The 72089-nt window shown below is 46.9% G+C and overlaps 1 protein-coding gene across 2 annotated transcripts; it reads left to right on the forward strand.

Moving 5' to 3' along the window:
* On the forward strand, window positions 2479–28228 carry LOC8066748 (protein plastid transcriptionally active 16, chloroplastic). 2 transcript variants are annotated; one of them, XM_021447450.1, is made up of 4 exons: window positions 2479–3442; window positions 3542–3610; window positions 4472–4530; window positions 10408–10925. In XM_021447450.1, the coding sequence occupies exons 1-4, from the start codon at window positions 2570–2572 to the stop codon at window positions 10523–10525; spliced, it is 1119 nt and encodes a 372-aa protein (XP_021303125.1). In that variant the 5' UTR covers window positions 2479–2569; the 3' UTR covers window positions 10526–10925. The 2 variants fall into 2 exon arrangements, with proteins under 2 accessions (XP_021303125.1, XP_002439528.2); XM_002439483.2 differs by lacking the exon at window positions 10408–10925 and adding an exon at window positions 27470–28228 and having other exon boundaries at window positions 2483–3442.

Below are 72089 nucleotides of genomic sequence, written 5' to 3' on the forward strand. Positions count from 1 at the left end.
ATGCCTCTGAACAACAGGTTCAACCTCAATATATCCTTCCACCAAAAAGATCCAACCTCCCTGGCTGCATGAGGAACTCGATTTGTATAATACCTTGTCCATACCATTCTTACCCATGGAAGGTCAGCCTTGTTATAGAACTTGCTTAGATGTTTCATAAGCAATGCATCATTCTGCAGCCTAAGATTTATAATGCCTAGTCCTCCTTTTTCCTTTGGCAACATTACAGTTTCCCATGCAACTAAGTTCCCACCTTTCTTCTTTTCAGAATTCCCTCTCCAAAGACACTGTTTCCTTGCCCTATCAATATTCTCAATCAACCCTTGTGGTATTTTGATGGTGCTCATTGCATAGGTGGTGATAGGCGTAATGGCTGAATTCACCATTTCAAGTCTCCCACTATGTGACAACCAAGTAGAGCAGGCTGATAATCTTCTTTCCGCCCTATCCATCAGATGAGCTAGGTCCTCAATTTTTGGCTTGGTAGTCCCCATGGGCAAACCAAGATATGTGAAGGGCATTGATCCAATATCACACCCAAAAGTGTTTGCAAGGAGGACCATCTTCTCTGGAGTGACATTGATAGGGTACATTTGAGATTTTCTATAGTTCACCTTTAACCCTGTCGATTCAGCAAAGCTATGGAGTATGGCTTTGAGTAAAAATAGTTGCCTAGCATCAGCTTGTAGCAGCAGCAAAGTGTCATCAGCATATTGCACTATAGGAAAGTCTTCTTCTGGTTGTGGTAAGGGCTTACATATCAGATTCAGGTTGCAGGCATGGTTGACAATGATCTGAAGAAGTTCGGCAGCCAGCAGAAATAACAATGGTGACAATGGGTCACCCTGTCGAACCCCTCTCTTACATTTAAAGAATTTACCAGGGAAGCCATTTAGTAGCACAGCTGAAGAGCCAGATGATAGTATATTGTCCACCCACTGAATCCATTTATCAGGCAATCCTAGGTGAGTCATCATATGAATGATAGTGGAGTGTTCAATTGTATCAAATGCCTTCTCAAAATCTAACTTCAATATTATTATCTCTCTTTTTGACTGGTGGCACTGGTGAATATATTCATAACTCCATGCAAGACAATCCTGTATGGTTCTTGATCTGATGAACCCATACTGGTTCTGGTGAACCAATCTTAGAATAACTGACTGTAGTCTGTTAGCTAATATCTTGCTTATGAGCTTAAGAGAGATATTCATCAAAGAAATAGGCCTGAAATCATTCACAGTCTCTGGGCTATCTTTCTTGGGTACCAAGGTGATGTATGATGTATTGATGCTCTCCAGGCTGATGTTGTTTTGATAGAGAGACCAACACAATCTATAGAAATCCTCTTTGATCAATTGCCAACATTTTTTTAAAAATAACCCATTGAATCCATCTGGCCCTGGAGCTTTGTCTAGAGGCATACTTTTCACAATTTGGTCAATTTCATCAATCGTGAAAGGTGTAACTAAGCTGTCAAGGTCCACAACTGGCTGAATCATTTGTGGGAGGTCAAAAGTCATTGTAGGTGATGTTGTGGTACCCAATCTTTGCCTAAAAGAGACCCATAGAAGACTAGCTTTGCCTTCATGGTCTTGTTGTATCCATGCTCCCTGATCATTTTTTAGCTGCGCTATTGAATTTCTTCTGTAAGATATAGTTGCCATGCCATGAAAAAACTTGGTGCATTCATCCCCAAACTTCATTCTATTGACTGTATATCTATTGCGCCAGTATATGTTCTTACATTTGAGCCATGTCTTTAACTGAGCTTTGACTGCAATTCTCAGATTTATTTCAGGATGGTACAGGCCTCTCTGGTCCTCCACTGAATCTAAGGTGCTGATGACTGCATTACAATTGGATATCAAAAGTTGGAGATTGGAAATTTTCTTACTCCACTGTTTCAACCTTGCTCTCAGGCTTTTAAACTTTGATGATATGTTTCTAGCACTGTCTATCAGGAATGCAGAGTTGGCCCAGCAGTCTTGCACTGTTTCAATAAAATCATATTGTTCTGCCCAATAATTCTCAAAACGAAATATATTAGCTTTAGGTATCTTAGTTTAGTGGTGAGAATTCTACGTTGTGGCTATCCAATTTGGTTTAGATGTCTTATTAGCCTTTAATTTTGATGGAGACGGATTCTTTTACCATTTTCTTGCATGCACAATTAGCTCTCAATGGTGGACATTTTACCGGGTGGACTAATTATAATTGAACTATTTCATTATAGTAGAGATAAATAGATTGGTAGATATAGATTATTTAAAATTTAGATAACTTGAAAAAATAATTAAAAAAATAATTTTGTTCCCTTTGGAACGGACACAGCAGAGCTTGGTTTGGCATGGGCCCAGGATTTGGACGCGGCGCGAGAGCACTGCCCATCGATTTGCCACGAGGAGATAAAGGGCGACCCACCTGGCCACTTCTGATAGGCTCCTCCGCCACTTCATCAGGTTCACCGCAATCCAAAGATGCCGTCCTGTGCACCCATCGGCAACCTTTCCTCATCCCACGGCGCCCATGCCACCCACCTGTTCGACCACCTGACGCCGCAGCCCCGATGGCTCCCGCGCTCACCTCCAACCCGCCCTCCTTCCGTCCCCTCTCTTTCCCATTCCGCCGTCGTGCCGCCACCGTCCTCTGCCGCGTCGGTAAGCCCGGCAAGGACTCCGCGGCGGATGATGCTGCCCCCAAGAAGAGGCCCAACCTCTTCGCGGACTTCGGGAAGCTGGCGGATGCCACCTCCCTCATACCGGCGTTCCCGTCGTCCGCGGCGGGGTCGCTGTTCACGGGCGGTGGCAGGGGCAGGAAGGACCCGCAGATGGTGTTCGTCGCCGGCGCCACAGGTCAGACCGGGGTCCGCATCGCGCAGACCCTGCTGCGTCAGGGGTTTGCCGTGCGCGCTGGCGTTCCGGACCTAGCGTCAGCGCAGGAGCTAGCGCGGCTCGCGGCAGCATACCGGCTCATCTCCCCAGCGGAAGCGCGGCGGCTAAACGCGGTAGCGGCGGATTTCGATGACCCCGAGGCGATAGCCAAGTCCATCGGGCCCGCTGCGAAGGTGGTGGTCACCGTTGGCCTGGCCGAGAAGGGGCCAGAAGGCGGAGCCATCACCACCGACGACGCGCTTCGGGTGGTGCAGGCCGCAGACCTTGCCAGCGTGGCGCACGTGGTTGTCGTGTATGACGTCGATGGGGCCAGCGGCCTCGGTGGCGGTGGGTCCACTTACAATGTGCTCGACGGCTTCACGTCCTTCTTCTCCAACCTCTTCTCGCGAGTGCAGACGCTGACGCTGAGCCAGTTCTTGGCCAAGGTGGTGGAGACCGATGTCAGGTATACACTACTGAAGGCTTCACTCACGGACGACTACACCCCTGAGAACTCCTACGCCCTGCTACTGGCCAAGGAGGGAGTATCGCCTAGCATCACTGGCAAAGTATATAGCTTATAGATTTGATGACTTTCCCGGTGCTCACTGTTTAAAGGTCTTCACTATTGCTTACGTGCCACTTTGTTCATTTTTGTGTTTCGTCAGGTATCAAGGTCACAGATTGCAGCCCTGGTAGCTGATGTCTTCTCCAATGTGGCAGTCGCTGAGAACAAAGTAAGGAAACTATATCAGTATGTCCCTAACTGTAGTAAAATGGCAGTCTTGCAAATTGCAAGTCCTCACAACTTAGGTAAATTTAATATGCAATTTCTTTGCTGCGGCCCTTAGTGATCTTTTTACGGTAAATTTAATAATTATACACATCGAGCATTTAAATCCAGTGCTTGTGCATGTTCATAATGGTTTAGAAGTATACTTACCAGATGAAGAAATATTGGAAGTCGTACTTGCTTGTGTCAACCTGTCGCGGACAACTAGGAAATGTCGAATGTCATTGATGACTGAGCAGCAATCAAATGAAGGCATGCAGCAGATAGAAATATATATTTTACACAAGTAAAAAGATAAAAGCATTTCTTTTGTCTGGAACTTAATTCCTAGGATTCACTAAATCATTAGTGTTGCAGGTTGAAGTTTGAAAATATTATGATATCCCATTTTAGTATTTGAAATCGGTAGTGGCATCATGCTCGAAATTGCAAACACATGAAATATTCATATTACAATTTGTATGTGTAGTCTTATTTATTTTCCATTAGCATACATCACCACAATCTACTAGGATATATCTGCTTTTGCTCTATTCTTGTATAATTGTGCTTTCTTAAGTCGACCTGCTATTTCAGAGGAGAGTCAAACTAACTATTATTCCTAAATCTTTTCTAGCTTCACGATGACAAATATGCTTCTCTTTTATCACTGAACTTGTTCCGATTTATGATTTGTATACCCATTATATGCAGCTCTAGTGTCAAAAGAAATTGAGTGTGCCTATTCGGTTTTCTTTTTATTTATATCCTCGGCGCTCCTTACTCAATTTGCACTTAAATTGCTGATAATTTTCTTATTTTCTAGGTCGTTGAAGTTTCAACTAGCTCATCAGCAACAACGAAGTCCATAACGGAGGCTTTCATGTCAGTAGCTGTCACCCTTCCTAATTCACTGATTTGTTACTTGACTTGCTGATTCCTTTCTTATGGTGTCATGGGCCCAATGTTTTCTAATCGTCTAATCGACTAAAGGAACATGGCACCGATAAGGTGGTTGGTTGTGATTAGTCGTCAATAAGTCAGTTATTTGCGTGCTTTATCTTTGTCCTGGAACATGGCATTGATTCTGGTTCTTACTCAGCAACTTTTTCTTGGTCATCCTCTTTATTTGCATCTTCTTCACCACCTTTATCGGGTATTTGTACAATGCAAGCACTATCCTTGAATTCTTCTTCAACTGCACATGTATCTCTTTCCTAATTAACTGAAGTGCTTTTGGGCATTTCTCAGCATCTGCATAACCCCTAGCAAGGCGCTGCTAAACCTCTTAACTCCTAAAGGTAAAATCTTCTTACAGAATATGCATTGCAGAAACTCCTTTGCAGGATCTAGCCACCATCCATATTTCCACCTTGGGTCTACCGATTTGAACCTTCCTCTTGGCATCTTGAGTTTGCTCTGCCAGATCTAGCAGAAGTTCACCAATCACCTTTTCTACTAGGGATTAAGCATATTTAGTAAAAGCCAATTCAGTGCCATCAACAAGATATTGAAACTGTACAGTCATCAATTCAATGCAAGGTCCAGGATTTTCCTTGCAAATACCTCAGGCTCCCATTGTCAATCCACAAGCTCCCTGAATCTGATAATTGACAAGATTGCGGTCCACTCTGGCTATGCCCAACTCGTTGGATGATATCCCTGGCAACAACTATAATGTGACGATGATTGCGACCTTGTTTGTGAAACCATCATGTCCTCATCGCGTACACCAACAACTACAATGACATCTGGATTGCCCTCCATGGCTAAACTAGAGAAGATGGCTTGGGCAAGAGGCATTAGAATAACAACTGATTCCACTACCACGTCACCATCCCCAAGTACTTTGCTTCTAGGCATGAAACCTTCAATATGGATATTAAGATCTCCTATATCATCCTTGATATGAGGACCAACACAAGTGGATGGATTGATTCTCAGTCCACGTCGCATGCTTGCTCGATAGAAACCGTTGGTCCCAATTCGACAACCATCCTCTTCAACAATCAGATGTATCCTTCGATGGGTTCCAGATTGCGTTCAAGTTGCCGCTACCTCCGACAACGTGGGAGGCCATGGGGGTTCTTCTTTTTCCCGGCAGGAAGCAGCGGGGGCGCAAGCCCATTCGCGCCGCCTAGATCACCCGTCCGTGTCGCAAACCTCTGTTGCATCATGTTAGGAAACAACGTCTTCATTCGGAATGTCTGTGACTTCAATTCATGGGCTCATCGGGATGCTTTACGCGAGTTCCTTGTTCAGGAACGCGCATCTGTCGTGTGTCTCGTGGAGACAAAAATTGATGTAGTGCAGCCTTGTTTCATCTCTGATCTAATGGGAACGACATTTGATTATGTGTGTTTGCCCTCCTCTGGAGCTTCCGGAGGAATTCTGGTTGCTTGGTGTCGGGATGCTTGGTCGATTCTGGCCAAGTGTGCCGCCGCTTCTCTGTGTCACTGAATCTTCAGCAGATCAATTCTGAGTCGCCACCTTGGACATTGTCCACGGCTTACGGTCAGAGTTCCTGGATGAGCTCAGGGTAGTCCAGAACCACTGCCTCGACGCGCTGCTCATCTATAACTTGATTTATCAGGCTGCAGATAAAAATAATGATCGGTTGAACTTGAGAACCACGTGCCATTTCCGTCTCACAATTAATGACCCGGGCATCAATGAGCTTTACCTTCATGGGAGGCTATACACGTGGAGCAATGAACGCCGTCGGCTAACCATGGAGCGTATTGACCATGAGTTTGCCACTGTACACTGGTTTGAGGCATTTGTGAACCATCACCTCAAGGCGCTATCCACAGACTCCTCTGATCACGCACCGCTCCTCCTTCAACTGTGTACTGAGCCTTGGACCAAACCCAGGTTCCGCTTTGAACCTTTCTGGGTGCGCATGGATGGGTTTGAGGACACTGTCAGACAGGCATGGGACTGCAATGTTCACAACATTGATGCTTGCAGAACGCTTGATACCTAACTTCCGCGGACAGCAAAAGCCTTACCGATCTGGAGTGCTCGCAATGGAGAGCGTGCAGCTGCAGTTGTTCATGCCCGCGGAACTCATTGCCCAGCTTGATGTGGCTCAAGAATCGCGCAAACTTTCGGTCCAGAAGCTATCCCTACATGGTGAGCTCAAATGTCACAGTCTAGGCCCCGCCTCTTTGGCCTGGACGATTGCTTTTCACCGATCGCGCATTCGGTACCTTCAGGAGGGTGATGCCAACACCAAATTTTTTTCACCTTTAGGCCTGTCATAGAAAAAGGAAGAGCCACATCCCGCCTATGTTGCATGATGGGACGTGGTTCACTGCAAAGGAAGCTAAGGAAAACCTTATCTATAATTACTACAAAGAGATTTTGGGCACTCGCTGCATTTGGAAAATATTTTATCCAAAATTGACCTCACCGGCATTAACACCTGCTTCTCAGAGGAGGAACCGGGACTAGACGGCTTCAGTGGTCTTTTCTATAAGATGACATGGGGAATCATCAAACTGGACGTCATCAATGCGTTCAATGCACTCTTGTCGCTGGATGCACGAAGCTTCCATTTACTAAACAATGCTATGATGATTCTAGTGTGCAAGAAGCAAGACCCTGCTACTATAAAGGACTATCGGTCGATAAGCCTTATGCATAGCTTTAGTAAGCTTTTCACTAAATGCCTTCCCAAGCGGCTTGCGCCCCATCTCAAAGCGATAGTGTCTATCAACAAAGCACCTTCATCAAAGAGCACTCGATACATGACAATTTCAGGATTGTGCAGCTTGCCTGTCGTTGGCTTCATGTCAGGAAGCATGCAGCAGCGTTCCTGAAGGTGGACATCGCAAAGGCTTTCGACTCTGCTGCTTGGCCTTTCCTTCTAGAGGTCTTGGAATACATTGGGTTGCCTTGCCGCTGGACCAATTGGATATCAATTTTATTATCGACGGCAAGCACTTTTAGTCCTCCTGAATGGGAAGCTAGCAAGTCGTATCACGCATGCTAGAGGGCTCAGGCAAGGCGATCCCATCTCTCCAATGCTCTTCGTAATCGTTATGGAGGTTCTCAACTCAATCATCCGAGAACCTGATCGTCGGGGTGCGCTATCGCCCCTACCTGGCCAGGCAATCTCGCACCAGGCATCCTTTTACGCGGATGACGTCGTTATTCTGGTGGCTCCAAGCCGTAATGACCTCAACTATGTACAACAAATTCTGCAGCTGTTTGGTGGTGCTTCCAGGTGGTCACCAATATTGACAAATGCATTGCAACACCAATTTGCTGTACTGAAGAAATGATCGCGGATGTACAGGAGGTCTTCCCATGTGTGCTCGCGCCGTTCCCTGCAAATACCTGGGAATACCTTTGTCGCTGAAGAAGCTATGGAGATGTGGAGAGCAGGCACTGGTGGACAAGATAGCGGCCAAGATCCCCATGTGGAAGTCTAGGCTACTCACTCACGCAGGTCATGTTCTACTCACCAATGTTACTATCTCAGCAATACCTGGGCACATCAGCATCGCTTGCTACCTCTCATCTTGGGTGCCGTCAGCCTGTCCATCGCAATCGGGGATGGTGCCATGGTCCTGTTATGGACTTACTCTTGGGCCCCCTAGGTCCACTGTGCAAGGCCGCTCTTGACCTCTTCGTGGCAATCAGCAGGAGCGGCAAGACGAGGAGTTTGAAGGATGGCCTCTCACAGAACCGTTGAGCGCGTGATATAACGGGTTCTCTGACAACTAGAGTTCTTTGCCAGTACCTGCAGGTTTGGCACCTTCTTCGTGACGTCGACCTCAATCCAATCTAAGTGGATCGCTTCATTTGGATGTTCTCCAATGGAAAATATTCGGCTTCATCGACTTATCGTGCTTTCCTCAACGGCTCGACGTCGCTTCTATGTGACAGGGAGTTGTGGCGGACGAGAGCGCCACCCAAAGTGAAAATTTTCTTCTGGCTTGCCCTTCATTAGAGGTTGTGGACGGCGGAACGTCGTAAGCAGCATGGTCCTTAGGACTCCGATGTATGTGTGCTGTGCGACCAAGTGTCGGAGTCTGTGAATCATTTGTTCCTTGGCTGCATCTTCGCGAGTCAGCTGTGGTTTAGGCTGTTGGCGCCACTTGGTCTCGCTTCTCTCGTTTCCAGGGGAGACGAACGGCTCGGCTCTTGGTGGCTACAGCAGCGGATCAACCTTCATTGCTCGGCCAGGCCATCATTTAACTGCCTCTTACTGCTCATCTCCTAGTGTCTCTGTAAAGAGAGGAACAACAGAACCTTTCAGAGACTTTCGTCCGAGGTTGATGTCGTCGCTAGGCTTGTGGTCCGAGAAGCGGAGGACTGGATTTTGGTAGGCTTCTCTAGCCTTGTTTCGGTCAGTCTTTTGTGGGTGTCCATGTCACATATATAATCCAATCCTTTTGTAATACTTCAGAGTTGTGGATCCAATACTGTTAGGTGGTTGGCAAGCTGCTGGTGATGGCCTCTCGCCACCGTCAGAGCTTTGCCTTTGTAAGTGTTTTGTAAACTCCTTCATCCTCTTAATGAAATATGAGCTGTTAGCTCTGTTCGTGAAAAAAAAGTACTAGCCTTGCCACTGCTTGAATCATAGATCCAATCACCCTTCAACATATTCCCCTAGGCAACCTCAATGTCAGTGGCAACTGAAGCCGCCATGGTGGCACTATCTCAACAGCACTACCTCCACAGATTTAGATGCTACCATGACATTGTCCAACTGTCCTCTTCATCCACAATCATCGACAATCAGAGATCATAAACAATCAGGTGTCATCCGCATTGGGGTCATCATAACCAATCTGGTGTCTCCAAGCACAATGATCCAATCATTGACATCGGTACAATAAAGGAGAGGATCTACAACGAGCATATTAAACTAGAAAAAAATTCTGAAACCAATCTGATCGACCCTATTGAGCCATCACCCAAGTCTGTTGCCTGCATCGCCCCGGTCATAGCAATGTCGACCAATACTAGGATTTGGGAGACCATCTAAGCCACAATAACAAAGAAAGCAACCACATCATTGATAATGCATCGCCTACACAATACTCTAGACATCACCATCAACTTCCCCAACGTTGACAAATCATCTAAATAAATCTGTGATGCCGTTTTCAGCCTGCTACAATGGGTGTGCTACTGTATTTCCACAAGGAGATGATGAAACCGGCACACAACCAAAGCAACAGTTCGTCCACACCATGGGGCTAACTTGGTCTACAACCATGGCCACCAATAGAGCTCAGAAGTTGCACATCAATAGAAGGCAGCTACTATGACATTAACATGAACTGAGGTAACACAAAGAGAACATCACCCCATCGAGGTGCAGATGACAGGTTATAGAAAAAGGACATATATCCTTAGAAACGCAAGGGGAGATGTCATTCACCATTGACCAATAGACAACCCAGTAGCTGGCCAAACAAGGGATGTGGTACCATTCATATGTGTCATGAACAGTACCCACGGTACTATGGCACTACCACCAAGAGTGCATCTAGGTTAGGGTTAGCAAACGGTTCAGAAATCTTGTTTGCTTCTAAGTGAAGTCTGGTCCTCCCTATGAAATAAGGGGAGATGTAATTGTTTGGAACTAAGAAATACTCCCTCTGTCCAAAAGTCTAAGTGGTATAAGAAAAATCTCTTTTTGCAGAAGTTTCCTTCATGCGTGATTCCTTCATTAACATCATATACTATTCCATCAGCATTATTTTTTCGGCTAACCGATGGCACGACTCCACTGTTCCATAGTGCCATGCGTCCACAACACCATCGCACTTCAGTGCCGCCATGCTACTGGGGGTGGGATAGGGGCACAGTTGAGGTGGAGCTTGTGTGCTTTGAATTGGGATCTGGACTCTTGCGGTAAACATGACGAGCACATGGCCAATGCCATCTACTGCTGCATCAGAAGAAATATGAACCCCATCTGCACCAACATCATTTCACTCCATCTGCTTCTTGATCTTCATCACCTAAGACATCAAACAAAAAACAGAAAAACAAGATCATAAAACAGAATGAAGACACAGCAAAACAGAAGAATCAGTAAAAGGGATTGTTGTGGTACACCCAATTGACTATGAGTCGTCGATCTAGATGCCTTTCATCAAATATTACTCCCTATAGGAGGCAAAAGAAGGAAGAAATGTATATATTAGCAAACAGTTAAAATATCTTCAATTAGATCTAATTTCCATATTGCGTTAGATCATGGACGATGTAAATTGTAAGCAACATGATGGACCTAATCATTACTATTTTTGTGACAACTTCACATGACATTTTTAGTCATTTTTTTGTAACGTTTTTTCACACACCTTCATATGTAAGTCACATGGTAATAAAATCAGGGTTTTCGATTTTAGTTTTACAAATATTTCGGCAACCACTAAAATTACTGAATTTCATGAATTATGATAAAAAAATTGACGAATTTCACAAAATATTTTTAGATCCAAACAAAAAAAATAGCATGATTTATGATTATACTATACATGTATTAGTGTGATACGAAATATCCGTGATTATCCTTTTTGTATGTGACTTCCTGAGTGCATTTATTTCTTTAATTGTTACCTATGATTTTCACATTTTAGACATTTTAGTTATAAAATATTTTGTCTGTAAAAATCAAGGGTTATGATTTATGGGAACTCTTACGTCCTATGAGGTAAGGGGAGCCATCATAGCAAAGCCCGTGAGTAAATGAGAACAGTGGATTTCATCATTCCAAGTTCATCGGCAGGGCCATCGCACTACAATGTCATTCCAATCTATTGAATCATTTTGACCTGATTCAGGTGACTCTTGGTTTAAGTGGATCTCTAATCCGGGCATTGGTTTTCTACTACAGTATGAATCAAAGATAGAGAGAGGGGGAACAGTTCACGGGAATTTAGTGGACATAGTTCTCTTCCATGGCGAGTTAAATAGCCCATGGCACTGAAATTTTTATTTTTGGTCCTGTGAGCTGAGAAGTGGCGGGTTGGAAGAGATTACCTCCACCAATTTTTGGTGTGTTGAGAGACTCATGGAACATTAAACCCCAGCAGGAGGGGTTGCAGGAAATTTAACAAGCAGTGCGGCCAGTGAAATTGGATGCAGAGGTTAGAAACAGGAGGTGAGCGCGTGATACCAGGCATGGTAACTCTGTTTTCCATAGCATTGGCCCGTGTTTAGGATCCCGAGTGTCGAGAGTATCAACAAGGGGTACCCTCACCAATACATGTAACGACACCATCCGTACGTACATACGCGCAACCATCGACGGCCGCGGCCTCGAAGACGGAAGTAGCGTCGAGCGAATCGATCAGGGCTCGAGCGCCAGCTGCCGTCGAATACGGAAGCGGGCTCGAGCGAATCAAGAGGCGTCGAGCGCAAGGACACTGTCCGCCGCCTGACGCGCGCACGAGAGCCAGAGCATTTAATGCACCTGACGCTTCCCCACCTAACACACGGGTCACGGGAGACGTGATAAGGGAACAAGCATCTGTCCCATCGTTCTTTTTGCAGCCTTCCCACCAGACGACCCTGGACGTGTCAGAACGCGGGAAACGAGGATGGAACGTCTAGTCGGGACCCCCTCGAGACATCTGAAGTCAGCGCTCCAGATATCAGCACAATGTACGGCATCCGAACCTCGACCAGACAGGGATCCTTCCAGGGGACGAATTGGGCGTCGACTGACTACATCCCAACCGCTCCGCCGGGTTTGCCGTCGGGTCGTACGAGCGTACATCCGGTAAACCAATCCAAGACGGGGCGCAGAGCAGGATAACAGGGCACGCGTAATCATCGCCAGGCTACCAAGACGGGACAGCTCGAGGCCACGCCGGTACGGAAGCCTCGAGTAGGTCAGCGCTCCATGCTGCTATCGACTCCTATTCTGACGCCTATACATGTACCCTGGGTCTCTCCTTGGAACTATAAAAGGAGGGATTCAGGAATAAAATGGGCGACACGACGCTCACACGTAGTAGAGCTCCACACTTCATACCGCACTTGTATTCACCCCTGTACAAGCACTTAGGTGCAAGATAATACAAACTCTCCCCCCCCCCGCTGGACGTAGGGCCTTCTCTTGCCCGAACCAGGATAAATCTTTGTGTCTTCTTGCATCACCATCTGGGAAAGGGAGTACGCATACAAATTTACTCGTTGGTGTGACCCCCCGAGGGGAAAACACCGACAGTTGGCGCGCCAGGTAGGGGTCCTGCGTGTTTTTCATCAATTTTCCACTCCTTTCCGGATGGCCACTCTTGCCTCGCCGTTTCCGCGCTCCACGGTGATTTGGTTTGGGAGTCTTGAGTTCATGTCTACGGGCTCCGGCTACGACATGATCTTACTCTCAGTCAGAGGACCAGGAGGAGCCCGCGTTACGCCAGCACGGTTGAAGGCCCCGAGACGCCCTCACCACCACGCCTCCCCGGCTAAGTAGAGGCGCGGACAGCACCACCGCGGCCCCTCTGCTTCAGCACGACCAACAACTCGTGCGAGGCAGGACGTGGGCCACAAGTCGGCAGCACCGTGTGGCGGAGTAACAAGCGTGACGACTCAGCACCGCGCGACGACGGGAGGAGACGCGTCTCGCGCGCTCTCCCCCACCGCTGCTAGGCTACTTCCACACGGGTTGTTCACTCCAAGAGCGGCACTGCCGTTCGGATTGGACAACGCCGCGGCGTCGCTCGCCAGGGCGATATGCCCAAGCGCCCAGACGTACGTAGAAAGACCAATGGTCCTCCCACGCGGCTCTGAAGCGCGACGGCCGGCGTCCGAGCTGCCGGACCTTTCCCGGGTACGAGGCCTCCGTCGTCTAGGCCCCGGACGATACTCGATCACCTCCCTCAGGCAGCGACTGCTGGAGGAGGGACGTGGGTGTTTCCACGCCGCCAAACCGGACTCCGACTCCGAGACTGATAGCTATGACCCTACGAGGGAATGCTATCACATCGACGGGGCGGTAGAAACTACCGACGAGACACGGGATGCTGCTGCGGGCGGTCGATCCCCCGCGGCACGAGAAGACCCCAGGACGCCTGGGAACGACGGACAGGTCGACCCCCCTCCACAGGAAGACAGAACCGCGCAGCTCGCGCAGCGCGGGAGCTCAAGATGAAGCTCGACGAAGACCGCGAGCGCCTCGTCCTGCTCGAGCAAATCCTCGAGCAAGACATGCCCTACCCACCAGGCGGAAGTGTCCGCAGACGCGCTCGAGAGGTACATCGTCAGATCGTCGGCGACGCAGAGCCAGAGCAACCTGTCAGCCGTTTCCCTCGAGCAGGCCAGAATGTAGTGGCAGCGACGATGTTGCTGCGTAACATGCCAGAGCCGTCGAATTCCCAGGCCCGACGCATTCGAGATGAGGTACAGACATTGCTCCAGGTGGCGGCGGTTCAACAAGCCGAAAGTTCGGCATCTCGACGACGAGGAGCTGCCACAGAGAAGCGCGACGAACAGCCTCAAAACGAAAAGGAGGTGTCAGTCCATCAACAACCTCCCCCTCGAGGCAGAAAGACCGCTCTCATCCTCCCCGTCGACAATCAGCGTCGACACGATGCGCGGCACGACATCGAAGAAAATCGACGCCGCCGGCACGGAGACGCGGAAGAGCGCGGTTACAGCGCGCATCGCGGCGGGAGATACGACAGCGACGAGGACCGGGTGGCCCCCGAGCCACCGGGCCCACGGGTGTTCAGCAGGGCGATCCGCAGCACGCCCCTGCCCAATCCATTTCGACCCCCGACCAGCATCGCGAAGTACAATGGAGAGACCAAGCCAGAGTTATGGCTGGCCGATTTCAGGCTGGCCTGTCAGCTAGGTGGCGCTCGAGGTGATGATCGAGCCATCATCAGACAGCTACCCCTTTTCCTCTCCGACACCGCCCGTCGATGGCTCGAGGAACTCCCTGCCGATCAGATCCACAACTGGGTTGATCTGGTCAGAGTCTTCGAGGGTAACTTCAAAGGGACCTACATACGGCCAGGGAACTCGTGGGACCTCAGCAAATGCAAACAGAAGTCAGGAGAAATTCTTCGGGAGTATGCTCGACGCTTCTCGAAGCAGCGCACTGAGCTGCCGCACATCCCTGACCACGACGTCATCTTGGCGTTTGTCTCGGGCACCACCAGTCGAGACTTGGTGCGGGAATTAGGTCGCAATCGACCTCAGACCGTCGACGAGCTGATGGACGTAGTAGCCAACTACGCGGCAGGGGAAGAGGCAGTCGGCGCCTTCTTCAGCTCAGAAGAAAGAAAAGGCAAGCAGCCCATCGATGAAGATGGGACCCCCAGTCGAGGCCTCAAGAAAAATAAAAAGAAGCAGAAAGTGCGGCAGTTCCACCGGGAGGATTCCGATGACAACCTTGTCGCCGCCATGGATCGAAAGAAACCTCGAGGCCCTCCGGATGGAGGCGTCTTCGACAAGATGTTGGAGGAGCCGTGCCCTTACCATAAGGGAGGCGCCAACCACAAGCTCAAGGACTGTCGTATGCTGAGAAAGCATTTCGACGGTCTGGGGTTCAAAAAAGATGCGCGTGACGACTCCAAGAAAGAGAAGGGTGGCAGCAAGGAGGACAACAAAGATGACAACGGCTTCCCCGCCGTCCACGATTGCTACATGATCTATGGCGGGCCCTCGACTCAATTGACCACGACGCAGCGCAAAAGGGAGCGTCGCGAAGTCTTTGCAGCAAGAATGGCGGTGCCCCAATACCTTAGCTGGTCAAGCACTCCTATCACTTTCGACCGAGAAGACCACCCCGACAAGGTAGTCGCCCCAGGCGTCTACCCGCTCGTCGTCGACCCCATCATCGTCAACACCCGGCTCTCGAAAGTGCTGATGGATGGCGGTAGCAGCCTCAACATCATCTACCTCGAGACCCTTGACCTCCTCGGCATAGATAGAGGGAAGCTCCAACCAAGTGCTGGCGGGTTCCATGGCGTCGTGCCAGGAAAAAAGGCGCTGCCAGTAGGTCGAATTGACTTACCGGTCTGCTTCGGCACGGCGGCCAACTTCAGGAAGGAGACCCTCACCTTCGAGGTGGTTGGGTTTCGAGGCACGTACCACGCCATCATCGGGTGCCCGGGCTACGCCAAGTTCATGGCTATACCCAACTACACCTACTTGAAGCTGAAGATGCCCGGTCCCAAAGGCGTCATCACTGTCAGTTCCTCCTTCGAGCACGCGTACGAGTGCGACGTCGAGTGCGTCGAGTACGGGGAGGCGGTCGAGAACTCCACCGAGCTCGTCGCGAAGCTCGAGGCCCTGGCCGCTGAGGCTCCAGAGCCTAAGCGCCACGCGGGCAGCTTCGAGGCGGCGGAAGGAACCAAGAAGATCCCGCTCGACCCCAACAACTCCGACGGCAAAGTGCTGACGATCAGCACCGACCTCGACCCCAAATAGGAAGCTGTGCTCGTCGACTTTCTCCGTGCAAATGCCGATATGTTTGCATGGAGTCCCTCGGACATGCCAGGCATACCGAGGGAAGTCGCCGAGCACTCCTTGGAGATTCGAGCCGGTTCCAAGCCAGTGAAGCAGCGGTTGCGCCGATTCGACGAGGAGAAGCGCAAGATCATTGGCGAGGAAGTCCACAAGCTTTTGACGGCCGGATTCATCAAGGAGGTTCATCATCCCGACTGGTTAGCAAACCCTGTATTAGTTAAGAAAAAGAATGGGAAAATGAGGATGTGTGTCGATTATACTAGTCTAAATAAAGCATGTCCAAAAGTTCCTTTTCCATTGCCACGTATTGATCAGATTGTCGATTCTACCGCGGGATGTGAAACCCTTTCTTTCCTCGATGCATATTCTGGTTACCACCAAATAAAAATGAAGGAGTCCGACCAGCTCGCGACCTCTTTCATCACACCTTTTGGGATGTATTGCTACGTGACCATGCCATTTGGGCTTCGAAACGCGGGAGCCACGTACCAACGTTGCATGCTCCATGTATTTAGCAAACACATAGGGTTAACGGTCGAGGCCTACGTCGACGACATTGTCGTCAAGTCAAAGCGACGAGGGGACCTAATCCAGGACCTCAAGATTGCTTTTAGCCGTCTACGTGCCAACCGGATCAAGCTCAATCCCGAGAAGTGCGTTTTCGGTGTGCCTCGAGGCATGCTCCTGGGCTACATCGTTTCGCAGCGCGGCATCGAGGCCAACCCCGAGAAAGTCTCGGCCATCACGAGAATGGGGCCGATCCGAGACATCAAGGGTGTGCAGAGAGTCACGGGATGCCTGGCAGCTCTGAGCCGTTTCATCTCGAGACTAGGAGAAAAGGCGTTACCATTGTATCGACTCCTGAAGAAGGCCGAGCGCTTTTCTTGGACCCCCGAGGCCGAGGAAGCGCTTGAAAGACTGAAGAAGACGCTGACCTCGGCACCAGTCCTGGTTCCACCTCAACCTGCAGAGCCGCTACTCCTCTACGTCGCATCGACGACTCAGGTCGTCAGTGCGGCAGTGGTGGTTGAAAGACAAGAGGAGGGTCATGCGCTGCCGGTCCAAAGGCCAGTCTATTTCGTCAGCGAGGTGCTTTCGGAGACCAAGGCGCGTTATCCCCAAATCCAGAAGCTGATCTACGCCGTAATCCTTGCCCGCCGCAAGCTGCAGCATTACTTCCTCGGTCACCCCATCACGGTGGTTTCGTCTTTCCCTTTAGGCGAAATAATCCAGAGCAAAGAGGCCACGGGAAGAATAGCAAAATGGTCGGTCGAGCTCATGAGTGAGACTCTCACTTACGCGTCTCGGAAGGCCATCAAATCGCAAGCCCTGGTAGACTTCGTCGCGGAATGGACGGACTCCCAGCTTCCCCCGACTCAGGTCCAGGCGGAGCTGTGGACAATGTATTTCGACGGGTCACTCATGAAAACTGGGGCCGGGGCCGGCCTGCTGTTCATCTCACCCTTAGACGTCCACATGAGGTATGTAATCAGGATTCATTTTGCCGCATCTAACAATGTCGCAGAATATGAGGCCCTCGTCAATGGTCTCAAGATCGCTATCGAGTTAGGAGTCCGACGCCTCGACGTCCGAGGTGACTCCCAACTCGTCATTGACCAAGTAATGAAAACCTCGAGTTGCCACGACCCGAAAATGGAAGCGTACTGCAAAGAAGTCCGTCGACTCGAGGACAAATTCCACGGTCTCGAGCTTGTCCATGTCGCCCGACGCTACAACGAGGCAGCCGACGAACTCGCCAAGATCGCATCAACTCGAGGCACGGTGCCACCTGACGCGTTCTCAAGAGATCTCCACGAGCCGTCCGTTGACTTAGGCCCGGGGCCTGGCATCGACGCTGCTCCTTCCCAGCAAACCAACATCGTCGACACGCTCTTAATGGCAGCTGAAGTCATGGAGGTAGAACGGCGGCCAGGTCGACCATTCGACTGGCGCACGCCATTCCTCGACTGCCTAATCCGCGGCGAGTTGCCAGAAGATCGGTTAGAGGCCCGTCGTATCGCTCGACGGGCCAAGTCATATGTGACTTATGGCGAAGACAATGAGCTATATCGACGGAGCCCGACGGGGGTCTTACAACGTTGCATCACCGTAGAAGAAGGCCGAAAACTCCTCGATGACCTGCACTCGGGGGCTTGTGGCCACCACGCCGCTCCACGGACCCTTGTAGGGAACGCTTTTCGACAAGGCTTCTACTGGCCAACGACCGTGGCGGATGCCGTCGAGCTCGTACGCTCGTGTCATGGGTGCCAGTTCTACGCCAAGCAGACGCATCTGCCCACCCACGCTCTTCAGATGATCCCCATCACCTGGCCGTTTGCGGTATGGGGGCTAGATTTAGTAGGACCTCTACAAAAGGCGAAAGGAGGATACACCCATTTGCTGGTGGCCATTGACAAGTTCTCCAAATGGATCGAGGCTCGACCCATCACCAACATCCGCTCCGAGCAGGCCGTCCTTTTCTTCACCGACATCATCCATCGGTTTGGGATCCCCAATGTCATCATCACCGACAACGGCACCCAGTTCACCGGCAAAAAGTTCTTGGATTTCTGCGATCAGCATCATATCCGTGTGAACTGGTCTGCAGTAGCCCACCCTCGAACTAACGGCCAGGTCGAGCGTGCCAACGACATGATTTTGCAAGGACTCAAGCCAAGGATCTACAATCGATTGAAGAAATTCGGCAAGAAATGGGTCGAGGAGCTTTCCTCAGTCCTATAGAGCCTTAGGACAACGCCAAGCAGGGCCACAAAATACACCCGGTTCTTCATGGTCTACGGCTCTGAGGCTATCCTCCCCACAGACCTCGAGTATGGGTCACCTCGACTCAAGGCTTACAACGAGCAATCGAACAAAGAAACTCAAGAAAACGCGGTCGACCAACTCGAGGAGGCTCGAGACATGGCCCTCCTCAACTCTGCCAGATATCAGCAGAAACTCCGACGCTACCACGACAAGCACGTGCGCAAGAGGGACCTCAACGTAGACGACCTTGTCCTACGACGCCGGCAAAGCAATCAAGGACGCCACAAGCTGACTCCACCTTGGGAAGGCCCGTATGTGGTGGCCGAGGTCCTTAAGCCGGGAACGTACAAGTTGGCGGACGAAAAGGGGGCAATCTTCACCAACGCATGGAACATCGAACAGCTACGTCGATTCTACCCCTAGAAGTCCTAAACTTACGTTCCTACATTTTGTACCAAGACTTTGTAAACGAACGTATGAATAAATAAAGTCTTTCCCTCGAGCAACTTCTTTTTGTGCCTAAAATAGTTACAAGTCATAATCTCGACGTTAAAAGGGGATGCCGACCATGACCCATCATAGTCAACACCCCCTCGGGGGCTGCCAGGGGGACGACCCCCCCCCCCAAACGTCGACAAAGCCAAGAAACTTTCAACTTTCTTTTCTTACTTAGTAAACCTTGCGCGGTTCGAGTAGCAGAGGCGCCTCGAGCCCCTCAAAGGCCGAAGAACAACGAGCCGAAGAACTCCTACGCCCCCGGGCTACGGAAACTCTACTCACTTCTTCACCATTGAGGTGATCGAGTTCGTTTCTGACGAAAGATTGAGCAGGGGGTACAGACGTAGGAACAAAGAGAAATAAAAGGACCTCGAGCGGAAAGACAAATAAGCATTTAACAATTACAAAAAGACATTGTATCACTTAGCAACAGAATTAACAAAATATCATACAAGGGGCCCCAGGCGCCCTGAGCAGGCTCGCAGGCCTCAGTCCGTGGCACGATCCTCACCGCCCTCGCCTCCACCCGAGCTAACCACGGGAGGGAGCACCTCAGGCTCAAAAAGCTTAGCCAACCTTTCCCCAGGAGCCTCCGCGTCGTCGATCAAGGCGTGGAGCCTCTCCTCGTTCTCCGCGTCGGTCTTGGAGATGTCGGTGACGAAGCCATGAGACACCACCTCCATGTCATAGGAGAAGCCCGAGCAGACAACCGCCATCGCCCGCTTCACCCCGATGTGGAGGGCATCCCGCACCCGATCTCGCAGCGTCGCGCCTATAAAGCACAGCTGGTCGACCAGGGCGTCGCCTCGAGCGTCCTCCCTCGACTCATCCATAGGCTCGACCTCCCAAGAGGTCGAGAGATCACTTATCGCCGTCCGCACTCGACGGTTCAAAGCAACCTCCGCCTCGAGCTGAGCCTTGGCGTTGCGAGCCTCGGCTTGGGCGGCCAGGAGTTCGTCCTTGAGCCCTGTAAAAGCCAATACAAAGAGACCTTAGGAAAAACTAAGCACACCTCGGAAAAAGAAATCTGATAGAGGAAACATACCGTGTACGGTCTCCTCGAGGGCCGTGTTCTCGCCGACCAGCCTGGTGTTGGCCCCCTCGATCTCTTTGTTGGAGCGTGCCAGCTCGGTGTTGGCAACGCGGAGATCCTCGATCGCCTTGCCAGCCTGAGCAATGGCCCCACTCTTCTCCAGCAATTCTCCCTTCAGACGCTCGACGTCGTTAGAGAGACTGCGGGATCGAGCCCGCTCCGCCTCGAGATCTTCGAGGGCCTTCTTCTTGGCTTCCTCCGCGGCGCCCCTGGCGACCTCGCCGTTCACATGCTCCACCTTCATCTTTCGGAAGGACTCTCGGAGAGAGTCCAGGTCGGATTTAAGGAGGCCCTTCTCCTTGTCCAGATCCGCGATAACGCTCTTGTAGGACAGGGCCTCCTCCCGGGCTCTGGACGTGGCCTCCTCGACCGTAAGAGCCCGCTCCCGTAGCTGCATCGTCTCCTCCTCCGCCTTCTTCGAGGCCTCTCGGGCCTCGGCCAAGGCAGCCTCCCTCGCCTTCTTCTCCTCCTCGAGTGCTATGAGATCTTTGTAAGCTTTAAGGAGCTTTTCCTGCGACTCGAGGAGTTGATCCTTGAGGTGGGGGAGCTGCTCCCAACCGCCCCTCGTGGCGTGTATGAAACTGGACTTGATGCGGGAGGTCTCTTTCATATCCTGCGAATCAAGGGTCGGATGGATTAGAATACAGAAACCAGAAAGCACCATGAGGATTGGAGTTCGAGAAACACTTACGAAATAAGCCGGGCCGAGCCCGTTGTTGATAACGTCCGAGAGGAGCCCCACCACATGCTTCATCCAAAGGCGGAGCTCCTCGACGTGTTCCCACTTCTCCGCCTCCTTCCGATCGTCGAGGAAGATGTCGGGCTCAGACGGGTCGTGGGAGGCCCGGATACGGATGCGATCGGGGCACCAGTGCTCCATCTCCCGGTCAGCCCGCGCCTTAACGCCGCGGATGAGGCCCTCGACGGTCTCGAGGGAGCCCCCATGGCGCAGGAACAGGTCGACGAGGCATGGGAACCGTCCGTCGTCGTCCACCGTCTTCCAGGTTCCGTCCTTGGTCCCCGATGCCCCAATTTCATCCTCCTCGGAAGGAAAGCGGTCCTCCCACGCCCGACGTCCCCGGAGGAACCCTGGGGCGATCCCGTCCATGCCGTAAATTGTCCTCTTGATCTCGGACTCGGGGTCGGGGGGCGTGCGCTTCAGGCAGGCGAGCGCCACCACTCCATCCGCTCGCCCCGGCTCTACCCGGATCGCGGCAGGTGCCCCCGGGAGGAGCCACGCCGGGGTTGGGGGGCCGTACACCGGCAGGTCCTCCTCGCCGAGCTCTTGCGGCTCCGGTGGCACTGGCTGGGCCGGACCTTGGGGCGGAGGCTCGAGCGGTCCCTCCTCTTGGCCCGCCTGCTGCTGCTGCTGCTGTTGCTGCTGCGGTGGTTGCTGCTGCTGCTGTTGCTGCTGCGGTTGTTGCTGTTGCTGCTGCTGCTGTTGTTGTTGCTGCTGTTGCTGTGCCTCACGCTCCTGTGGCTGCCGCGCCGCCTCGCGCTCCCGCTGTTCATCCTCCTCCCTCTTCTTTTTCTGTTCCTCGAGGGTGCGGAGGCCGGCGGGCCAGGGAGTTGATCCCTCGACATGAGGGGTCGACGTTTCCTCCTCCATGGGGCGGGCACCCCCAGACGCTCTGTCACCATCAGACGTGTCGCTGATGGTGATGGGTTCCCCCTCGACCCCCAATCGAGGGGGCTCGGGGGCTCCCTCTGACGCTTGCGTCTGGGGCGCCTCATCACGAGTCGGCGGAGACGGAGTAGGCGCGGGACGAGACGGAGCCCTCTCGACGCCGGCTGGAGGTTGGGAACTGGAGGAGCCTACAAAACAAAAGGTAAGAAGGTCAGACGTTATAATAACCGACACAAGAACATCGCAAGGCCCAGAAATAAACTACGAACCTGGTTCCTTGGAGGCGGCGCCCGTTTTGAGCCTCTTTGCCATGGATGGCTGGGCCTGCTCGAGGGTCCGCTTTAGCCTGAGAAAAGATCGGTATATGAGAAAAGATCGGCAGAGGGATAGGAAAACGGAAGCCACAACATCGAAAGGGCTTACCCCACAGGGAGAACAGCTCGCCTCCCGCCGCCCCGATTAGCGGGTCTCGAGCCACCCCGCGTTAGGTCTCCAGGTCCCTCGAGGGCAGACGCCGGCCTAGGCGCGTCGGTTCCCGCCTGACGGGCACCAGGACTGGCGCTCCTGCGGCCGGCCTCTCCTTTCTCGGAGGCCGCGGCACGACCGCGAGTCAGTGGCCCCTTCGCCTGGGGCCTAGCCTGACCGCTCTCTCTGGGCGCCGGGGGAGGGCGCGGTGCGTCTCGACCCGTCTTGGGCGCAGGAGGTGTGTCGGCCCGGGGGCGATGAGATTCACTCGGAACCTCCCTTAACATCTCCGTCCGGGGGGCGTCGACGTCGCCTCGAGACGGTCCCTCGAGGATCCGGTCGAGACGCGACGCCATCTCCTCGGAATCATCGCTGTCGTCGTCGTCGTCATCATCATCGTTGGGGGATTCTTCCTCAGGCTCCCCCCTCTGCCTGGATTTGGCCCGACGCGCCTCTAACACTTGACGGTCGAGGTTCTTCTTCTTCTCCCCCTTCTTGGCCGAGTCCTTGGCGGACTTTAGCTTTTCGGCGGATTGGCGCCGTTTGTCACGATCGGCCTCGTCCCCCTTTACCGGAGGCCTCGAGGACCGGACGTCGATCCGTCCCTGTCAAAATGAAGACAGACTTAGAAAAGAAAAGGAGAGGGGAAGAAAAGAAACCCAGGATCGAGGTTGCGCGCAAGAAGAAAACATACCAGGTCTATCGAGCCGGCATCTGGCCTCATGGGGAAGCCGTTAACACGCTCCGGCTGAAAATCGCCGGCAATTGCGGCCCTGACCCGGGCCGCGACTTCGTCATCCGCCGGAGCCTCGTTGGACATCCGGCACGCCTCGAGGTCCCGAGATGGAACGCCGGGGCCCATCTCATCCATCCTCAACGGCCGAGACATCAAAGGGAGAACTCTCCGGTGATGAACGGCCGAGAGAACGAGGGCGGCGGTCAAGCCCTCTGAACGCAGCTTCTTCATGACGTCGAGGAGGGGGTCGAGCCGAGATTGGTGAACTTGGACGACGCCGTACGTCCAATTCTCCGGTCGCTCCGTGATCAAACGCCCAGTATAGGCGGGCAGCAGGTCGTCGTCGTTCCTCAGGTAGAACCATTGGGAGTCCCAGCCGGCGTGGTTAGTCGACAGTCCCACCGGGATGTACTCGCGCGGCCTCTCCGACTTCCCCGTCTTCAGCACGAGATTGAGGCAACCCGCCCGCACAGGTTTCCTCACGCCGGTGGTCCCAGTGGGGGCGTTGAAGAGCTCGCCCCTGTAGAGATGGAGCCACAGCTCCCAGTGCGGCATCATCCCCAAGTAGCCCTCGCACACGGCGGCGAAGACCGCCGCGACGGTGATGGCGTTCGGGGAGAAGTGCTGGAGCTCCACCCCGTAGTGGAAGCAGAGGGCCCGCATGAAGCGACTCGGGGGAGCACCCAGGCCGTGGCGGTGGAACTTGGCGAACGACACCACGTAACCCTCGGGCGGCTGGGGCTCCCTGTGACTCGCTGGCGGCGCGATCCACTCCGGCGACGATAGTGAGGTACGGTGGCGCAGCAATCCCTCTTTCTCAAGCTCTAACAACCGGCGCTCCGTCATCGACGACGGGCGCCAGTCGTCGGCGGCGATGAGTCTTACAGGCATCTTGGCCGGAGAGGCGGTGGATCCGCTACTGCACGAGGAGGCGTGTGCGCGTAAGACGGAGAGAGAGCTAAGGCGGCGAGAAGGCAAAGGCAACGAGAGAATGGAAGTGAGAAGGCGGAAGGAAGAGGAACGGCGACGGCGCCACGACGTATTTGTAGGCCGCAATCCGCCAACGGACAGATCCGGGAATTGAGGTAACGTCCCCCCATTAATGCGCTACCTAACAGTCTTTCCCCCTTCACAGGCCGGGCGTTCCGAATTCCACGCCGATACAGTGTAGTAACGTCACCCGCCTAAAAAGATGCGCCCAACGGGCAGAAAGGCGAACCGTCATGGCCACTTCCTTCCCTTGTAAGCCAAGGGGCGTACCCGCGAGAGTCTCGAGAGGTCGATGGCTGGCCCGTCGAAAGGGTTCGACAGCCGATCTCGAGCACCAGAGTCAGGGATCTCCAGCGAGCGGTCGAAGATCGAGGTCTGCCTCGAAAACTCGCTGGCGATGTCCAAGGTAGGGTCGAGACAGTCGAGAGGAATCCCCCCGACGGGAGGCATCGAGCCGCTGGACTCTATCGAATGAGACCGGTATCCCCGACCACGTCGACCCAGCTTTATGAGAACGCCTCCGGGCTATAGCTGACCCCCTCGAAAGGGGCACAGGTTCTCACTTGGACTACCCGCTAGGAACTCGATCTGGAGTGGAAGACGCTCGCTCTATCGAGAGTACGTCGAAACCTCCTCGCAAGGCAAAGCTGATCAGAACCTTCCACCACTGGTGTCGACAGTGTCTCTGCAAATTGGGCAAAATAACCCTCGAAGGAGTTAAATACTCCCTCGAGGGCTCGGGGGCTACCCCCGCGGGGTCGCTCGCGCGCCCCCACGGAACCTCGACTGTAAAAACAAAAGTCTCCACTCGAGCGCCAGCGCTCAAATGGAGACTCGGGGGTTACTGTCGAGGGTATCAACAAGGGGTACCCTCACCAATACATGTAACGACACCATCCGTACGTACATACGCGCAACCATCGACGGCCGCAGCCTCGAAGACGGAAGTAGCGTCGAGCGAATCGATCAGGGCTCGAGCGCCAGCTGCCGTCGAATACGGAAGCGGGCTCGAGCGAATCAAGAGGCGTCGAGCGCAAGGACACTGTCCGCCGCCTGACGCGCGCAATAGAGCCAGGGCATTTAATGCACCTGACGCTTCCCCACCTAACACACGGGTCACGGGAGACGTGATAAGGGAACAAGCATCTGTCCCATCGTTCTTTTTGCAGCCTTCCCACCAGACGACCCTGGACGTGTCAGAACGCGGGAAACGAGGATGGAACGTCTAGTCGGGACCCCCTCGAGACATCTGAAGTCAGCGCTCCAGATATCAGCACAATGTACGGCATCCGAACCTCGACCAGACAGGGATCCTTCCAGGGGACGAATTGGGCGTCGACTGACTACATCCCAACCGCTCCGCCGGGTTTGCCGTCGGGTCGTACGAGCGTACATCCGGTAAACCAATCCAAGACGGGGCGCAGAGCAGGATAACAGGGGACACGTAATCATCGCCAGGCTACCAAGACGGGACGGCTCGAGGCCACGCTGGTACGGAAGCCTCGAGTAGGTCAGCGCTCCATGCTGCTATCGACTCCTATTCTGACGCCTATACATGTACCCTGGGTCTCTCCTTGGAACTATAAAAGGAGGGACTCAGGAATAGAATGGGCGACACGACGCTCACACGTAGTAGAGCTCCACACTTCATACCACACTTGTATTCACCCCTGTACAAGCACTTAGGTGCAAGATAATACAAACTCTCCCCCCCCGCTGGACGTAGGACCTTCTCTTGCCCGAACCAGGATAAATCTTTGTGTCTTCTTGCATCACCATCTGGGAAAGGGAGCACGCATACAAATTTACTCGTTGGTGTGACCCCCCGAGGGGAAAACACTGACACCGAGAAACCAAATGGACGACGGTGCCTTAAGGGGGCGGTGGTGAATAAATGAAACATGGCGATCCTTGAGCCCTCCTTCGTCACGGTGCCATGGGCTGTAGGACTTGACTTTTGGTTGGAGGGAGTAAAAAGTATGGGATAAAACCTAAAGCTCTCTAACCCGCGGTGCCATTAGCCCTTCAGCAAGCCACTGGCAGCAGCCCTTCTGCCATCGCCCCTTGTCTCGTCCTAGGTGCTGCCAGCCCTAAGGCTGCCGCTCCTTCTCCTCCTCCCTTTAAGTGCCCCTTCTATTCTGCCCTTAGTCCCCTCCAACAGAACAGGAAACTGACATGGAAAGATTGTTTTTTGTGTCTTGGATTATATAAAGACCTTACCATGCATTAATTATGAAAAGAAACCATTGTTGAAACACCTTGGTATGTGGTATTAAAAACAGATGTAAGGACGTCATAGCAGCTGTGATCATTAACACAGAAAAAATGAGTACCATGCAGAGACAGAACAACAACTTGATTTGATAGGAACTGGGATTGTAACAATCTGGCCTGTGGATTGTTATACTCTGATTAGAAGCTAGGGATTGTTAAAAAAACCTTGTTCCATGGGGTAAGATAGCCCCCCCTAGGCATTCTGCATAAGATAGAAAGTAATCTTCTTGTACAAGTTGAGAAAACCATCAAACCCCTACCCCACTCATACACAGTGTCACTGTTGCTCATGTGAGAACCTAGGCTGGTCCTTAGACCTATGCTTTGGCGTGATATAGATGAGGAGATTTTATTTAACATCAATTCTAGCCTTTGCTCCCATATCGAGTCGACTTGAGGAGTGTTAATAAAGTCACTTAAGCAACTTGGCTAGGCATCCGTTCACAGCTGGGGCTTTGTTTATCTCGGCCTTTAGATTATAAATACCAATTCACAATCTGCATGTTAATGCAAATTGGCCCTAAGAGCATAAATTTGGTTAAGGAAATATTAGAGGCAATGTTTAATTCTTATTTGTTTGGTTTATAGTGGATATAATAAGGGTATTGGTTTTATGGAAGCGTCTAAAGTTACAATCTCTAATCTTATAAAGAATTCAACCTGTACAAATGTTATTTTGTATTTACTTGTTACCTTTCCTTATTGTGGCACAAAATTTGACTTATTCTTGTTAAGTATTTAATAATTGTTAGCTTTTCAATTTCATAATTGCAGTGTTGTAATCACGAATTGTTGATTTGTTTGACTAGTTGACAATTATCTGTTTTTAGGTGTTTGAAATTCATGATTACGTGAAACTTCAACGTCATCTATATTCACTACTTACTCAGTTTTGTATAACATATGTACGTTCTCTCTGCAGAGCTATCCCTGAAGACAGTAGAAGAACGGAGTACCAAGATGCTGCTGCGAAAGCACAAGTCAAAGAGGAAACCTTGGCCTCAAAACAAGCTAATGAAGCTGAAGCGGCTGCCAGTAAATATGAAGCTGACACGAAGAAGGCACCCTTAGAAGATGCAGCTGCTACTGCTAGCCCAGTAAATGATGAACGAGCCTCTCTAGAGAACCTGTTGAGTATACCCAAAGTGATCAGTACGGATTTCTTTTGGGAGAAGTTCAGCACACAGCTTGCTGAAGTGACGACTCCTCGAACCTCGCTACAAAAGGAACCAAAGGCACAGATAGCCACTGTGCGAGGTCAGGAAAAAGCAAAGAAGCTGACACCGCGGATTGCCACTGTGAAGCCCGCCGCGCAGAAAGTGAAGCAACAATTGAAGCAGCCAGATCCCAAACCAGAAGTGAGGCCAGTGTTTGGTGGCCTCTTCAAGCAAGAAACAGTGTATGTGGATGATGACTAAAACAAGGAGAGCCAATTTATCCTCTACGTGATTTTTCCTGCAATATAGGAACGCTTAAAGCTGTACAAAATTTGGCTATAAGAACCCATTTGTCTGTGGATGAAGAATGATCATGTGTTACAGAACCAAATGCTGGTACAACCGAACTGATGTACACAGGAGCAAATTGTTTTTTTTTGAAACTAGCAAATTGGTTTTCTAGAAGTGTTAAATACTCCGACAGCCCTTGAATTTATAACCACTACCCCAGATCAAATTTTCCCTGTCGGTCTGTACTACTCCCCTCAGTTTGCAACCTCCGTCAGAAGCGCTTGAATGTTCCTCTGCTTAGAGCAGTTCATGCCAACCGTTGGACAAATAGGCTTTGCATTTATGTATTTTAAAAAAAATCTAAAAACACCTATGCAATGATTTGGCAATTGGGCTTTGTAATTATATTAATGTTGACACCGTTTTTGGACGCATACCCAGGGATCGGTAGAGTATAGATCGGCAAGATAGGGCAACAGTAACTGGTCTGCAGAGGAGTTGCCGATGAAGGTGGTTGCCGATGAAGAGACAGCTGAATGTGACTAAGTCCATGATTGGTGAAGCGTTCATGCCGATGGTCAGCGATTAGCCTTTGCCGATGGCTATGATGAGGAGTCTGTCGATGACTCGGAAGGAGAACGTGAAGGTTGCCGATTGGTCCATGGTGGTGTCCCGGTTTGTCACGAAAGGATAGTTTTGTGTTTTCCTTAGTTATTTAAATCGTTTTGTATACGGATTCTGTTTAGTTTGGAATTTGAGTCCTAGTCGTGTCTGATTGTAGCTTTTTGAGCAGGGTATAAATGTAGACCCCAGGGCCTTGTAATGAGACATCTATCAATCAATCAAACACAAGTTTTTTCTCATATTCCAGCATCTACTTTTTCGACGACTTCGTTATATTTTCCTTTTTACTACGAGTTCTTAGGAGTTCGTCGACTTAAGCTCGGCGTATTCTCAAGTTCCGCGTGAATACCTCATGGTCGTGACATCCGGGCGCATCGCTATTGTCGGGACCAAAGTATTCGAGTTATCACCTTTGCCGATAGTAAGGTCAAATCGGCTGGCACGCCTTAACGTTTGAATCGGGTATTAGCCCTTTGTGTTTGCAGATCCGCTTTTGCATCAACACATCTTTTGGCACGCCCGGTGGGACTTATTCAAGATCAAGATCAACATGTCGACTACTGAGTTCGACTTGGAGAACGTCATCCCCGTGACGGAAGCCAATCTCAAAGATGAGCAGAAGCAAGCCATTGCGAAAGCCATGGAGGATTACAAGCATCAATGTTTGAAGTCCTTCCGCATAAACAGGAGCGGCGAGGTGATCCAAAAGGAAGCACTGCCGATGCCTCGGCAGGTTACTTTTGAAGCCAATCCTGGTAAACTTCAAGACATGGTTGATAGTGCTATTAACCGTGCCTTGATCAATCAAGCTGGTGTGCTGTCCAATACGGTTTTCAACGCCGTGGCTAGATCTTTCAAAGAAGGACAATTGCCACCAAATTATGTTGGTCCTTCTCATCATTAGCCGGGGTCACCAGTTGTCACAGCTCCATCGGCTGCTGCGGCCGCTGCGGGTACAGAAACTACCGTTCTCCCAAGCACGTTAGGAGTCACTAACGCGCAATCTACACCGATGACAATCAATCCATCAACTTCAGATGAGCAGATCAAGTTTACCATAGATCTATTGGCATCGGCAATGTCGGGGTCCGTTCCTCCTAATTGGTGGGGTTTTGGTATGCCTCCAGAGTTCATGTTGAAGACACCTAGTACATCTCAAGCAGCTGATATGAGAGGTAAGGCTCCTATGGCATCGACACCTCCAAATATGCCGATGAACCAGAGTCCCCAGTATACTACAACTACTACTGCGAGACCTTACACTGGGAATTCTCAAGCTCCAACGTTCCAGATGCCTAACGCATCGGCAGATTCAATGCCGACGCAACAGAGGTTTATGACTCAGCCAGGGTATGTCAATTCAATGATGATGCCCAAGTACCAGTCATCGGTAGGACCTATGCCGATGAATGCTAATAGTGGATGGTCTGGGCAGCAAGTCTTTTCACATATGCCCCAACAGAGTCAACAGGCTACAGGGTTTCAACAAGGCCAGATCCAACCTGGATTCCATAATCAAGGGATGATCAACCAGCCGATGAATCTTGGTCAGTAGTTTGGTGGTCAGATGATCAACCCTATGTTTCATGCAGATCGTGTGCCTCAGCGACGCGTGGAGGTTTATCAGCAGGCGCCAGATCCACAACCGCCTCATCGGCAAGATGTCGATGCTTATTGGGCTGATAATGTAACACCCCAGTGTTATGGTTGCATTAATCATGTGCATAGCATGAGCATCATCATCTACTCAAAGCATATCATGATCATCATCTATCTTGAGCCATGTCATTCTATGCAAAAATGTGATCTAAATTGCTTAAATAGGCTTCCTATGCTTATGTTTGAGTGAACCATGCTTGTGTTTGTGCTCTATGCCTTGGTAATTAGTTTATCTATGCTTAACTTAACCTTGAGAACAATGTTCATGTTGATCACTTCTCTAAAATAATCATTTAAGTCATACTTATGCATATAGGCTCTAGAAACCTCTTTTGCTTAGGCTTTTAAAAAGTGTTTCATAAAATGTTTGCATGTCAAAACTTTCTACAGCAAAGTTGTAGCAAATTTTATAAGGAACAAAATTTGTTTTATGGCCATCTCATGAAAATGATCACATCTAGCTCAAAAGTGACGCACAAGGCAAATTTAGGGCTGTTTCCAACACTTAGGAAATTTTCTAAGTCCTCGAGCGAAAACAGTTTGCTTGATCGGTTTTGAAAACTCTATATCTCTCAATCCAGGCCGATCTGCCTCTTGCTCTAGTTGACATTGTTGTAGAACTCAGTTCGTGCTCCAACTTTGTCAACTACACCATCTCCTAACTCGCTCTGGTTTGGAAGTTATTTATCGCTGAAGTCGCTCTGTCAGACACTGATCGCGTCGCTCGATTCAGAGAGGAGCTCGCTGTCGGGAACGTCCAGAGCGCCACCTGTCCGCCAGATGGCGCCCGTACGCCAGCGATGGCCCCGCTCGTCAGCTCCCAGTGCGCGCATGACCTCCACGGTGACGCCCCGGACGCAGTGGACGCGTCCACTCTCTCCTTCCACTCACTCTCTCGCCAGAAACGCGGCCGCAGTGAGCTCACCGTCGCGAGTTCACTCCGGCGAGCTCGTGCGCGTTCCTTGCTGCGCCATTGCCCACCAAACTTCACCCAAAGCTTCGCCGTGAACCGCTCTCCATTCTCCACCCGTCATCTTGCCGTGAAATCCACCGGTGAGCCGCCATTTCCTTCTTCCCCCAAATCGGGTCGCTGTGACCTTCTTTTCCGGCGAACTCAATGCCGAGCCCTGTGAAGCCACCCGTCTTCTCTGGTTAGGTCCTAGAGGTTGCTTAGGTTCCTAGCAAGCGTTTGCGCCCCTTGGTGGACGCTCTACCGAACCCACCGTCGCCGGACACGATGCGCAGCGCCGCCGTGTTTCCGCCGGAGATGGGCACTCTCGTGGCCAGCGTGTTCCACGATGTTTCAAGCCAAGCCGCGTACCTAGGAAGCTTCGCCGTAGTCCGCTGGTGCTGTAGGAAACCCTAGGTCACGCTCTACCGGCATGAGGACTCCGGCGTAACGCTGAGCACCTCCGCCGAGCCGCCATGATCGACGGCGAGCCCCTTCCGGTGGCTCCGCCGTGGGGAAAGGGGATCAATCGAGTCGCTAAAATCTGGGGATCACAATAGTGCCCTTGGTTTGGCCGGAGATCTCGCCGTCGCGGAGAAATCGCCGGCGAGAGTCGCCTCGGCGGTGGGAAAGATGACCCTGACAGGCGGGGTCCACTGTCAGTGTCACCTCACTTCCCTCCTTTTCTTTTATTCAAATCTAGATTTTTGGCTTTCTTGCAAAAATCATATCTCTAGTTCTGGTGATCCAAAAATGGTGAAACAAATTTTGTGGTGTTCCTTGAGATGGCTAGTTTTTAATAAAAATATAAAATGAACCATGTTTTCTGGGAAAATATTTATTAAGGATTTAATCATGTTATTCATGGATAAATTCATATCTCTGGTTATACTGTTTAGTTTGCCATGAAAATTTTATGGTAGTCTCTGTGTGGTATTAGAGTGCTTTGATAAATATTTCATAATTTTTGGAGTACTGCAGCTTTGATATGTAATTTATGTTTGAGAATTGGCTTGTTTCCTTGATTAAATCATATAAAATAATTGGTGCTTATGCTGGTGTTCTACTTAGGTGGTAAACTTGTTTATGGCATTCATAATATGTAAATAATCTGAAATCTGTTGTTTGACACCATATAAGTCATGTTTCTGAATTTATGAAATAAACACCTTGTCACATGTTAAATGCATATCTTTAATTTGGTATGTGCAATTGCTCTGAAATTTTTATGGTGATGCCTTGATGCCCTACTTGTGCTTCTGTAATGTTTGTAGATTTTTCTGAGCACTTTGACTAGTATCTTGTAATTATGCTCCTTTCTAGAATTAATTAATAAATGCCTTGTTAAGTAAATGTTTGAGGGTTATCATCTGATGTTCTGGTTGTCTTATGATATGCTTGTGCTCATAAGCCATGTGGTTGGCATGGTTTATGTTTTGGTTATGTCATCAAATAATTAATTAAAGGGTTAAAGACTGATCTGGACAGCAAGGGAGTAATATAGTTTTTACTAGTTGATAACTTAGTTTTCTGGGAGGCTTGTCTGAATCAAAGTTTTAGTAAACTTTATGGACTAGCTGTGGGTTAAATTTGGGGTCTTTTGGTCTAGTAGTTTAAAAGTTATGGCTGTTCCAAGTTGGGTTCCAGAAATAGGTGCTCTCTGTTTTTCTGGGACGGAACCTGGAACTTTGTTTAAATGGCTTCTTTAACTTATGAATCTTGCTGTGATGTTCAAAGATGATTTGTAGACAATTTCATAAGATTTCCAGAATGTCCTCACTTAAGTTTGTTGGATCTTTGTGGCAATAGTTATGATCTGTTTACTGAGCTAATCCTGCTGTTTGATGCTTGCTGTTATAGGCTATCATGATAGGTTTTGGGCTAAGTTAACTTGTTAACTTGTGTGAACTTGTTGTAACTATTGCTCCGTAAATAAGTGTCCAGTGGGTCACTTATGTTATAAAGCATTCATTCTTTTGTATGCACACCTTCTCATTCACCGAGCATGCAATAGGTGCATTGGACGTGGCAGCTTCCTTCGATCTGCAAGTGAACCCCGAAGGCCAGGAGGGCAGCCAGGAGGTGGAGGTCCAGCCAGTCGGACTCGAGGAGCCCGAAGAAGAAGTTGAGTGCCCAAATCACGAGCCAGCTTCGTTTGTGAAAGGCAAGCCCCAGAGCATTCAAAGCCTCCCTTTACTTTCGAAAGTTTATTTAATATGTTATATCTATTGATGCATTAAGTATAGGAGTTGTGATGAAAACCTTTGCTGCACTTTATTCCATCCTTGTCCAGATAATTTACCTTACCTTGGTTGTAGAGTTAGGATCGGGTAGCAGCTTAGCCATGCTTAATCGGTAGAAGTCGGGTGATTTCCTGTCACCTGCGCGATATAGGGTTGTGTCGGATCACGATGGTCTATATGTGCTATCGTGGATGGAACCTAATTAAATTGACTTAAGCTGGGCGGAGTTTTGCAAGGTTGTAGTAACTCCGTCTGTGGTAGCTAAGGACCGACCGTTGTACATCCTCTTGTCATGTTGAACGCATGCCTAACACTTAGTTGGCCGGATAACTCATTCCGACCGCGAAGCCGAGTAGTATGACTCAGGCCGGAAGACCGGCAAGTATAAAGTGCGCACTACCAGAGGAAGTGCGGTGTGCGGGGGACCATTGGCGTAAGCCCAAAGGTAGGTGAGTTAAAATTCCTGACCTCCCTGGCAGAGTGGTAGCCCTGGGAGTGTGGCGCTGATCGGAGCCGTGATTCCTGAGTCGTACCAAAGGTGACCTGTTGGCTCTCCGACGGGGGATGCTTGGGTGAGTGCTAGGAATACACCTCCAGCTGGATAGGAATTCGATTCGAATCGCCGTCTCTCCCAGTTAGTGAGAACTTGACAGAGCAGCGGCAAACGTAGCATTCACTAATAAACTTGGTTCATGATAATGATGATAGCAAAGAAGAACATATGATGAACTTGATATGGTTATTATTGTTTGTAAATAATCAAGTGATGTCTTGTAGTACAGGTGCTAATCTAGTGGTAGGCTGATGATGAATAAATATGATGCTCTCAAAATAATTTAGTTTTAATGTAAGCTTTTGGCAAACGATGGGTCAACAAGCTCCACTTGATATTAGCCTTGCATGATCCTTGGTGTCTTTTATGTTTTACTAGACGGGTAAGTCTAGCTGAGTACATTCTCGTACTCAGGGTTTATTCCCACCTGTTGCAGATGACATCTTTTATGACGGCTTCTGCAAGACCTGTCTCCATCCCGCTGGGGATGAGGACTAACCGTTGGGCACGGTTCTCTAACAATCTCGTACCTGTTGCTTTTGGAAGGATGATGTAGACTCTGGCAGTAACTCGAACTTATGAACTGGACTCTAAACAAGTGTGTGTAATTATTTTGCTTCCGCTACTTCGAACTTGGGTTGTAATAACTTAATGACTCCGATGTGGTGCCGCTTCGACGGCAATGAATAACTATGTAACATTCGTTGTATTTATGTTGAACTATTACGATCTTGGTTTGTTGCGAGTTGGTTTGAAATCCTTCGTGATTTCAGTTGACTACCGGGATTATATGGGCTCAAGTTTGGAAACTTGATTGTTTGCCGATCGTTTCTACACTTGAACTCTTATAATTTGGTCGGTTCTGTGACAGATAAGATAGCTGAAGTAATGAGAGACCAATTTGGGATAAAACCCAAAGTCAACACTTACTCTTATCGGACACCATATCCTCCTGCATATGATTTAATTCCACTTCCAAATCGGTACAAGGTGCCAGATTTCACTAAATTTTCTGGACAGGATGATACGTCAACCATGGAACATGTCAATAGGTTCATCATCCAATGTGGGGAAGCTAATAACAGGGATGAATTGAGGGTTCGTTTGTTTTCATCATCTTTATCCGGATCGGCTTTCACCTAGTTTATATCGTTGCCTCCTAATTCAGTGATTACTTGGGCCAATCTGGAGAAGCAGTTCCACAAGTACTTCTTTTTTAGGGTCCATGAGAAGAAGATTACCGATTTGGTCAAATTGAAGCAACGCAATGATGAATCGGTTGAAAGTTTTGTACAGAGACTGCGGGAGGTCAAGAACAAATGTTATAGTCTGGTTTTGGACGATCGGCAGCTGGCCGATTTGGCTTTCCATGGTTTGTTGCCGCATGTCAGGGACAAGTATACCTCTCAAGAGTTCGAAAGCTTAAGTCATTTGGTGCAGAGAATTTCTGATCAGGATATCAGACCTTTTGAACCCAAGAGAGCATGGAACAAAAAGGTGTCATTTGTTGATGAAGCAACAAGCTCGGATTCTGATGAGGAGCCAGTCATCGACTTGGCAGAATGGGTAAAGAATAAGAAGCCGATGTCTTGCCCTTTTGGGCATAAAGAGCCAGAGAGGTTCGCATTTTATATCACTAAAGCCGATAGGATATTTGACTTTCTACTTCAGGAAGGGCAAATCAAGTTGTCACCCAATCATGTGATCCTATCGGCTGAAGAGTTGAAGAAGATGAAATATTGCAAGTGACACAATGCAACTTCTCACAGCACCAATGAGTGCAAAGTTTTTAGACAACAGCTGCAATTGGCTATAGAATCTGGGAGAATCAAATTTGATAGTTCTAAAGCCCAGAAGCCGATAAAGATCGATCAACATCCTTTCCCAACAAATATGTTGGATGCTAAGGGAAAAACCAAGGTTTTGACATTGGAAGCAGCTGAGAGGAGTGCATCGGTAGATCCCCAGCATCAAATTACTGCTGCCGATGCCAAAGGAAAAGGTTTAATCCAAGAGGGAACTAACTCAGGAAGGCCTCCCCGATCTAGTATTGTGATAACTCATAGAAGGCCTCGGGAGACATGGCAACAACGCGAGGATCAGTATCTGCGCCAGCAAGAGGATTATCGTGGGGAAGAAGAAAGACGCCGTCAAGAGTGGAATCGGCACAAGGATCACTGGAACTGCCTGTTCTTTATCCATTGCTGGGAGCAGAACATCAAGTTACCTACTGTTAGAGATTGCCCTGAATGCAATGGTTATGATCGGTATGACAGATCCGATCGGCGCTATCACGATGATGATCGGCGATTTAATGGGCCGATTAGGGGAAGAGCGTCCGTTCATGATCGGCTGGGGGGCAGACTCAGTGTGCACGACAGGCTTGGTGATCGTGTTGAATATTTTCCCAGGAATCAGGAAGAGCTTGAGGAGATGGCTAATGCATGAGTTCCCAATGAGTTCATATTTTGCAGGGACGTTAACACTTATCGGATGGAGTCAAGGGAACATCGTCGCACATCGGCAAGGCAGTCACCACTTCCCCCATGGTGTCCAGAGGGGTTGACTAAGACACAGAAAAGAAGACTGCAGTGCGAAAGATGAGAAGAGATAAGCAAGGGCGAGAACTCTGGCCAATCTGGGGATCAGCAACAATCAGATCCTAAGGGGAAAGGGCCATCGACAGATGTTAACATGGTATTTATGTTGCCGATGGAATTCCTTGCGCCATCCAGCGATGATGAGGAGTTCGAGTTTTCCGACCGGATAGCTCAGTTGGCTCTGGATCCGATGACAGCTATCTTTGAAAAGCCTGCCGATAATGAAAGGCAGCATCTTAAAGCCCTGTTCGTCAAAGGGAGAGTTGATGGTCAGCCGATGACCAAGATATTGATTGATGGTGGAGTTGCTATCAACATCGTGCCATATGCAGTCTATCGGAAGCTTGGAAAAGGAGATCAAGATTTAACCAAGACCGATATGATGCTAAAAGACTTTGAGGGAAACGTGTCTCCCGTTAAGGGGGCAATATGCGTTGAGTTGACCATCGGCAGCAAAACCTTGCCAACAACTTTCTTCGTGATCAGCGGAAAAGGTGCTTATAATTTGCTGCTAGGGAGAGATTGGATTCATGCCAATTGTTGTATCCCGTCTACAATGCACTAGTGCTTGGTCCAGTGGGTAGGTGACAAGATTGAGATTGTCCCGGGAGATTCTTCCCATGTTATTGCATCGGCAGAGGCGGACACTTATGAAAGGACTAGGTGCATCTCGGGAGAGATTTGGGAGAAAGATTTCCTCAAAGTTGCCGATTATGAAATTCCACCGATCCAAGCAGTCGGTTCTGATGAGGAGTGTTAATGGATAGGTTCGCCGATAATGGAAAATTAGGCCAGGGATTCACAGCGGCCGATGATTTGGTAGAAGTAGATATAGGTAGTGGTGATAAACCTAGACCTACTTTTATTTGTGCTAAGTTAAATTCTGAGTGTAAGCAGCAGTTAACCGATTTGTTAAAGGAATATAAAGATTGCTTTGCTTGGGATTATACTGAGATGCCTGGTTTAGATCGATCAATTGTTGAACATCGGTTACCCATCAAGTCTGGATTTCGGCCACATCAGCAGCCAGCTCGCCGATGTAATCCTAATATCCTTCCTGATATCAAGGCTGAAATAACCAAACTTATCGAAGCTAAATTTATTCGGCAGTGTTGGTATACCGAGTGGATTTCCAATGTTGTTCCAGTTTACAAGAAAAATGGGAAGCTTCGGGTTTGCATTGATTTCAGGAATCTTAATAAAGCTACACTGATGGATGGCTACCCAATGCCAGTTGCCGATCTGCTAGTTGATGCTGCGGCTGGGCATCGGATTATCAGCTTTATGGATGGCAATGCAGGATACAATCAAATATTCATGGCTGAAGAAGATATTCCGAAGACTGCATTTAGATGTCCTGGTCATGTTGGGTTGTTTGAATGGATAGTCATGACCTTTGGCTTGAAAAATGCTGTCACTACTTATCAGAGGGCTATGAATTTTATATTTCATGAGTTCATCGGCAAGCTGGTGGAAATTTATATTGATGATGTGGTGGTTAAGTCTGGGGATTTCATAAAACATCTTGCCGATTTGCGAAAAGTGTTGGAATGCACAAGGAAGCATGGTTTAAAGATGAACCCTAATAAGTGTGCATTTGGTGTATCGGCAGGGCAGTTTCTTGGTTTCATGGTGCATCAAAGGGGGATTGAAATTAGTAGGAGATCCATTGATGCTATCAACAAAATAGTTGCTCCTACCAACAAAACTGAGCTCCAGTCCTTGATCGGCAAGGTAAATTTTATCAGGAGATTTATATCTAACTTGTCTGGTAAAATCCATGCTTTTAGTCCTTTACTCAAATTAAAAGCCGATCAAGAATTTGTATGGGGAAAAGAGCAACAGTTGGCTCTAGATGAAATCAAGAATTATTTGGTAAATCCTCCGGTTCTGATTCCACCACAACAAGGAAAGCCCTTCAGGTTATATTTGTCCACCAATGGGATGGTCATCGGTTCGGCTCTAATTCAAGAATTTGAAGGGAAGGAACGTGTGATTTACTATTTAAGCAGGAGATTGGTTGATGCTGAAACCAGGTATTCGGCCATCGAAAAGTTGTGTTTATGCCTATATTTCTCATGTACTAAATTGAGGCACTATCTACTATCGGCCGAATGCACTGTTATATGCAAAGATGATGTGGTCAGGTATATGCTATCCATGCTGATCATGAGTGGCAGAATCGGCAAATGGATTTTGGCACTGTCGAAATTCGATCTGCGTTACGAATCGGCTAAAGCGGTTAAGGGACAGATTATGGCCAATTTCGTAACTCAACATTACGATACAGTGGAGACTCTGGAAATTGTGCCATGGACGCTCTTCTTTGATGGATCCACGTGTGACCGGGGGGCAGGGATCGGCATAGTGTTAATTTCCCCTCGGGGGAGGAAGTATGAGTTCTCCTTGCCCATTATTGCCACGTCAACAAACAATCAAGCTGAGTATCAAGCTTTGATAAAGGGGTTGGAATTACTAAGGGAAGTTCATGCTGATGCTGTTGAAATCTTCGGGGATTCTATGCTGGTTATAAATCAATTGGCTGGAAGCTATGAATGCCGAAGCGAAGTCCTGATAACTTATCACGAAAGGAGTATACAATTATTAAAGGAATTCAAAGATTTCCGGTTAGAGCATGTTCCTCAGTTGCATAATGAAGAGGCCAATCGGTTGGCTCAGCATGCCTCGGGATATCAGCCCATGTTAAACGCAATATCGGCAATCAGTGCCGATGATTGGAGAAAAGAAATCATTGATTATTTAAAGGATCCATCCAAAAAAGTTGAGAGACGTGTTCGGTTTCAAGCCACCAAGTATGTGCTCCTTGAAGATGAATTATATTATCGAACCATTGATGGGATTCTTCTCAGGTGTTTAGGTGATGATGAGGCTAAAGGTTTAATGGGAGAAATCCATGAAGGATTATGTGGAGCACATCAGTCGGCTTTTAAGATGAAGTGGATGATTAGGAGGAATGGATATTATTGGCCAACCATACTCGAAGATTGCTTTAAATATTTCAAGGGGTGTCAAGGATGTCAGAAGTTTGGCAATGTTCAAAGAGCACCCGCATCGGCCATGAATCCTATCATCAAACCTTGGCCGTTCCGAGGGTGGGCTATTGACTTGATTGGCCAGATTTATCCGCCATCCAGCAAAGGATATAAGTTTATCTTGGTTGCCACTGATTATTTCACTAAGTGGGTTGAAGCTATTCCTTTGAAGAAAGTTACATCGGCCAATATGATTGATTTTGTGAAGGAGCATATTATTTACCGATTGGGAATTCCTCAAACAATTACTAACGATCAAGGTACTATGTTTACATCAGGGGAGTTTGATGAGTTTGCAATCGGTATGGGAATTAAAGTATTAAATTCTTCTCCTTATTATGCTCAAGCTAATGGGCAGGCCGAAGCATCCAACAAAGGAATTATCAAGCTTATTAAACGAAAGATTTAAGAAAATCCTAGGAGGTGGCATACATTGTTGAATGAAGCTTTATAGTCATATTGGATGGCTTGTCATGGGTCGACCAAAGTTTCACCTTATCAGTTGGTGTATGGACATGATGCAGTGTTGCCTTGGGAAATTAAGACTGGGTCTAGGCGACTGTCTTTTCAAGATCAATTGACTGCTGATGATTATACTACTTTGATGACAGACGAGTTGGATGATCTAGCAGGGCATCGGCTAAAGGCTTTGATAAGTATAGAAGAAAATAAGAAGAGAGTTGCCAGGTGGTATGATAAGAGGGTAAAGGCTAAGGAGTTTGCCGATGGAGACTTAGTGTGGAAACTAATCTTACCGATCGAGACTAAAAGTTCAAAGTTTGGGAAGTGGTCTCCCAATTGGGAGGGTCCCTATCGGATAAATCGATCTGCTCCTGGCAACGCCTATATCTTAGAAACACTCAAAGGGGTTGAATTTCCCAGGGCATTGAACGACAAATATTTAAAGAGATATCACCCAAGCATATGGCTTGATGCATGAAAGTTTAAGTGCCGATAACATTCCTATTGGCTGGATTAAACTGTGTCTGGAGCCGGACTTAGTGTTTTAAAAAAGGTGCCGATAACAGTCCTATCGACTAGACCAAAATAATTAAGAGAAAAGAGCAAAGTATGCTGCCGATGAGGAATTCATATGTTTAATAAAGCCTGGATCATCGATATGGCACGCAGACGGATTTGGTTGGCTTCTTCTATCTCCTTCATGTCATCATCGGCAGAGCCCTCTACTGGCTTCAGTTTCTTCTTCAGCTGCAGTGCTTTACGGCCTTGGACATTTCGCTCTTGTTCAAGAAGCTTGATCGTCTCAGGCAGCTGGCTTTCTTCTTGTTGAGCTTGGGACAAAGCTTCCTCTACCTGTTTGAGTTCTGCCAACAGGGCTTCTCTCTTTGCCGATAGATCAGAGATCTTGTGCTTCAGTGCATCTCCTGAGGATTTCAAGATGCCGATGCTCTTGTGCTTTTCATCGGCAAGGAGCTTCACCTTCATCATCTCCTCTGAGAGCCGAGCGTGAGCAGCTCTATCGGCAAGACGCTGAGCAGCCTTTTGATACTGCAGCTAGCGACTTTCTAAGTGAGCAGCCTTAAAGAGGATCTCCTCGGCATCGGCAGGAATTTTGCCTCTGAGGGTTTTGAACAAGGCCTTGGCCGAATCAGAATTGTCGACCAATTGGGCCGTGTCTTGGTGAAGGAGGGCCGATAATTCTTCTAGTTTTGCTCTGATTTCTGTCGATGAGATCCTAATAGCTCAAGAAGAACTTGCCTCCTCACCTTCATCCTCAGAGATGTCGATGGCAAATGAGAACAAGCTGTCAGGAGAGTCCTGTTTCTGAAAAGGAAAACAAAATAAGTTATTCTATGATCAAGCATTGATAAACAATACAAAATAAGGAACGGGTAACTTACTTGCTTCATAGCTATCTCTCGCCTCTGACTAGATGATGCCGATGGAACCACTGGCTGATCGGTTGGAATTGCCGATGAAACTATGTCAGCTAAAAGATTGACAAAAGTGATTAACAGAATGGAAAGATAGGTTCATCGGCAATAAATGGAAAATATATTACCTTGAGGAGGTGCAGAACTAGTCTAGATCGAGGAGACCACCGATGCTGCGATTGAGCTTGTTGGATCGGCAGTCTGCTCGTGTACGTCAGCCAATGTTTCTTCTGGCTGAGGTTCCTCTGGCTGAGGTTCTTCTGTTTGATTTTCTTCCTGTGGTTGAGGAGGAGATGGTGCTTGTTGTATCTGGACTTCTGGGGAAGAGGGAGAAGATTCCACCGGGATCGGTGACCTCGGAGGGGGAGGAAGGTGTTGCTGTTCTCTGGCGCTTCGCTTGGGTTCTGGTACTCTTGGAGCCTTTTCTCTTTGATTTGCTGGACTGGGGGGCATCGGTAGTCGTACTTCTGGTCTTTGCCGATGTGCCAGTTTGCTGATACAACAATAAGAAGCTTTGTGAGTACAAGTACAACAGGGTATAAGAATGGAATCGGTATAAGTGAAGAATTAAAAATTTTACCTTGAAGGCTTGTGCTAAGGCAGTGGTGGCTACCGATGGGGATGTCTTCGTTCGCCTAGTGGTGACTTTCTTGAGACGCACACCTCGATGCATTATAGCAGCCAAGGTTGGAGCGTTGTTGCCGATCGAGGAGGACGGGCCCGATGGAAAGAGCTCAATCGGCTTGCCACTCCTGCTGACCGATGGTGGTGTGTCGTCAACCTGTATGTGACAAAGAAAGGAGATTACCGATTGAAAAAAAAACAGTGAAGAAATTGAAACATCGGTATTGAGATACTTACGGTATTGTCAGGGACTTTGTACTGAGGATCGATCATGACGCGGTATGTGAGAGCCGATCCGTAGAACAGATGTTCTTTCCATTCTTCCCACCACTGTTTGTATGCCTGAGTGATGAAGAGGGCTGGAATCCAATCTGAGAGATCAGCATCTATATCGGCGGTTGATGGCAGTTGAGCTACTCTGATCCACTCGAGAAGATTAGTGATGGTTTCCCTTGGTTTTATCACATCGGCATAACAAAGTGCAATTGGCAGTTGACCGAAAGCTAACTGACAAGCTAGTGCCGATGGGTTGTAGAATTCATAGGTCTGGATAGAAGCTTTTCCACCACCAAAGAAGTTCACTGGTATGGCTCTTGGGGTGATGATTGCCATCATCACGTCGTGATCCTTGTTGAGGGAATCATTGAAGGGATGGAAGACCAAAGGAAATCTGGTGTCTGGATCTTCGTAAGGCATCCATGCTCGTTGTTCTCTAGTCAGGCCCTCATACAGAGTTTGAAAGAATCGGCTAAACTGGTCTGCGTTACCACCTATGCCGGGCAAAACTATAACGGCTTCGCCAAAGTTCAGAGGGGAATGAGTTGCCGATTCCTCTTCATCCAGTTCATAGTCCTCTGCTATATCCCTGGGGAAGCACTGTGCAAAGAGATCAAACTCAAGGCGCTTGTGCATGTGGAGACTAAGCCACATATTGATGAACCACCAACCCCCTAAGTTGCCGATGGGTTGACCAAGCAGTAATTTCTTGGCTACCTGATGGAGGAGGTGATAAGCAGAGCCGAGCAGGTATCGGCCGAGGGGAAATCGGCCACGTGTAGCTAATCTTTCTGCTGTCGATAGATAGACAGAAGTTGGTCCTGCCAATCAACCAAAGAATACAAACTTATCTAGCCACATATTCAGGAAAGTAGTCTGCTCCTTTATATTGACAGGTCCTGTTCTTCAGTACTTCTGAATATACCTGACCAACCGTCGATAGAACGAGTTTCCACTTTAGCGCTGGGTTTGGTGTCAAACAGGTGGGTGCTATCGGCAGAGGATATATCTAAGCCAGTGAGCATAAGCACATCAGCAAGAGTGGGAGAAGCAGGGCCATGGCCAAACACAAAAGCATTAAGTGTGTCTGACCAAAAGTATGAGGCAGCTATCAGTAGCGATTCATTTCGGCAAGAGACAGTCTAATGCACTGATCTAATTTCCGTTCACCCCATTGGACTTCATTTGAATTACTGACTCTCAGAAACCAATCCTTCCATCCTTTGGTAGGTCTGGGCCAGGAACGGAAAGCATCCTTCCATAGATCTAGAGAAAAATTCTCGGCTCTAAAAGGGATTTTGTTTGTCTCCGCGTTTATAAGATCGGTGGGATCCAGGTTTCCTAATGGACCAAGGCATTGAAGATGGGGTTGATCGGTAGGAATAACAATTTTATTGGCCAGATCCTAGAAATATTTGGGAGCGAAAAGAAGAACAGAGAGAAAAAAGGATTCAGTAAGACAGATTGATGAACAGGGGTACAATAAAAGTATAGGAAAAAGGACAGTGCGCTGACCTCAGGGACAATGAAGTTGATGGCCATCTCCTCGAAGGGGAAAAGAACAAAGACTTGGGAGTTGTTGAAGGAGGTTCTTGTTGGAGTTCTTGGAGATCTCGAGCAGTGCCGCCACCAGAAAAGCAGAGTTGGGGCTGTAGAATGATGCGTTGGAGAAGGAGTACCCGAGAAGGAACTATTTATAGGACAAAACGGGCAAGGGCAAATCTGACTCATCTCTTCGCCGTATCCGTGAAATCCAAGGATACTCAGGTGGATATGGTAACTGTTCGCACGGTAATCAAGGGATTGCGCAGGTGATTTGACAGGAAGCGGTCATGATCTGGAGATATTTCACTATGCGGGATTTCCTGGTCGGTCCATCGGCAGCTCCCTCTAACGGTAATATTGCCGATGGGCGAATAAAGTGGAGATGTCCAGTTTGGGAGGTTGAGGAATTCGAGGAATCTGCGGAAGAATCGGGCCAGAGTTGTTCGACTTCAACGGTCGGTTACCAAATTGAGAGGATTAGTTGCGGAAAGGCATCATTACTGCAGAGAATTTCGGAGCATTAATGATTTTATACTCTGAAATTTGGGGGCATGTGTTGACACCGTTTTTGGACACGTACCCAGGGATCGGTAGAGTATAGATCGGCAAGATAGGGCAACAGTAACTGGTCTGCAGGGGAGTTGCCGATGAAGGTGGTTGCCGATGAAGAGACAGCTGAATGTGACTAAGTCCATGATTCGTGACGCGTTCATGCCGATGGTCAGCGATTAGCCTTTACCGATGGCTATGATGAGGAGTCTGCCGATGACTCGGAAGGAGAACGTGAAGGTTGCCGATTGGTCCATGGTGGTGTCCCGGTTTGTCACGAAAGGATAGTTTTGTGTTTTCCTTAGTTATTTAAATCGTTTTGTATACGGATTCTGTTTAGTTTGGAATTTGAGTCCTAGTCGTGTCTGATTGTAGCTTTTTGAGCAGGGTATAAATGTAGATCCCAGGGCCTTGTAATGAGACATCTATCAATCAATCAAACACAAGTTTTTTCTCATATTCCAGCATCTACTTTTTCGACGACTTCGTCATATTTTCCTTTTTACTACGAGTTCTTAGGAGTTCGTCGACTTAAGCTCGGCCTATTCTCAAGTTCCGCGTGAATACCTCTTGGTCGTGACATCCGGGCGCATCGCTGTTGTCGGGACCAAAGTATTCGAGTTATCACCTTTGCCGATAGTAAGGTCAAATCGGCTGGCACGCCTTAACGTTTTAATCGGGTATTAGCCCTTTGTGTTTGCAGATCCGCTTTTGCATCAACAATTAACTTGGCAAATAGAGAGAAATAACTCTCATATATTCCAAGCCCCTCCGCGCTTGGCATCGCATCCCTCGCGCAAAATCTATCGCCCCCGCATGTGGTCGCGTGACTACTCCGTGCTCCCCCACCAGATTTTCTTTTTTACCAAGTAATTAATGTCAAACTATTAGAGAATGCCTCTTTTCACTATTGCCATATTTATCTGGGACTTATCAAACTCCCTCATTTGCCAAACGAACTATGCAAAACAGTTGGGATGCTCTTCCTAAAGAGATAGAGTCAGGCACCTCAAGGTTGCTGCACGCATGGCCGAAAAACAGAACTTGCGTAGAGCACGTGCTTCTGGATAAGGAATTGGCCCACACAGCAGAGACAAAAGGCGAAAGGAAAGCCCATGGCAGCGAACATCACATGCAATGGGAAATTCCGTGTCTTACCCTTGCCCAGTCCCCAGTCTGGCTCTTCCTCCTCGATCCTCACCCTCCAAATCCACCGGCACCAGGACCTCGGGGCGGCATGGGAAGAGCAGTTGGGGAAGCAGCAGTTGACGTGGTGTCTCGGGCCTCGGGGCAGCGCTGTGACAGGTGAAGCGGTGTTGTGACGGGCGGCACCACAACAGACAACGTGGCCATGGCTTCCGGCTCCATGATAGATGGCGCTAAGGCGGAGGGCACGGGCCGCTTCTAGCTCCACTACTGATGGTATCGCGGCGAAGTGCGCGGGCCGCTACTGGCTCCACAGCAGGTGCACTATGCCACAACTAGAGACTCCAAATCGGTAAGCCGCCATAGTGACCGATCTTCAGTCACTATAATATTATAGTGACCGATATACCAATTGCAGTAAGTGGTGTCTCTTATTGGAACAAACAATGAAAATATTATTGGTGCTAGAAACCATTAAATCTTGTGGCTGCTTGCTCCGTACTTGAAGCTGCTGCAATAGGAATCCATAGCGCCACGAGGACAGCGGAGTAGATAGGCTTACTAGTTGAAGAGGAAAAAAATTTTGGTGTCACATCAGATGTTTCGTAAGATGTCGGAAGGGGTGTTTTGATACTAATAAAAAAACTAATTACATAACCCAGCTGGAAACTGCGAGACGAATTTATTAAGCATAATTAATTTATCATTTGCACATGTAGGTTATTGTAGCACTTAAGGCTAATCATAGACTAACTAGGCTTAAAAGTTCCGTCTCATGATTTCCAACTAAAGTGTGTAATTATTTTATTTTTTATCTATATTTAATACTCCATGCATATATCCAAACATTTGATGTTATGGTAATTTTTTTTAGGTTCAGAACTGAACAAGGCCTAGGTGGAGCGAATCCATGTGCAGCGGCGCGGTGGCCCTAACAATTATGCATTGGGGATGGCTGCTCTCTGGGCGACGATGGCGGCTGTGGTGGTGACGATGGCTGCAGAGTTAGTGCGGACGATAGTGGCCACGAGGATGGCCATGGCATTGGTGGGGATAGCAGTTGCAGTGGTGAGCACCCTCAGCGACCGAACAGTGGTGGAGGTCGGGACTCAGAATCGAGATTCCATGAGTTCTTTTTCTCCTTGAGAAACTTGAGCCTGTGGCGTCAGCTGTTGGGGTGGCCAGTGGGTGTGCTTAAGATAGGGTTTTGGGTGTTATGTCTCATGAGCGGGCCACAAAGAGTAGTATGTGCGCACGTGGATTGTAATAGAACCGTCTAAATTATAAGAGATTAAGTCTAATAGTGACCACTTTCGTAGTCAAACCATCGAACTTAAGCCCATATAATCCCGATAGTCCGTGAAATCTCAAAGGATCTCAAAACTTTTCCACTCACACAACCAAGATCGTAATAAGTTCTGCGGTCGCTGTTGATGGTATTTTCACTATGATTTTCGACCACTGAAACCATGAACAATGGTTAAGTTTTGGGGATAACACCGAGCAACTAAGTAGTGACATAGGTACAATTCACTTGGTTCCACATGTACATGTCATTATTTGGATGCAGGTGCAAACAGCCACTAATCAAGCCTGATCAAGCTCAAATGCAGCAAAGATGATCAAGAACCAAAACCACCACATATCAACGAAAGATTGAAGATGACAAGTGGGGACAACATGTGGAGCAAGGTGGTGGGCCAACCCCCAAAAGTGTAGGTCGGCCGACCTACATTTGGTGGGCCCCCACCTGGCCCACACTCCCACCAACCTCAGCATCTTCTAGAAGCTTGGTGGGGCCCACATGGAAGCAAATAAGTCGGTCGACCGACCTATGATGTGGGCCCACCTTAAGTCGGTGCACTCCCACCGACATCCCCATGATGAACATGTGATGGAAATCCCCAGCCGTTGATCATATGGCGGTTCCAAGGTCGGTTTGATCCAACGGTGGAGAAGAGGGAGCACGTGGATCACTGACGTGGCGCTGGAGTAGCCCCTACTCCATCTCCCCCAATAAATACCCCCTTAGAGAGTCTAGTTAAGTATGATGTATCTTAGGAAGAGCTACTCTTAGCTAAGTATGAGAATAGAGGGAAGAGAGTGAGGAGTTCTCCGAGGAGGAGTCCCAGCTTGTCGGGAGTCTTCTTCCAGGAGTGCCTCAGTGGATGCTTGTCTTCTAGTAAGTCTTCCTTCTAGTTGCCTTTCATCTGAGTACTTCCAGTATTTACTTTCTGTCTTAGTTTATTTTAAGTATACAACCGGCGTACTGGCACATTGCTTTGCCTTGTGTGAAGTGCTGAAAACCTTAGCTAGGTCTAGAGTACTAGAATTAGTGTAGACGTGGTGTCTAGACTAAGTCTGCCCTTGTGGACTTCTTGTCGCACCTAAAGAATGTCACAAAACCGACCAAATTATAAGAGTTCAAGTGTAGAAACAATCGAACTAGCAATCAAGTTTCCACACTTGAGCCTATGTAATCCCGGTAGTCAACCAAAATCACGAAGGATTTCAAACCAACTTTGCAACATATCAAGATCGTAATAGTTCAACACAATACAGCGATTGTTACATAGTTCATTCATTGCCGATGAAGCAGCACCACATCGGAGTTACTTAAGTTATCACAACACAAGTTCAAAGTAGCGGAAGCAACATAGTTTTCACACAAACATTTCATAAGTTCTTGTTACAGCCAGTGTCTCATCACATCCACCAAAAGCATCAGAGGTATGAATTCGTTAGAGAACCTCACCCAACAGTTTAGTCCTCATCCTGAGCGGGATGAAAGCAGGTCTTGCAGAAACCATCATAGAAGATATCATCTGCAACAGGTGGGAATAAACCCTGAGTACGAGGATGTACTCAGCTAGACTTACCCGTCTAACCAAACATAAAAAACACCAAGGATCATGCAAGGCTGAGTATAAAGTGTAGCTGGCTTGACTTATACCTTTTGCCAAAAGCTTAGACTGGATAATAAACCATTCCTATAAGCATCATATCGATTATCATTAGCCTATCACTATATTAGCACCTAGACTAAGCACATCACTTGATTATTAACAAACAATACTAACCATATCAAGTTTCAACATATGTTCTTTCTTGCTATCCTCAACATCATCATTAAGAACCATTAAGTACTTAGTGAATGCTATGTTTGCCGCCGCTTTGTCAAGTTCTCACTATCTGAGAGAGACGGTGATTCGAATCGATTCCTATCTAGCTGGAGGGTTATTCCTAACACTCACCCATGCATCCCCCGTCGGAGAGCAAGCGGGTCACCTTTGGTACAACTCAGGAATCGCGGCTCTGATCAGTGCCGCACTCCCAAGGCTGCCACTCTGCCAGGAAGATCAGGACTTTTAACTCACCTGCCCTTGGTCTTATGCCAACGGCCCTCCGCACACCGCACTTCCTCTGGTAGTGCGCACTTTATACTTGCCAGTCTTCCGGCCTGAGTCATACTACTCGGCTTCGCGGTCGGAACGAGTTATCCGACCAACTAAGTGTTAGACATGCGTTCAACATGACAAGAGGACATACAACGATCGGTCCTTAGCTGCCACAGACGGAGTTACTACCAACTTGCAAAACTCCGCCCGGCTTAAGTCATTTTAAACCAGGTTCTTTCCCACGATAGCACATATAGCCAATTGGGATCCGATAACAGATCCTATTTCACGCAGGTGACAGGATATCACCCGACTTCTTCTGATTAAAGCATGGCTAAGCTGCTACTCGATCCTAACTCTACAACAAGGTAGGATAAGATATCTGGACAAGAAAAGGTATAATGCAGCAAGGGTTCCATCACAACTCCAATACATAATGCATCAATAGATACAACATATTCAAGCATGCTTTGAAATTAAAGTGGGTGACTTAAGATGCTTCGGGGCTTGCCTTTCACAAACAAAGCGGGCTCGTGACTAGGGCACTCGACTTCCTCTTCGGGCTCCTCGGGTCGTGCTGGCTGGGCCTCCGTCTCCTGGGTGACCTCCGGACCTTCTAGAATCACCCTCTCGAGCTCGAACGAGGTTGCAGTCTCCGGTGCATGCACGAATGAATAAGGAATGTATGCATACAAAGAGGATGATGAATGCTTTTGGCAAATATGATTACATACTTCACTGGACACTCATTTATTAAGTAAGCTTCTATTACAGGCTCACAAAAGAGTACCACCACAACTAACACAATTAAACAACAACAACTAACAACAGGTAGCTCAAAGAACAACCCATAACTAGAGATATATAGATCCAACAAACATGAATGAAAACATTCTGGACAGCTTATGGAATTGTTTACATTTCATCTTTAGACATCACAGCAAGATTCATAAGTTAAACAGGTCAATTAAACAAAGTTCTAGGTTCTGTTCTAGAAGGACAGAGAGCACCTAGTTGTGGAACTTAATTTGGAAAAGCCATAACTCTTAAACTACTGGGCCAAATGACCCAAAAATTTAATTCTATAAAAGGGCATAATTAAAAGATACCAGCAAGACTACTCAGAAAAACCTACAAAAATTACAGAAGTACAAGCAAGATACCTGAACATTACCACAAAATTTTCAGAGCAATTGCACATGCCAAACTTAAGATATTTAATTAACATGTAACAAGGTGCTTATTTCATAAATCAAGAAACATGGCTTAAATAGTGTCAAACAATAGATTTCAGATTATTTACATGCTACTACTACTATGAACAAGCTTGACACCAAACGAGAACATCAGCATAAGCATGTAACATTTAATATGATTTAAACATGGATTTAAGCAATAGTATTAACATAAATTGCATATCAGAGATAGAGTACTCCAAAAATCATGAAATATTTATCAGAGCATACCAGTAACACACAAGGCATAGAAAAAATATTTCACAACATTTGGAGCAGTATATCAAAAGATATGAATTTACATTGAAATAACAAGATTAATTCATAACAATTATTTTTCACAGAAAACATGGTGCATATTATATTTTTATTAAAAACTAGCCATCCCATGGATCATCACAAAATCTCTTTCACAATTTTTGGAGCTTAGTAACTAGAGATATGATTTTTGCAAGATTGCAAGAAATCTGGATTTTGAATAAAAGAGAGGAGGGAGCCGTTGAGTCACTAACAGCGGTACCCGCGTGTCAGCGACACAGGAAACAAGAGAGCACACTCGCCGGCGAATGCTCACCAACGGTGAGCTTCTCTGGTGGATCCAAGGGCATCAGCGTGCTCCTTGAGTCATCCCACGTTGATAGAGGTAGGTGGTTCAAGGGTGGAAGCAACGGAAAGGGATCGCTGTGGGGCATGGCGGCACGACGGAGCTATCCCAACTTACGCCGGCCATCTCCGACTGGTAGAGCTTCGAGGAAGGGTGGCTTAAGCATCAGTGAGGCAGCGTGGAGCTTCCTAGGTAGAAAGGCTTAACCCTAACGGCTCCAGTGAGTCTGCTCACGTGCGGGGTGGTCGTCGGCGGTGAGCGCGGCGGCACGGCGGCCGTGTTCTCGCTCGATGGTGTCACCAAGGGCAGAATGGTGTGACACGGACCACGATGGTGACCTAAACAAGCTCTAACATGACTTAGCCAGAAGAAAGGAGGCAGGGATGGAGCAGCGGTGAGGTTCGCCGGAGTCGGGGTCGTGATGGCCGTGAACCCGACGACGGAAATCCTAGGAAATGCGGCTCACCTCGGGGAAATCTCAGGCAACCAAGAGGTGGAGAAGATGGCGGAGCTCGAGGCGGACTCGAAGATGCCCGGAGAGGTGACACGACATGAAGGCGAGAGCGCAAGGAGCTCATGAAGCTCTCAGCGGCAATGGCGATGGCGCCTGTGCCGTCGGAGTCGCGAGAGAGAGAGGCAGAGCGAATGGACGGGCGCTGGGTGAGTGCGGGGTGGCGTGGCGTCCATGACGGCATCGATGACCTAACGAGTGGGCCAACGCCGATGTACGGGCGTGAAATGGCAGTCAGGTGCTGCGCCCATTAGGGTTCGCGATGATGTCTGATAGAGCTACTTTGATGCTCATTATCTTCCAAACCCTGGCGAATGAGGAGATAGTGTAGTTGACACTCTTGGAGTACTAACTGAGTTCTACAAGTTTGTAAACTGAAGCAAAGACCAATTCGGCCTGGATGAAAAGATACAAAGCTTCCAAAAACCTTCAGGCAAACTGGTGGCGCTAGGACTTAGCAAAATTTTGCTATGTCAAAACAGCCCCCAATTCTGCCTTTTGAGCCCTTTTTGAGCAAGTTGTTATCATTTTCATGAGATGGCCATAAAACAACTTTTGTTCATTGTACAATTTGCTACAACTTTGATTTAGGAAGTTTTGACATGCAAACATTTTATGAAACACTTTTTAAAAGCCTATGCAAAAGAGGTTTGTAGGACCTATGAGTGAAATCATGACTTAGAGACACAGTTTGAAGATATGACCAACATGAACATTGTTCCAAAGGTTGAGTTAAGCATAGTTGAACTACTTACCAAGGCCTAGGACACATACAAGAGCAAGGTATACTCAAACACAAGCATAGAGAGCATAAATAAGCAAGTTAAACAACATCTATGCATAAAATAACATGCTCCAAGGTGAAAGATGATCATGGTATGCTTATGAAGATGATTATGCTCATGTCATGCTTGTGTAAGGATGCAACCATAACACTGGCGTGTTACATAGAACGCCAGCAGTGAAGCGTGATAGGCCTCTATTGGACATTAGGAGTTCTCTTTAGTGTGTTGTTAGGCAAGTTGCAAATAATAGTTGGCCTGCATGGCAGCTACCTAGGGAAGTGTTTCGCCACACCCTTTTCACCTATCGGCCACAGTAGGAAGGGAGTTAACTCTCAGTATACTTAGGATAGCTTAGCCAGAAGCCAAATACTATAAATACCTCTCCACCCAATCCTAAGCCCTTTGATCATCATGTTACGACTCAATTGGTCTAGTTAATCCACTTCTCATTCCCCGTGGAAAATACGATACGTAGAATACTCCTGGTGAAGTGCTGCATTGACCACAGTCTGCTTGCGGTAAAACTATTTGCCACTTCTGGTGTCACACAAGCATTTCTAGTGTTGTGCCAAGGACTGGCTATCCTAGGTTGTGACGCCAAGAAGAGTCAACAAGCATTTTTGGCGCTGTTGCCAGGGAGCGGTAGCTGGTTAACTAGACTCAAAGTTGTCAAGTTATCCTTGTTTGATTAGAACCTTTACCTATCCCATGGATCAAATATCCCTCTTTGACTACGCTGCTCCATCGGGCGCTGAGCTGGAGCCACCTAGTTCTTCTCAGGCCATTTTGGCCGTTCGTTATGAGCTTCGCCCAAGTCCCATAGTGATGGTTTTGGAGAATCCCTTTTCAGGAGATGGAGATGAAAATCACTATACCCACCTACGTGATTTTGAGTAGCTTTGCTCGTGCATTCACATCCAAGGGATGAGGCGAGTTACCCTTAAGTGGAAGCTCTTCTCGTTTTCTTTGATGGGAAAAGCTAGACTGTGGTACTCTCGCTATGTATGTAGTGTAGATGAAGGATGGGAGAAGCTGCAAGCCAAGTTTTGACTTACCTACTTCCCCATTTCCCGTGTGGCTCGTCTCTATAGAGAGAACCTAAACTTCAAGTAAGAAGAGAAGGAATCTATAGGTGTGGCTTGGGCGCGAATCACAAACTTAGCATCCTCGGGCCCAGACTTAGCCATAACTGAGCCAACGCTAATGCAACATTTCTCTCTTGGTCTTAGGCAAAGTTCCACATAATTCTCGGATCTAGCCTCTGTTGACACTTGCTAACACCACTTGAATACTAGGTTGTCATCCCCAACATGGCACTAGAGTGTACTATGGTATTTATACACACACAGATAATCCGCAAGCGCACGGATACCGTTGAAGCTTTTACCCGGTTAAAGGTTTTATCGTATCCACAGGGAAACGGGAGAACCAACTACGCTCTAACTTAACCTAGATAGATAAGTAAGTCTAAATAGGAAAGATGGTAGAATCGAATAAGAACAATATTAAAGGTAAGATAATAATGGGTGATAATATGGGAATAGAGAGTAGAGCAATTCTAGTATATGGGCGATGGTAGCAGAATAGAGAGGATAACTATGGTTTCTCTACTTCAAAGGGGTATGTCTATGTCTGGGACGAACCACGTGATAAGAGTACACCACAAAGGATGCTTATCCTTAGACCGATAAACCCTACCCGTCCTGCTAACGAGAGGTGGACTACAGAGGACCAACGTAACTGTCACCTACGCGGCCTACCACACGATCCAGCTAGACAGGGGATATCCACAAGTAATCTAGGTCTAAGCACCACGCTTACACCTATACTACAACTCTCACCTATAGCATCCTATAGATAAAGTACTCAAAAGAGTTGTGAACCAAAACATACATAATTAGTAATTGCATAATGAATTAGAAGTAGATTACCAGAGTCATCCCATGAGCAAGCTTGATTAAAGCTTGATCATGACGAAGTACAACCGGAGGAAGAACCGACAGGCCGGCCTCTCCTCTAATCCTCCTTCGCTCTCCATCTTGCTATTATCTAGATCTACTCTAGTTTAGACAAGAGAGGAGAGCTCTCATCTCTAAACCCTAGCTTTTGCTCTGTCTATGAATAATGAATAATGATTAAGGGGTTCCTCCTCTAGGGGCCAGGGGGTCTGGTTATATAGTCCCCTCAAGTGAACCTGGGCCGTTGGATCAAACCGACATTGATTGAATGGTTATTCTTGATCCTTTAGGTCGGTGGAGATCTCCCGAGAGAAAGAGTCCTGATTGGGCTCCAAGCCAGGGCGGGCGCCCAGGGCAGGAGGGCGGGCGCCCTGCCTCTGGCCCCGTTCGGCCTCCGCTTCCTTCCTGTGGCTTCTGGAGTCTTCTAGATGTAAGATAATTGCGCAGCACGTTAATATCTCTATGTAATCCCGATGTGTGGGCCTTTCTTCCGTATTTCCTGATAACCTCCTGCAGGAATAGACAAACACCAAAACTCATGGAATTCTGTCAGATAAAACCCTAAGTCTAGATGTTGATTTCATTTGGATCCTTTTCTTTGTTTATTTGATAATTAGATTTGATACTTAAGGACCGTCAACAAACTCCCCCAAGCTTACCTCTTGCTCGTCCCTGAGCAAGGGTAGACTCAGCAATGGATCAAAAGTTGTTGCAATATCTTAAAAATTTGACGGTACACATGCTTTTAAATAAGATCTCATCTCTGAGTTAGAGTAAACTGACAAGAACTAAAACTTACTTACTTTACCTTTCACCATGGGACTTGTAACCGTCACTTCTGTCTTGAGTAGTTAAAAGATAGAACAGTCTAGCCAAGTGCCATGTCTCTTATTCTTGATCAGCTATAGCTCTGGAGTTTTTGCAGATTTTCAAATAAACTCAGAGATTCCTTGTATGACTCTCTAAATCTCTCTTTTGTGGTATTTCTGGATCCTTACCAAGGCAGTGATGGTATATGCCTTCTCTCAAGATATACGGTATTTGTGGTATAAGGCATAGTGACATTGCCTTCTCTCTCACCCTACTCTAATAAGGCTTTAATATCTGGAGCTCATAGGTGGGAGATAAAGTATACATACTTACAAGACATTTATTGTATAGTCAAACCATGGATCCAAAGAAACAAATCAATAAGCCAAATCAAGATGTGCATGTGTGGCGAATGAATGGTGTATGGTGATGATGGTGATAACAATGGTGAAAGTCTAATTCTACTTTTGCTCTTTTGAGGGGATACATACCTTCCTTGCTTTTTGAAACTTTATGAGAAGAATGAGATGCTCTATCTTTTCTTTTTTTCTTTCCTCTCAGGTGGGTATCCTGTACCTCTAATTCTATTGTCGGACACTTGTCCATTTTTACCTCTCGTCTCACTCTTTTTCTTTTCTTTCGAGGTTCCGGGCACTTGCCCCTTTTTATTTCCTCGTTTATTATTATTATTTTTTTCTTCTTTTCTCTCTCTTTTTTTTCAGAGCACTCATCTCTTGAGATAATATAGCAAGTGGTAGTAGCAAGATAACTTGAGCATTTATTTCACAAGGGAAAACAGAAATATTTTTGGCTATTCTCTCCCGGATTAGGAGTAGAATATTTTTGGGTGGTTCTGGAGATGGACATGGATGAATATATGTGGATGGTACTTCCGGAGTAGAAGTAGCATATATGAGTGAACGTGCAAGTGAATCTTGATTTAACCACATGACAAGCTCCTAAGGGTCTACACAGCTTGACCACACTCAATGATCATAAGCAGTAAATAATAAATGTGTGGCTCAAAGTCTAGCAAGCATGTATATATGGCTGTGGTAGGAATTTAAACTCTCATCATATAGGAACTCATCATGCAATATTTTAAAGATTTTTCAAAGATAAAATTCTCTAGAATTCTAGCATCTCTAGGAACAGATAAACAGCAGCTCAACCTTCCCATATCATATCCGTTAACAACTTAGATTTCAGATCAAGTTTTTATCCCACAAGTTTAGATCTAGAGCAAGCTTTAAATTATAACAGTTATGTCAAAACTTGAGAGAGAACTTCAAATTTGCAAATTAGGCAGAGCAACTATTCATCATATCCATGCTAGAGTTTTATTATTAAGATTCAGATTAGCATAGCCACTTTATTTATTTATTAAACATACTAAGCAAAAGATATATATAAGCATAAAATCTTTATTTCGTTTTTCATAGTTTATGTATTTTAATATTCTAATATAATATAAGTATAAAGATAGGTAGAAATACTTAGCGAGATAAATGGGGGTGCTCTCCCCCAAGCTGAATTTTGACGTAATTTCTCTTGATGTAGCTAGCAGGTGGCAGAGGTGTATTTGAAAGTCAGCAGCATTCTGACAGCGATTAGAATGTCCTCGATCTGCTAGTCTTCTTGATTCTTAAATTCTGTGGAGCTCAAATAGACAACAAAGCTTGTGGAACTAATTAAGTGTTAGCATAATATCTAGCCTTCATCATGTTGAGCTTCCTCAATAAATATTACTCCCTGTTTTTATATTTTTATTTTATAAAGCAGAAAATAAATATTTATTTTATTTTTATACCACCACAGTGAAGGTACTTATGGGTTTTATGCCACTCGTATACTCACATGGGGCTTAGTATTTTTTAACATTTTTATTTTCTTTTCAAGATAGCATGATTAACTAATAATCTATTTAAGGAAAGTAAATAATTAAAGGGAAAAGGGAATGCAGAAAGGATAAATATGGATAACTACTGATCTTACCTTTCGGCAAGGGTTCAATGTTTTAAGTCTTCTTAACAAGACTTCTCACCGTGTTCATTCTTCAGGTGCGTCATTTGATTCAGGTGCGGACCTTGACGTCTGCACCTCTTGATACGGTGTCACCCATGTTCTTCATTTGCCCAGCAGTTCGAAGTGCGGCGTTGGTAGTAACCTGCTCATAGAGACAAAGCAGAGATCAAGTGCATGGGTGGAAAACACCAACATAACCTAAAGTGTATTTGTTTTTCTCTAACCCTAAGCATGGTGAGCAAGACAAAGTTGATGGATGAAAAGTTCATGAGTGTAGCACTTATAACATTTGTCAGATCAGATCGCTCAACCTTATGGAAAGATAATCTATCTATGTATATGTCTTTTTCTTTATATCTCTTAATGATTGAATGTGTAACATTTTAGCTCATATGATTAGGAGTGTGGGATCATGGAGGTAGTACTAAGAACAAGGATTAAAGGACTAAACATGTTGAATCAGTTGGGTTGGTTAATCTAGAGTTGTAAATCATACATGTTTATCTCTTTTATTTATATGAACGCCAGAACCAAGGAGAAGCTTATAAAAGTGATAGTCAAGTACCTTAAGATGTTACCTTGCTTGAAGAGTGATGGTACAGTATCACCTTGTGGAAGCTTTCCTTTCTTAGAGGTTGTGCATCGTGTTTGTGGCACCCTCCATGGATCATCTCTCTATGAGCTATGTCCTTCTTGTGCAAATTGTTAAACTTCATGTGTCACTCTCTTCGTCTCTGATGTGAGTTTATCTCAGGACTTCCCAAATCGATATTGAAAGTTTTTCTGCAGGGGTTAGTCCGACAAAAATATACCAATGTCTACACAAGCAGTTTTTAGTTCAATAACCGAACTAGACTCCATGTCTAATCAGATTAAGGAAGCCTGTTTAACCTAAGCACCATGCTTAATTTAAAAGCCAATAGAAGTATGTGCAGTACTTCCAAACTAACACTTACTAGTAAATAGACAAAGGTAGCATGACAGCATTTATAGAGATCTACTCAAGTGGAGATGAAGTAGTGTGATTAGTATTTAACAAATTGAGTATGTCTTAAAGGTAGGGACAACCAACATAGCAACATGGCTAAGGATGTTTTATGTAAAGTACTCCCCCAAGCTTGAATTTTGCAGAATTCAAGTTTGGATGAATTTAATTCAATGTTGTATGATGATTGGTTGGACATACCTTGTGCTTGTCATTCATCCGATCTTCTTGCTCCAATCTTAGAAAGGTTAGTGACAAGAATACCCGAAGGAATATTATTTTTTTTACAATTATCCTTATATGCTCAATACACAAGGTAATGTTGCAATTAAAAACTCATGTTACGATCTGATCAGTGCTTATTTTAGGACACTAAGCTTGTCCTTGGGAAACCATCAATTTATATCGGCGAAGTGGTTTCCCTTCCAACGCTGACCTAAATCAAGATCAACTCAACGAGATCTGCAATATTTATTATAGCCATATGCATCGACAACCGCCCTTTTAAAGTTTTTATAAATAGAAAGGAAGAGGGGGTTGGAGATCTCAAATGTGGTGATGCTGGAGAGACCAATAGATTGGGAAGATGTTGCATATGAGCATGGAGTAAACAAAGTGGCTATGAAATAAATTCCATGCTCATTAATGTTATCTTCGTCTCCAATCTGAATGTTCAGAGTTCCTCTTGGATTGGTCTCACTTATGTCCTCTTCTATAGTTGGATGAATCCCATCTTCAAAGGGAGTCAAGAACTCACCATTTGAAATGGAAGCAAAGTCAGAATTCATTAAGGCTTCTTCCTTATCCATCCATTCTACACATTCTAGCCATTTAGAACTTGTGATCAGGAAAGGGGAGGTGTTAGAATTTTCAATATGGCTTAGCTCTCCTTTACTTGATGTGTCATCCTCGACTTCTTCATAACAAGAACCAGGACATTCTCTAAGAGAACCATTATTGCGAGGATTTGAATTATCCCTGCTTGAAGGTCTCTTATGGAACCAGAAGTCTAAACCATCAGCATCTGAAAGATTTAAGGTCGGAATTTCTTCCTCCCTTGGAGAATTTTGGGGTATTGATGGTTTAGGATCGATAGCTAGAGTTTGGAATTGAAGTGGTTGTGATCTGGCTATCGAAACTTCTTCTTCTTGTCTAGGAACTGGTTCTGTCTCTTTCTCAGGGATATAAAAGCTAGGAGACTTTCCACTTAATAAATCAATCAAATTCCAAGCTTCACTAGCAGGTAGGTGATAGAAGGATCCTCTAGAGGTTGTATTCAAGGTTTGCTTATCTTCCCTACTAAGGCTCTCAAAAAAGTGAATTAAAAGAACTTCTTCTGGAATAGAAAGCTTTGGGCCAGTGAGAGTAAGGTTAATAAAGCGGTCCCATGATTTCCTAAGAGATTCTTCTTCCAGTTGTCTAAAAGAAATAATCTCATGCCGAAGTTCTGCCACTTTGGAGATTGGAACATATTTAGAAAGAAAACTACTATATAACTCCTTCCAATCTCCATGAACACTCCCTACTTTGAGTTTGTACCAATGTCTAGCTTTTCCCGTTAAGGAGAACGGAAAGAGATTCCATTTGAGGGTCTCATCAGACATTCCTTCTATGCGAAGGAGGTCACAGACTCGATAAAACTCTCTTAGGTGTGTGTATGGGTTTTCCTCACCTTCTCCTGAGAAAGGTTGTTTTTGAACAAATTCTATGTATTCGGGGTCTATCTCAAAACTAGATGCTATGATAGGCTTTGAAGATTTTGGTGGTTCGAGATGTGTGCCCGTAGGTCTATGAAATTCATAGATAGACATGTTTGAATTCATAATAGACCAGAGATCAAGGATTAGATAAGAAGAAAGATTAGCAGAGATGAGGCAAAGGATAAAAGGAAAATATATATATTTTTTTAGAAAATGATTAAGCTAGTCCGTAGTCAACTCAGCAACCGTTTCCCCGGCAACGACGACAAAAATGCTTGTTGACACTTGCTAACACCACTTGAATACTAGGTTGTCATCCCCAACATGGCACTAGAGTGTACTATGGTATTTATACACACACAGATAATCCGCAAGCGCACGGATACCGTTGAAGCTTTTACCCGGTTATAGGTTTTATCGTATCCACAGGGAAACGGGAGAAAAAACTACGCTCTAACTTAACCTAGATAGATAAGTAAGTGTAAATAGGAAAGATGGTAGAATCGAATAAGAAAATATTAAAGGTAAGATAACAATGGGTGATAATATGGGAATAGAGAGTAGAGCAATTCTAGTATATGGGCAATGGTAGCAGAATAGAGAGGATAACTATGGTTTCTCTACTTCAAAGGGGTATGTCTATGTTTGGGACGAACCACGTGATAAGAGTACACCACAAAGGATGCTTATCCTTAGGCCGATAAACCCTACCCGTCCTGCTAACGAGAGGTGGACTATAGAGGACCAACGTAACTGTCACCTACGCGGCCTACCACACGATCCAGCTAGACAGGGGATATCCACAAGTAATCTAGGTCTAAGCACCACGCTTACACCTATACTACAACTCTCACCTATAGCGTCCTATAGATTAAAGTACTCAAAAGAGTTGTGAACCAGAACATACATAATTAGTAATTGCATAATGAATTAGAAGTAGATTACCAGAGTCATCCCATGAGCAAGCTTGATTAGAGCTTGATCATGACGAAGTACAACCGGAGGAAGAACCGACAGGCCGGCCTCTCCTCTAATCCTCCTTCGCTCTCCATCTTGCTACTATCTAGATCTACTCTAGTTTAGAGAAGAGAGGAGAGCTCTCATCTCTAAACCCTAGCTTTTGCTCTGTCTATGAATAATGAATAATGATCAAGGGGTTCCTCCTCCAGGGGCCAGGGTTCTGGTTATATAGTCCCCTCAAGTGAACCTAGGCCGTTGGATCAAACCGACATTGATTGAACGGTTATTCTTGATCCTTTAGGTCGGTGGAGATCTTCCGAGAGAAAGAGTCCTGATTGGGCTTCAAGTCAGGGTGGGCACCCAGGGCAGGAGGGCGGGCGCCCTGCCTCTGGCCCCGTTCGGCCTCCGCTTCCTTCCCGTGGCTTCTGGAGTCTTCTAGATGTAAGATAATTGCGCGGCACATTAACATCTCTATGTAATCCCGACGTGTGGGCCTTTCTTCCGTATTTCCTGATAACCCCCTGCAGAAATAGACAAACACCAAAACTCATGGAATTCTGTCAGATAAAACCCTAAGTCTAGATGTTTATTTCATTTGGATCCTTTTCTTTGTTTATTTGATAATTAAATTTGATACTTAAGGACCGTCAATAGCCTCAAAGGGAGCATTCCTTCATTTACCCATTAGTGAAGGTACGGTGGTCCTAGCAACCATACTAGACAACACCCCCTACACTGATGACCATAGTGATGCCCCTGAGGAAGACCAAGCCCTTAGGGACAAAACCTCGTCAGCCGATGCTATAGTAGCCACATCACAAGCTGTCAAGCCTGAACCACAATCTCAAACACCTCCAAGGGAAGAAGAAGTGATTCATCCCTTGGAGTATCCTCTTAACATCGAGATGGATCTTTTCACCGATTATGGCAACTTCTCGAAATAACCTATGCAAAAGAGAAACCACAACGCTCCAAAAGAGCAAGTATCTTCTCGCTTAGAGGCTTGTTACCTCAAAGCAACTGCTCAGGAGCTCATGACTATTATGAGTAGCGAATGGCTGAAGGAGTTAGAAGTGTCGTCTGATGTTATCAGGCTTCTCTCCTGTTTCACAACCATTCGTTGTCTCATAAGTAGGACTCCCGTGGATTCTCTTTATTACCCCGTCATAGGAGCATCTGTAATGTCTAAAAATTTAGCATTAACACTCCTAGGCGACAAACCATTAGTTCCAATTGAAAAGTTTCTCAAGTTACCATCTGGAGCATTGGTCGAGAGCTGCAGCCTTGCACAGAAGGTGTCTGTTGTCATTAGCAAGGTCCATGTCCTCTTGAATTTCTACATCTTTGATGTAGAGGACATCGACCTGTTAATTAGGCACCTGCTTATGAGATCCAATGATGGATTTCATAGCGGGCACCTCAAGGGTCAGATAGGGAAGAACATAAACCTGTCCATCCCCTATGTCAGCTTGATTAACACCAAAATCAAACTGAATCCCGAAACTGACCCGATAGAGGACTTGATGGCAGCCACTCACCTAGAGGCATCACAGCCTAATCTAGAGGAGGAAGCTAAGGATTACATCAAAGAGCTAGAAATAGAACTAGATGAGCCACTAGAGCTAGATCAATCTGAGCCACCACCTAAGCGCTCCATAGAACTTAAGCCACTTCCCCCTAGGCTTAAGTATGTCTTCCTTAACAGCGATAGGGATAGCCTCGTCATCATTAGCGATCAGCTCTCTGAGGAGGAGGCCGCTATAGATATCGCCGTATTAGAGAAACAGTGCTCTGTCTTAGGATACTCCCTCCAAGACCTTAAGGGAATTAGTCCCGCTCTCTGCACTAATCGCATACCCATAGAACCTGATGCTACACCTTCTAGGGAGCCTCAAAGAAGGCTAAATAATGCGATGAGGGAAGTAGTGAAGAAAGAGGTCTTGAAGCTCTTGCACGCTGGCATAATCTACCCTGTTCCAAACAGTGAGTGGGTCAGCCCTATACAAGTAGTACCTAAGAAGGGAGGAAAGACGGTAGTTAGAAATGATAATAACGAGCTTATCCCACAACGAACCATCACAGGATGGAGGATGTGCATAGATTACCAAAAACTCAACAAGGCTACAAAGAAAGATCACTTCCCATTACCCTTCATTGATGAGATGTGTAACAGAACCGTCCAATTTATAAGAATTCAAGTGAATTAGCGACCACGGAGGCAGTCAAGCCAATGGACTTGAACCCATATAAACCAGGTAGTCCGACGAAATCTCAAAAGACCTCGATTCAACCAACATACAACCAAGATCGTACATGATCAAGCATCACCATCACAGACTACAACATTCATCACAGAACATAGTTTTACATCACATCAGAGTTTAAAGTGGTTATTACAAACCATAGCAGTAGTGGAAACAACGTAGTTTTGAAACAACACCAACTCAGTTTATAATACATGCCAGTTCCATGGTCAAGTCCCAACAAAAGCACAACTGAAGATAAAGGAGGTGATCACGCCCATGATCTATTCATCATCCGCAGCCGGGTGATGACATTTAGCACAGTAGCCATGGTAAACGACATCATCTGCAACAGGGGTAAATAAAACCCTGAGTACGAGAATATACTCAGCTAGACTTACCCGTCATAAATCAAAATAAAGTGACACCAAGGAGTATGCAAGGCTGATCTTTGTGGACTGGTTTGACTCACCTTTTGCATAAAAGCCTTTGTTGTAAGTAACTCATTTATCATATTTCAGCAGCAAGTTCATTACTTAGCAACTATCCACTAGATTAGCACCTGTTCTAAACATACACTTGTGTAATTAAGCATTAAAATAATAACCATATCCAGATTTTCACATAGCTATCATCATTCTCATCATAAACATTAAGTTTATTTAGTGAATTCTACGTTGCCGCTGCCCAAGTCAAGTTCTCACTATCCGGGAGAGACGGCGATTTGAATCGATTCCTATCCAGCTGGAGGGGTATTCCTAACACTCACCCAAGCATACTTCATGACGGCAGCTTGGATCACCTTTAGCACAACTCCGGACCAAGTCGCGGGTCCGTCCAGCGCCGCACCCCCAGGGACCGCCAATCTGCCAGGGCAGGACTCTAACCTGACACCTGGGCTTACGCCATTGACTCCCCGCACATCCTTACTACCAATCGGGGTGCGCACTCATACAGAACGGGGTATCCGGCCTGAGTTGCCCTCATAGGCTTCGCGGTCGGAACGACTTATCCGGCCAACTAAGTGATAGGCATGCGTTCAACATGACACGGGGACGTACAACGATTCGGTCCTTAAATGACACAGACGGGGATAGATTCACACCCAAGACCTCCATGCCTTGTTGCTGCACTAACATCATCCCACCCAGTCTCAAGTTCATTGTTAATACATGGTTATTTCCACGATAGCAAATATAGCCAACCGTGATCATCGTCCACCTAACTCTCGCAGGTGACAGGAAATCACCCGGCTTCTACCGAGCTAAGCATGGCTAAGCATTGATTCGATCCTGAACCTACTTTGGTGAGGTATGAGGTGGACAAGGTAGTCATTATGCAGCAAGGGTGTCATATCAACGCCTACCACTTAATGCAACAATATATAACCATAGTCAATTGATAGCTGAACACGAATAATAAAATAGTAGGAGGCTTATAATGCTCCGGGGCTTGCCTTCGACGTAAGTAGAGGGACAGTGGTCAGGGCACTCCGGCAAGTCCTCCTCCTCCTCAGCTCCTTGAGGTAGCTCCCCTTGCTGTCCTTCCGGCTCCGGCAGCTCGAACTCCAACACTGTCACGCCCTTGGGTACACCTATGGATGCATGACAAGGAGATGAATATAGAGAATGCACATATGATGCATGATGTCATGATGAAGAGCCAAAGGGACATAAACAAGGTATACATGAGCATAACTCCTAAGATTAAGTGAATCATAGAATAACAAGTAAATGCATACTTCTTCTCTGGTAGGGAGGCTAACTAGACAAGTTAAACAAATCCTAGCTACTCCTACTCAGTCACTGGTTTAGTATACAGACCCACCGTTCACAAGTTTCAGCTATAACTTAAGCATCATCTGGCCAAACCAAGTAAGTAAATACTTTCTGGAAAGCTTAACAAATTGTCTACAATTCACTTTTAGACATCCTAGCCAGATTCCCAACCGAAATATGTTAAAACCTACAAAGTTGGCTGCTTCTCTGGAGAATCCAGAGAGCAAGCACTTTGCAGCAGCTACTTGCAACATGCATAACTTTCAAACTACTCAACCAAATGTCATGAAATTTGGACACGAAGTAGATCAGTAAGTTGGCTACAAGTTTGTTGTAGATAAGTTTCCCAGAAAACATCATCTTCAAATAGTTCTTAAGCATTTGTTATCAGCTGTACAGAAATGTTCTAGGAAAGGCATAAATAGCAAAAATAATATTTTGCACATATTGAGAATGTATCAAAAGGACAATCCAATTGCACCAGTAGGTAGAACATATCTAAGAAACATCAGAAAATATCATGGCAAGGTCTAAACTCATTTCTATCATCACCTTTTCCATTTATTTAATTATTAAGGTGATTTAATGAACATGCATTCCAAGTGTTCCAAAAATCCTAAGAAAATTACAGCAAGCTACTTATGCTAGTATAAGATCACTGTAAAATTTTCAGGACACTTGCACATACATATTGTGAGGTATAAAAATAACAAGCTAGTATAGGCATGCAAGGCATAAATGTGAAACCTCATCAAAAAGTGTCAAACAACAGATTTCAGATTTTTCCTAGCTTTGTCTACACATAAGTACAACATTCATCAAGTTTCATCAGAAAAGGAGCTATAACTTATTTATTAAAAATATCACAAAGAACTCCTATTTAAGCAAGAATTATTTTTAACTCCTCAACCAGGCTTCCAAAAATCATGATAAATTTATCAGAGCCTAGTCATAACATAAGTAACAACACCCTAAATTTGCATGGCCAGCAGATCAATAGATTTCAAGATATAATTACCCACTAAAAATCCAAGGTTAAAATATATCTATTTATTTCTGCAAAAACATGGCATGTTTCATATTTTTATTAAAAACTAGACTCCTAATGGAACCTAGCAAAATTGTAATCACTTCATTTGGATCTCTAAAACTCCAGATATGGATTTTACAAAAACAGCATTGGCTCTACGAAACAGTGAACTAGAGGGGTGAGAGAGGAGAGGCTGACAACCGGGACCCGCGCGTCAGTGAGACAGCGACAGGGAAGAAGCTCGCCGCCGGCAAAGCTCAACGACGACGAGGTCTCCGCCGGATCCAAGGGCATCTACGTGTTCCTCTCATCAAGGCGACTCTGTTGACCTACTTTACCCGCGCTCTACTGGACCGTAAGGTGCTCGCCGTCGGGAATGGCGGAGCGGCGGCGCTGCGCGGCGGTACGCCGGCGGATGCAGGCAATGGCGACGTGGTAGAGCTTCACGCCGAGCATCACTGAACCAAGGGGAAGCGATAGGAACAAGAATGAAGGAAAATGGTGGAGCAGAGAAGCCTGGCCACGTTGCCGGTGAGCTCGGGCGGAACTCCGGCGAGGGAGAACTGCTTGGAGCTCGGCAATGCCGCCTTACCCATGCTCGACAGTGGCCAAGGAGGTGACGCCGAGGTAGGGGACGTCGAGGCGGAGCTCTGGGCAGGTTGGCTTGGCCGGAGACGCAGTGGAATGGCCGGAGAAGCTCGCCGAAACGCGGCGGAGCTCCCTGAGGCGACGGCGGAGCGAAATAGGAGGCGTTGAGCGAGTGGAGGGCGCGTCTGAGGCGTCCACTCGGTGCGTGGCGTCTTGTGGACGACGTCAGGGCTGACAGGCGGGGTCGCCGTCGACGTACGGTCGACAGGTGGCCGGACACGCGGTGGCGGACGGTTTCTGTCAAAACTGAATCGGGCGATTCAGTCGCCGTGGCCAGTGACTGAATCCCGAAGTTCGTCGACGTTTAACTCTCAGCTCACTCGGTGGTTTTGGCTGGGATTTGATCCTCTGGATAGAGCTACATGAGTTCTACAAGTTTGATTACAAGATCAAAGCCTAACTCGGTCTGGATTTCAAACTACAAGGCTCCCAACAACCCTATGTCGAAACTGTGTGACTCAACACTTTGCCAAATTTGGCTAAGTGTGAAACCAGCCCTGATTTTTGGCTTGTGAGTGAATTTTGGATGTGTTCTAGGCTCTTTCATAAAAAGTCATCAACATAACTTTTGTAGCTTATGAAATTCTCTACAACTTTGTTTCAGGTGTCAAAGATATGCAAGGTCTCTAACATTACTTTCATAAAACATCTTTGAAAAGAGGTCTAGGGGGCGTCAAAAAGGTCATTCTAGGGTTAACCATGACTTAGGGGTGTTTTTGGACAAAACCTTCAACATGAACTTGGTTCAAAATGATGTTCTAAACATGATTAAAGTAATTTGGAAGACAATGTACAATTGTTTGCATTGGCTACCCCTAATAGTCACTCAATTCAAGTCACACAAGCAAATTTAATCACATGGTGCATGTAGTAGATGGCATGTGATCATGGTATGATGCTCATGAATTATCACAATGATGCTTATGTTGATGCAATGCTCATGGTTAACATGCAAGCTAACACTAGGAGTGTTACAGCCCTCCCCCCTTACAAAAATCTCGTCCCGAGATTTGAAAGACGTACCATTTTTCGTAGAATGAGGGATAAGTTACTTGTAAATAGTCCTCCCTTTCCCAAGTGGCATCTCTCTCATTTTGTCGGTTCCACAAAACTCTAAAAAGTTTGATCACTCTCCCACGAGTAACCCTTTCCTTGACATCAAGAACTTGTACAGGCTTTTCTACGTAGGATAGATCGGACTGCAATTTGATATCTCTTGTTTCAACTCTCTCTTCGGGCACACGAAGACACTTCTTAAGTTGAGACATGTGGAATACGGGGAAAATAGCTCTCATTTCGGGAGGTAGTCGTACTTTGTAAGCCACCTTGCCACTCTTCTCAATGATTTGGTAGGGACCTACATACCTAGGGGCAAGCTTCCTCTTTACACCAAAGCGATTTACTCCTTTCATGGGTGACACTTTTAGGTACACAAAGTCACCTACTTCGAACTCGATTGGCTTTCTTCTTCGGTCAGCATAGCTTTTCTGCCTAGCTTGGGCAGCTCTCATGTGTTGTTGGATAAGGAGAACTTGTTCTTCGGCTTCTTTGACAAAGTCAATTCCGTAGTACCTCCTTTCGCCTGGCTCAACCCAGTTTAAAGGAGTTATACATTTGCGGCCATACAAAGCTTCGAAAGGGGCCATTTGGATGCTTTCTTGATAACTATTATTGTAAGAGAATTCAGCTAACGGTAGCCATTTCTCCCATGCACCCTTGGAAGATATAACACATGCCCTCAACATATCCTCTAAGATTTGATTCACGCGCTCAGTCTGACCGGAGGTCTGAGGATGATAGGCTGAACTTCGAACCAACTTTGTACCAAGGAGTGAATGCAGATGCTCCCAAAAGCGAGCAGTGAATTGAGGACCTCTATCAGAAATAATAGTGCGAGGCATTCCGTGCAATTTAACTATCTGAGAGAAGTACAACTCAGCATAGTCGGATGGTCGGTAAGTAGAGTGTACGGGAATAAAATGAGCTGACTTGGTCAAACGGTCAACAACCACCCATATGGAATTGTGTCCTTTTTGAGTAAGGGGAAGTCCAACAATGAAATCCATGCTGATTTCTTCCCACTTCCAACATGGAATCGACAAAGGTTGCAATAAACCTGCAGGTTTGAGGTGAACTGCCTTTACCCTGCAGCAAGTATCACACCTAGCAACATAAGCTGCTATCTCCTTCTTCATCTTGGTCCACCAGAAATGAGGTTTCAAGTCTTGGTACATTTTGCTACTACCCGGATGAATGGACAACTTAGAAGAATGAGCTTCTTCTAAAATTTTGTTGCGTAGGTCACGGTCTTTGGGTACAACTAGTCGATCGTCAAACCACAGTACACCTTTCTCATCTACCCGGAAATGCTTGGTGTCTTGCTCTTGCATTTTTCTCTTGATATGAAAAATACCAGGATCAGATTTTTGGAGCTCTATGATTTGACTTTCTAATGAGCAACAGACTATGATGTTGTGCAGGACCATAGGATGCAATAAATTGAAGCCTTCCTCTAGGAGAGGTCTAACATGTTGTTTCCGACTGAGAGCATCAGCTACAACATTAGCTTTGCCTAGATGATAGTGCACTTCTAAATTGTAGTCTTTTATCAATTCCAGCCATCTTCTTTGTCTCATATTCAGCTCGGTTTGTGTGAAGATATATTTGAGGCTCTTATGATCAGTGTAAATGTGACAAAGATTACCCAACAGATAATGTCTCTAGAGTTTCAATGCATGTACAACTGCTGCTAACTCTAGATCATGAGTAGGGTAGTTGGCTTCATGTTTCCTCAGCTGCCAAGAAGCATAGGCAATAACTCGGCCTTCTTGCATAAGCACACAACCTAGGCCAGTGCCAGATGCATCACAAAAGACATCAAATGGCTTTTCAATGTTAGGCTGTGCCAGAATAGGAGCGGTGGTCAGCAAATGGCGTAAAGTGGTGAAAGCAACTTCACACTCCTCGGACCACACAAACTTCACATCTTTTTGCAATAGCTTGGTCATAGGCTTAGCTATTTTGGAAAAGTCTGGAATGAAGCGCCGATAATATCCAGCGAGACCGAGAAAACTCCGGACTTCGTGCACTAAAGTCGGGGCCTTCCAGTCTAGAACCTCCTGCACCTTTGATGGGTCAACAGAAATACCCTCTTCGGATAAAATATGGCCTAGGAAAGGCACTTTCTTCAGCCAAAACTCACACTTGCTGAACTTGGCATAGAGCTGATGTTCTCGCAATCTAGTGAGTACAATCCGAAGGTGGTCCTCATGTTCTTGTGCATTTTCAGAGTACACCAATATATCATCGATGAACACCACCACAAACTTATCCAGTTCAGGCATGAACACCGAATTCATCAGGTACATGAAATGAGCAGGGGCATTAGTCAGACCAAAGGACATGACTAAATACTCATACAACCCATACCTGGTAGAGAAAGCCGTTTTACGAATGTCTTCGGGTCGGATCTTGATTTGATGATACCCAGATCTCAGATCAATCTTTGAGAATACTTTGGCCTTGGCTAATTGATCAAATAGGATATCAATGCGAGGCAGTGGATACTTGTTTCTGACCGTCACGGCATTGAGCGGACGATAGTCTACACACATACGTAGAGACTTGTCCTTCTTCTTGACAAAGAGAGCCGGACAACCCCATGAAGAAGAACTAGGCCGAATAAGACCTTTCTCAAGAAGTTATTGCAATTGCTTTTTCAACTCTGCCAATTCGTTGGGTGGCATTCGATATGGCCTTCTAGGGATAGGCGCAGTACCCGGAATTAGATCAATTTTAAATTCAATGTCTGTGTCCGGTGGCAACCCGGGCAGATCCTCTGGAAAAACATCCAGAAACTCACACACTACCGGAATCTCTGCTATAGTGAGTGGTCGAATAGCATTGGCTGCATGACAGATGTCACTGCTTCTAGGGAGTTGAACTAAGAAAGCTTCTTTACTATCAGGCTCCCTCAACATGATGACCCTAGTTGAAGTGTCTATTAGCACGCCATGATCACTCATCCATTTCATTCCTAGAATAACATCTATCCCTAGGCCCGGTAAAATCACAAGATTTGCTGAATAATTACGCCCTTCTATGGCAATATGTACATCCCTCACTACTTGATTCATAGCAATTTGATTACCAGCAGCACTAATGCAAAATTTTCCACTATCGAGGTCAATGACATGTTGTCTATGCTTAGATGCGAATGCTTGACTCATAAATGAATGCGAAGCTCCAGAATCAAACAAGACAACTGCAGGGTGTCGATTTACGAGGAACATACCAGCCGTGACCACTTCACCCTCAGGAATTTCTTCAACGGTGGTATAGTGCACTCGGCCGGGACGAGTACCCCAGCTGCAGAAGTCCTCCTACGGTAAGGGCAATCTCTCGCCCAGTGACCAACTTGTTTGCAATTGAAACAAGGGCGGTTATCCGGGGGAGTCTTGGGACTTCCTTGACCTGTGGCACCCCTAGGGAGAGCAACTGTGAAGGACTTGTGAACTCCCGTCATCACATTTGACTTTTTCTGCGGCGGCCTATACCTCGTCACAGCATTGGGTGGGCGATAGGCCGGTTTGCTAGCCACTGGAGCCTTGGATTGTGAAGCACCTGCCTCATAGGCTCTCTTGCGATTCTTGGACGCGGCATACACGGCATTGGAGTTCTCTTGAGTCAATGCATCACTCACAAACTCATTAAAGGTGGTACTCTTGTTACCAGCCATGTTTTTGGACAACTTGGGACCTAATCCCCTCTTGAAGCTAGCAAGCTTTTTGGCTTCAGTATCAACCATCTCAGGAGCATAGCGAGACAAATTGTTAAAAGCATGAAGATACTCAGTCAAGCTTTTAGTGCCTTGCGTCAGGTTCATGAACTCGGTGTGCTTGATAGTCATTATGCCTTGGGGAATGTAAGTATTCCTGAAAGCAGTTGTGAACTGATCCCAGGTTACAACAGCATTGGCAGGCAAGCTGGTCCTGTAATGACTCCACCAGACACCTGCTTTGCCCTCCAACTGATGGGCTGCATATTCCGCCTTTATCTCTTCGGTCACCCTCAACAAGCGGAACTTCTGCTCGAGAGTGTTGAGCCATTCATCAGCTTCCAAAGGTTCAACAACCTCCTTGAAAAGCGGCGGCTTGGTGTCCTGGAAATCCTTGAAACTACTATACTGATTGGCCTCTCCACCTTGACGGGCATGGCGACCACCCCGGTTCTGCTGCGCCATAGTTTGCATAGCCTCATTGAGCATTCGCTGGCCCTCAACAAGAGCTGCCAATAGCTCAGTAGGCGTAGGCGGGGGAGGAGGTGGTGGCGGTGGCACCTCGTTGTGACCGGAGCGAGTATTACAAGCCATCTGCACAAGGCATACCAAGTGACCGTTTAGGATAACAGATATGGTTGCCATGAACCTCAATTGCTGCCATACGGAATTTAATGAAGTAAATTCACATAATTTAAGGCACAATAATCCATGTACAACAAGAGAATATCATCCACAACACTTGGTTATTCTCGCGATCATTCACAGCCACACTTCACAAGGATTAAAGTCACTGCAGAAATTTATTTAAGCTCAACATAAACATGGAGCATCACAATTGAGTGCATAGGGTTACACAGAGTCACTGCCACAACTTAAGTTTTACAGGAGGGGCACCATGGCCAAACACATAGAGTTTTGTTGATATTTG

This window comes from Sorghum bicolor, chromosome 9 (genome assembly GCF_000003195.3).
Source record: "Sorghum bicolor cultivar BTx623 chromosome 9, Sorghum_bicolor_NCBIv3, whole genome shotgun sequence".
Classification (NCBI taxonomy): domain Eukaryota; kingdom Viridiplantae; phylum Streptophyta; class Magnoliopsida; order Poales; family Poaceae; genus Sorghum; species Sorghum bicolor.

Bases quoted from the DNA above. Each gene is read 5' to 3' on its own strand.
- LOC8066748 (XM_002439483.2), top strand. From the start codon at position 2,570: ATGGCTCCCGCGCTCACCTCCAACCCGCCCTCCTTCCGTCCCCTCTCT. The intron at 3,443-3,541 runs GTATATAGCTTA...GTGTTTCGTCAG, and splicing joins CGCCTAGCATCACTGGCAAA to GTATCAAGGTCACAGATTGC. The intron at 4,531-27,469 runs GTCAGTAGCTGT...TTCTCTCTGCAG, and splicing joins TCCATAACGGAGGCTTTCAT to AGCTATCCCTGAAGACAGTA.